The sequence below is a fragment of the Amborella trichopoda genome, chromosome 6, assembly GCF_054954075.1.
Source record: "Amborella trichopoda isolate Santa Cruz 75 chromosome 6, AtrichopodaSantaCruz75HAP2 v2.0, whole genome shotgun sequence".
Classification (NCBI taxonomy): Eukaryota; Viridiplantae; Streptophyta; class Magnoliopsida; order Amborellales; family Amborellaceae; genus Amborella; species Amborella trichopoda.
The window spans coordinates 46,058,721-46,130,809 of NC_142341.1; the positions used below are offsets into that span (position 1 = coordinate 46,058,721).

General features: G+C 35.8%; 5 protein-coding genes and 1 long non-coding RNA gene across 16 annotated transcripts; 4 read left to right on the forward strand and 2 right to left on the reverse strand.

The window, feature by feature from the left end:
- The first annotated feature begins 6,592 nt into the window (after positions 1-6,592).
- Positions 6,593-11,610, forward strand: LOC110007904 (uncharacterized). 2 transcript variants are annotated; one of them, XR_002282233.2, is made up of 4 exons: positions 6,593-7,321; positions 7,663-9,325; positions 10,844-10,957; positions 11,059-11,610. It is a non-coding gene; the product is annotated as an uncharacterized LOC110007904 (long non-coding RNA). The 2 variants fall into 2 exon arrangements; XR_016056860.1 differs by having other exon boundaries at positions 6,594-7,321; positions 10,685-10,957.
- Positions 11,611-17,019: 5,409 nt separating this feature from the next.
- LOC18442052 (uncharacterized) lies at positions 17,020-18,134 on the reverse strand. The gene has a single exon (XM_011627883.3). The coding sequence runs from the start codon at positions 17,797-17,799 to the stop codon at positions 17,356-17,358; it is 444 nt and encodes a 147-aa protein (XP_011626185.2). The 5' UTR covers positions 17,800-18,134; the 3' UTR covers positions 17,020-17,355.
- A 1,741-nt stretch (positions 18,135-19,875) lies between these two features.
- LOC18442051 (Tetratricopeptide repeat (TPR)-like superfamily protein) lies at positions 19,876-23,604 on the forward strand. Its single transcript, XM_011627944.3, has one exon. The coding sequence runs from the start codon at positions 20,303-20,305 to the stop codon at positions 22,484-22,486; it is 2,184 nt and encodes a 727-aa protein (XP_011626246.2). The 5' UTR covers positions 19,876-20,302; the 3' UTR covers positions 22,487-23,604.
- A 118-nt stretch (positions 23,605-23,722) lies between these two features.
- Positions 23,723-26,383, forward strand: LOC105421257 (pentatricopeptide repeat-containing protein At2g01510, mitochondrial). The gene has a single exon (XM_011627943.3). It carries the CDS (start codon positions 23,871-23,873, stop codon positions 25,746-25,748), a length of 1,878 nt encoding a protein of 625 aa, XP_011626245.3. The 5' UTR covers positions 23,723-23,870; the 3' UTR covers positions 25,749-26,383.
- A 5,963-nt stretch (positions 26,384-32,346) lies between these two features.
- LOC18442049 (plant intracellular Ras-group-related LRR protein 1) lies at positions 32,347-50,264 on the reverse strand. Of its 10 annotated transcripts, none has more exons than XM_088868714.1 (6): positions 46,825-46,871; positions 46,101-46,208; positions 45,841-46,008; positions 44,197-44,532; positions 33,727-33,893; positions 32,347-33,362 (listed from the first exon to the last, which is right to left on the reverse strand). In XM_088868714.1, exons 3-6 carry the CDS (start codon positions 45,952-45,954, stop codon positions 32,714-32,716), a joined length of 1,266 nt encoding a protein of 421 aa, XP_088724840.1. In that variant the 5' UTR covers positions 45,955-46,008; positions 46,101-46,208; positions 46,825-46,871; the 3' UTR covers positions 32,347-32,713. The 10 variants fall into 10 exon arrangements, with proteins under 10 accessions (XP_088724840.1, XP_088724841.1, XP_020527612.2 ...); XM_088868715.1 differs by having other exon boundaries at positions 46,803-46,871; XM_020671953.2 differs by having other exon boundaries at positions 46,790-46,871.
- Positions 50,265-61,397: 11,133 nt separating this feature from the next.
- On the forward strand, positions 61,398-68,093 carry LOC18442048 (MAK16 protein-like protein). Its single transcript, XM_006852272.4, has 9 exons — positions 61,398-61,568; positions 62,016-62,125; positions 64,293-64,411; positions 64,536-64,633; positions 65,066-65,153; positions 65,234-65,365; positions 65,449-65,557; positions 65,679-65,815; positions 67,584-68,093. The coding sequence occupies exons 1-9, from the start codon at positions 61,507-61,509 to the stop codon at positions 67,626-67,628; spliced, it is 900 nt and encodes a 299-aa protein (XP_006852334.1). The 5' UTR covers positions 61,398-61,506; the 3' UTR covers positions 67,629-68,093.
- The last annotated feature ends 3,996 nt before the right edge of the window (positions 68,094-72,089 follow it).

Genomic DNA, 72,089 nt, shown 5'->3' on the forward strand with positions numbered 1-72,089 from the left:
ACCTCCAATTGCTATTAGAGCAATATAATTCATTTAAGATGAATGAGGGTAATAATGTAGTGGAACATGTTAATAAGATGCTCGTTATGGCTAAGGACTTAGCAATTGTTGGGAATGAAGACCTCGAGTGCATGCAACTTTCCACTATCTTAAATAGTCTTCCACCTTCATGGAGGATAGTAACAATTGTACTTAGGTTGAATGTAAAATCTCTTACATTAGAGAACCTACCTATACAACTAGGCTTAGAGCAATAGCAAATGAACAAAGATAAAAGGAGTGACCTCATGCTTACTCAAGGACCTCCCAAATTTAGCCACTACAAGCATGATAACCAGAAATTTCAAGAGAAGTTTAACAAGAGGAACAATATGTTCAAAATCAAAGGAACTAAGCCTTACAACTAAGAAACTAAACATGGACCGCCAAAATGCTTCTTATGTGGTCAGCCATGTCATTTCAAAGACCGTTGCCCACATAATAGACACCCACAAAATCCAAAGAATAGCGGGAATGGAAGCAAGATGCATGAAATTGTTTGTGCGGTCTTTAAATGCCTACTAACAGACCACGACATCAAAGGATGGTGGGTGGATTCAGGTGTTAATCGGCACATCACAAGCTCAAAAGCCATATTCAAGGACTTTAAAGAAATAAAAGCCGAGGAGAAGCACTTCTACATAGGGAACAACACCTATTCTAATATATTAGGTGTAGGAATTTGTAGGTTTTATATAAGGACAATCGATCTTGTATTAATTGATGTATATTTTGTCCCTTGTATGTGACAAAATATTGTATCGGTCCCATTGCTTATAAGAAATGGCTTTGAAGTCTGCTTCCGATCATTAAAAGTATCAATAAAAAAATGTAGACAAATTTATGCTTGGGGACACTTAGTTGATGACCACAACTTATTCATTCTTCACGCAAATGAGAAAGTTGATAATAAAATTTCATCTTATTCTGATTATATTAATTGTGTAATGGTTGTTGATGCATATACTTGGCATCTTAGGCTTTGCCACATAGGAAAAGACAAAATAAATAGGTTAATAAAATGGGGTCTTATTCCAAATCTAAGTAATGTAAAATTTTCAGGAAAAATGACTATGAAATCATTCAATAAAGGGGAGAGAGCTAGTGAGTTATTGAATGCAGTCCACTTAATGTTAAAACTCATAGAGAGATGCCGTACTTCATCACATTCATGATGATTTTTCTAGATTTGGATATATTTCTTTAATCCACCATAAATCAGAAGCTTTAAATTTTTTTAAAATGTATAAGAAGGAAGTAAAAAACCAATTGGGTAGGAACATCAAAGTTCTTAGAACTGATAGGGGAGGTGAATACACATCTGAAGCTTTCAATGGTTATGGCCAAGAATATAGTATTAAAAGACATATAACTATGCATTATACGCCACAACAAAATGGAATAGCAGAAAAACGTAATAGAACCCTCTTAAAAATGACTAGATTTATGATAGCTCATGCTAATCTACCCAAGACCTTTTGGGGAGAAGCAATAAGTACGTCTATGTATATTTTTAACAGGGTTCCAACTAAGACAATAGCTTCTACCCCTTATGAACTATGGACAGGTAGAAAACTTGATTTGTCCAAATTAAATAAGTGGGGATCGACCACCTATGTCATAATTCCATATCAACATAGAAATAAGTTAGAAAACAAAATTCTATTTTGTAATTTTATAGGATACCCAAAGGATCAAAATGATGTCGATTTTATCATAAAGATAAGAGACACATTTAAAGTAGAGATGCTGAGTTCCTAGAAGATTTTATTGAATAGACCATACATGTAGTGAACAATGATAATCCACTTAATATCATAGATGACTTAGAACCACTTCATACAATGGATATAGATAGCCATAATCAACATGATGATGTTGAAGTATCCACACACCCAATGTTAAGTGGTCAAAATAAGTTTAGAGTTCATCCATTATACCTCGATGATTTCTATATCTACATGAGTGAAGAGACAGATAACCTTATTGACCTAGATGACATCCATGACCCTTTTGACTTCGATGATGCTATGAAGTCACAAGAATCTCAAGAACAACTCAATGCCATGAAAGAGGAACTGGATTCTATTGAGAAAAATAAAGTTAGGAATTTATGTGATTTACTATCAGATAGGAAACCTATAGGTTCTAAATGGGTACTTAAAAAGAAATTAAAACTAGATGGATCAGTTGACAAATTTAAAGCTAGATTAGTAGTAAAAGCCTTTAACCAAAGAAAGATAGTCAACTATGTTGACACTTATTCCCCAGTTGCAACGTTTATATCCATTAGAAAAATTTTGGCAATCGTTGCATATTATTACTTAAAACTTTACTAAATGGATGTAAAGACTGCATTCTTGAATCGTGAACAAAAGGAAACCATCTACATGAAGTAACATGAGGGCTTCATAATTAAAGGTCAAGAAAATAAAGTATACAAATTAAATAAATATCTATATGGTTTAAAACAATATTCAAGACAATGATTCTTAACATTTCATGATGTCATCCTACATATGGGATATGAAGTAAATAGATTGGACTATCGTGTGTATGTCTTGAAGAGTGTGAGTAAATTCACAATACTCCCATTTGATGATATCTTGATAGCTGAAAATGATTTAAAAATGATTGATAAAATTAAGTCATGGTTTTTTTCTTGATTTGAGATGAAAGATATGAGAGAATCATCTTATGTCCTAGGTATAAAAATAACTAGAAATAGAAAATCAAATATGTTGTGCTTGAGCCGAGAGGGATATCTTAACTCTATCCAAGTGGTTTAAAAATCGCCGAGTCAGCACGGAAATAGCCTATTCGAATTAGGAATCGGTCATCCCGTGTCGATTCTTTTGTAAAACCTGGAATCGCCCGATTTTAGAGAAGAACCGGCGATTCTGTACAGTGAATCGCTTGTTGACGCTATGACTCGCCTGGTTATGTGCACGCGCATGACATTGAGTCACAAGGGGCATTTTTGTAAATTTTTGAGTTACAATGGGCACCCATTGTAAAAAACACGTGCTCCATCACAAACCCACATTGTTACGTGCATTTCGCGCGCAACTAGCTATGGTAGCAGAAGACTATTTATCTTTACCAAATTTGTTCTGTGAGTTCGATGTGAGACAATTACGTCAAGGTAATAGCTCATAAAGAAATAAGATATCATTATTAAGTGACCTCTTTGTATCACAACTTAACATTTAACGTGGTGGTTAGAGCATTGCTTTGTGCGTTGGGCGTCGCGGGATCAATTCCTGTCTAGGTGCCATCCCTTCACAAACAAATTAATTTTTTCTTTTTTACAAAATAATTTCTTTTTTCAAAAAAAATATTTTTATGAAAAAAAATATTTTTTGTTAAAAAAAAATATAAGGCTCTAGTCAAAAAAAAAAAAAAAAAAAAAAAAAAAAGGTAATACTACAAAAAAAAAATTCTTGTCAAAAAATAAAATTTTATTGTAAAAACAAATATAAGGTTCTTGTAAAAAAAGAAAAAGAAAAAGGAAATACAACAAAATTTCTTTTTCTTGTCAAAAAATAAAAGTTTATTGTAAAAATATATAAGGTTCTTGTAAAAAAAAAAAGGTTATACAACAAGTATTCCTTGTAAAAAAAAAAAAAAAGTTCTTGTTAAAAAAAAAAAAAAAGAAGTAATACGACAAGCATTTTTTGTAAAAAGTTAAATAAAAAGTTATTGTCATAAGAAATAAAAGGTTTTTGTCAAAAAAAAAAGATCAAAGGTAATACAACAAATATTTATTGTAAAAAAATAAGAGGTTGGATTTGTTATTATTTGTATAATAAAATAATTATAAAATACAAACCAACAAGTGCAATTTCAGTATGTAATGTTCTCCATCAATTTGAGATTTTGGTGGCCATTTTTTATCGATTAAAACCATTTTTTATTATAGTCCATCTATGATTATATATTTCATCTATGATAATTCTATGATTTTTCTTTTGTGTGATGTAAATTTAATAGTCAAAATAAGTTCATACAGAGGAAAAACATCTCAACATTCACATATTGATGAAAAAATGAAAATTAACAGTGTAGTACCCCGATTTCTTATTGGATTCCTAAAAAACAACAATTATAATGAATTTTAATAATTTTTTTAGATTTTTTTAAAGCTTAATCCAATCGATTCGGCCAATTCCCGATCCGAATAGCGGATTCACCGATCTGGATGGGTTTTGGGGGTGCCTGATCCGAGCCACCGATCCGTTTTTTAAACCACTGGTTGCAACATTAAAATGTAGGATCAAAGATGAACCTCAAAAATCTATTAGAAAATGTCGTTTTATTGTTGATAAACCCTCTAATTGATCATCTTGACATCGAGATGTATAAATATGAAAAAATAAAAATAAAAAATTGAGTCTTAGAAATAGTGCATATTGCTATACATTATCTAGACCGTCCATTTTTAAGATTTTCATATGTTTATAGATCTAATTGATTTTAACCATTTTTAGAATTTTAAATTTTTATAATTAGATATTAAAATAGATTTGAAAGAATCCTCAGCATTTTTTACACCAAGATCACATGTTATAATAAAGTTTGGAGGTGCGCCTTAATTGGATTGTTTAAAGTTGCAGAAACCACACCCTTTTTTAAATACCGCAAGAATTAAGAGATATTTGCAAAACTTCCCAAAAATTATTTGATGCTGGCGTTTTCCTAAAATTTTCTTTTGGGGTTTAAGTAAATTGATACTCTAGTCATGAACACAAGAATGTGGCCGTTTTATCCTAACCACTCACTATTCCAAGAAGCTGAATTCCAAGATGAACATTAAAATATGGGAATGTATACGATTAGACCATTTACTTTTCATAAAAAGTGGTCACAATTACTTACAACTATCTGATGTGAAGTTTGCCAGCTTGGATGTGTTCACAAGGTTCGATTTTTTTTTTTTTTGAAGTTTGAGCTTGGTCAATAGAATAGTTGCAGCCACCCAATTCCACATCTAATGATCAAAATTAATGTCTTACCTTGTATCAAAGTAAATGGTCTCATTCTATACTTTTTTTTAAAATATTGGGTTATCTTTGAAAGAATGTTTCTCGATTACTTTTTTTCCTTTTCTTTATTGTCACAAACTATGAAACCCCATAATCCGAACTTTTCTGATATGGATTTTGGGCTTTTAGCAACCTACGTTGTAGCTTTGGACTATGAAAACATAAAAATGTCCATGTTTTGAATCATGGGATTGTATACTATAAGACTATTTATGCTCTGTATATGAAGGTCACAATTTTCTTAACCGTTTGAAGTGAAATCTAACATATTAAAATGTATAACAACTTTTGAGAAAATTTGTTTCAAACTTTGTGCTCAAGTAGTGATAGTGACACTTCACGACCCGCCTGATTTTACATCCAACGATTGATAATAATTATGACCTTCTTGTATCAAAAGTAGATATCTCATCGCATACGTTTCCTTGAATAATAGCCTCTCCATATAAAAGAAAAAAAAAAACTTTGATGAGCAGTGAAGGGAGAACGTATAATTTTGAAGCTAAAAATGGATCGATAGACATTCATGATTTAATTTTAGGGCACACAACCACATACTAATTTTACACTAGGATTATAGCAAGGGCTACCTAAGGATAAAACCCATAAAAAGTCTGCATATTAAATTGTAAAACATCTTAATGAACATCGATTTTAGGGAAATTTATGAAAAGGGTGCGGTTTGTATGTAGCCCAGGCTCTAAACAATCAAATTAGAGCCTACCTTCAAATAATAGTGTCGAGAAATGCATTTTCAATACTGAAAATCTTTGTGATAGCTTTAAAATATATTTTTATTTTTATTTATAAAGTTTAAAATTTAAAAAATAATATAAATCGAGTATCTATAAAAACTTGATAGCTGAACCACCCGTTATGGACTACACTGCTGGTACCGTATGCTACTTTACAGTATGTATGTGGAACTAACATTTTTTAAACTCCAGGTACGGTATTTTATCGATGGGAAAAGTTTAAATACGGTTGCAACCTTATAAACCGTCCAATATTTTGGATGGTTAGGATTTCGCATTTGATACACGTCCATGTCGAACTCCTGGAACTCTTACATCGTTTGTTTCTCTCTTAAAACCCCCGACTATCCCTGAGCAATGGCAGATGCGTTTCACTCGTTGAAACCGTGGGCATGGGCGTGGTGGTGGGTAGAGAGAGAAAGGACAAGTTCCTCCGCTTCCATGTTGAGGATGGCAGCGCCCTGCCCTGCTCCCCTGCATTCTCTGGCTGACCCACCTCTATCACAGCCCTAATCCATCTGTTGCTTTTTAGGATGGCAGTCGAACAGGAGGAGAAGGTGGCTTTGGGGAAATTGATGACTATTAAGAGGGAGGATCACTGAGTATAGAGGGGATAAGCAGATCACTGTGTCCAATTTGAGGGTTTCAAAGAGGACCCGAATGCTGAGATTCTTCACTGGTTGCACAGTGCATCAAGTTGGGGAAAGAGTCTTACAATTTGCGACCGCTTCGAATTCGCGATTCTGATGAACATGGGGCTTGAGGTTAAGTTCAGAGTTAATGATGGAAGAGCGCAGCAGAAATTGAGCACTCGCACCCTCTCTCACGAAAACACCTTCTCTGTTACTTCCTAATCTAAAACAAAGATGGATGCAGATCTGAGAGAAAATGCATATCAGACCTTATCTCTCTCTAGTTAATGGTTAGAGGGAAGGAAACTGGGGCACCAGTGAGCGCCGGTTTTCCCTTGGTCTTAGTGCGCAATCTCAGCCATTGTAATGCTTCAACGGTGGAGATACATACCCTCTACGGCTACGGATGAATCCGTATGCCTGCTCTACTGCTCTGCATCCTTTTCCTTTATGTTTTGCCCACTCCATCTTTGCGTAGGCCGAGATGATACATAAATTTTGGCGGATGCGTCTGATTGTTCTATGCAGGTTCTGTAGAGAGAGAAGAAAGAATGTAGAGAGAGAGACGGCAGCATTTCGAAATCGGTAGGGATTTTGTCTCGTGCGGTGAGCCCCCCCCGTACACGACGTCTTCTTCAAACTTCTTGGCCAGCGGCCAGAGAAAGCGAGAGGTATAGAGAGAAAGTGGGGGTTCAGAGAGAGAGAGAGAGAAGGTGGCCTTTTTCCAGGAAGTAAACCCTGTCATCGCTCTCCGCCCTGAGATTTCTGCACCATTTTTGCTTGTCAAGTTTCGTATGGTAGAGAGAGAGGGGCCACGTCAGGACCATGTCGGAGCTCTCAAGTCTCTAGAGTATGCTTACGCACGCACGTCTCTCTCTCTCTCTCTCTAATTCCGTCTCTTGCGCCATTAATGCAAGAGCAGCCATCAAAGGCGTCCTTTGCATTGTTGGACCTTCTCTTTCTACTTTCCACCGCCTTGACGGCCCCATTTACTCCTTTCTCTCTCCTCGGAAATACCGATTTCCTCTCTCTCCTCTTTCTCTCTCTAAAAATAAATTTTGATTTGAGCAACTCAACACAGCTCAAATAACGGATTTCATGGCGAGGCCTCTAATTCTTTCTCTAGATTCCTTTCAGCGATCATTTTTCTTCGAATGCGTCACCTGCAACTGCCCGTTTTTCACTCTCTAGGTTTAGAAATTCTGCGGACCATGGCCAAGGCAGACACGCCGCCCCGCCCGAAACTCCCTTTTAGTCCGACACACTAGCCCGCACGAAGAGCCCGCAAAGCACGAAAAGCCCGATCAACGAGCCCGAACCACTAGCCCGCACTGAGAGCTCGAACGAGGAGCCCGCACCAAGTCCGCACCCGCACCAAGCCCGCACGAACCAACCATGTGCCGCACGAACAGCCGCCACCTACCACAGACCCGCACGACGGGAACGCACAAACCACCGGCCCGCACGAAGTGCCATCATGAAGAACCCGCACGACGAGCCCGTACCAACCACAGGTCCGCACCAGGAACCCGCACGGGGAGCCCGTGCCCGATGACTTAATTTTATCAAGAGGGCCGATGACTTAATTTTATAAAATTAACAAGAGGGCCGCACTATGCACGATGAGCCGCACTAACCACAAGTCCGCATGATGAGCCCGCAGTAACATCACGGCCGCACGATAAGCCCGCACTAACAACAGGCACGCACGATGAGCGCGCACTAACAACAGGCCAGCACGATAAGCCCGCACTAACAACAAGCCCGCAAGATGAGCCCGCACTAACAACAGGCCAGCACGATGACCCGCACTAACCATAGGCCTGCATGATGAGCCCGCATTAACAACAGGCCAGCACGATGAGCCCGCACTAAACATAGGCCTGCATGATGAGCCCGCACTAACAACATCGCCGCCCGATGAGCTCGCACTGCGACCCCTCACGAAGTGCTCGCAGGACGGTTACGCGCCCGTAAGGGGAGCCCGCAGCATCCACATGTCCGCACGACGGGACGGCACAAACCACACGCCCGCACGAAAGTGCCCGCAGCATCCACATGTCCGCACGACGGGACGGCACAAACCACACGCCCGCACGAAAGTGCCCGCACCATCTACATGCCCGCAGGAAAAACCCGCACCATCCACAAGCCCGCACGAAGAGACCGCTCCAACCACAGGCCCGCACGAAGAGCCGCACAAACCACAGGCCCGCAAGACGGGACCCCACAAACCACATGCCCGCACGAAGAGCCTGCAGCAACAGTCCCGCAAGATGGGGCCGCACAAACCACATGCCCGCACGAAGAGCCCGCTGGAACCACAGGGCCGCAAGACGGGACTGCACAAACCACAGTCCCGCACGAAGAGAATGCATAATCCACATGACCGTACGAGGAGACCGCATCATCCACATGCCCGCAGGAAAAGCCTACACCATCCACATTCCCGCATGAAAAGACCGCACCATTCACAATCCCGCACAAATAACAAGCCCGCACGAAGAGATCGCACAAACTACAGGCCCGCAAAGACGGGGCCGCACAAACCACATGCCCGCAAGAAGAGCCCGCACCAATCACAGGCCCACGGGACGGGACCGCACAAACCACATGCCAGCACGAAGAGACCGCACCATCCACATGCCCGCACGAAGTGACCGCACCATCTACAAGCCCTCACGAAGAGACCGCACCAACCATATGCCCGCAGGAAGAGCCCGGACTAACCACATGTCCGCACGAAGAGACCGCACCATCCACATGCCCGCACGGGGAGCCCGTATCAACCTCAGGTCCGCACGACGGGCCCGCACCATCCACAGTACCGCACCACTACCCGTACCAACCACAGGTCCGCACGAAGAAAAATTTGCATATACATATGGATGGAAACATTAAAAACGATTACATTTGAAAAGAGTGTGGTTTTTCTTTTTCATTTTCACGTTACATTTCTGAACGTAGTTATTTTTAATATTTTTGAATATTCAAAATCTGAAAACCTAACCTAAAATTTTGGTTTTACCTTTTTTGGATTTTAAAATATTAGAGTTTCATCTATTAATTAATCATAATTTTTAGTATGTAATGACAAATTTAGTCTCACTTTATATTAGTAATTGGCCCTTTTTCTTATTTGATCTTTAAAATTATGGTAATAAAATAGAGTCATTAATATTATATTTTAAATATTTAATATTTGAGATGTACTATAAATCGACATATTCTAAAACATATATTTAAAATAAAGCGCAATATGAAATTTAGTTTTCTTTTGTAAAATGGAATTATTTTATTATAAAAAAATAAATTTATTTTTAAATACTTTTAGAGAATTGAATATTTGTTTAATGAGGAAAGTTAAATAAGAAAATATTATACATTTTCATTCTTATCTAATATAACATAATATAATATAATATAGTATAATATAAGATATTATATATAATATAATATAATAAATAACATAGTATTATACAGAGAAAAAGTTTATATAAGGTTACAACCGAAAAAGTAGGATTAAGGTGCACCGCAAAAACCATCATAGAATGTTGTTTTGATGTTGGAAAACCCTATCTAATTGATCATGTCAACATCAAGACGTATGAGTATGAAAAGAAAAAAAGATTTCGGGTCTTAAAAATAGTGTATCTTACAACACATTATCTAGACCTTCTATTTTTAAGAATTTCATGTGTATTACTTGATTTGAACTATTTTTAGAATTTAAAATTTTATAGTTAAAGATGAAAATAGATTCTCAATCCATCCTATGATTTTTTTACAACAAATTACATTTAGAGTGAGTTACGAACGGATATTAAAATTTTAGGTAAAATACGAAATGCTCCATTTATATGCGAAAATTACAAAAAAGGTCAATCAACACTTTTTTTATATTATTTTCAAAATTGTCCCTTGATCAACTCAAATTTTAATTTTTTTTTTCAGTCTTTTTGTTAGTAGGTCAATGCCTAAAAAGCTTGAGGCACTGTCCTACTAATGAAAAACCAAAAAAAAAAAAATCAAAATTTGAGTTGACCAAAGGACAATTTTGAATTTTTTTTTTTTTTGAGTTGACCGGCTTTCTTTGTAATTTCCGCTTGTAAACAAAGCGATTTGTATTATATCCAAAATTTTAATGTCCGTACGCAAATCACTCTTACATTTATGATAAAATTTGAAGTGTGGCTTAATTTGATTGTTTAAGGTTGCAAACATTAAATGTAAATATTAGAGGAGAGTAAGTGACACACCTCCAAGGACCGAATTTCACATGAACGTTTTAGAGTAACAGTGACCTCCTTCTCCTTGTTCGACAATGGTAAAGAAGACCCTCAAATAAGTATGTGCTTCCCTCCCTCCGCAGGGATTGGGACGTTATTCACAAAACTGGTAGGTGAGGGGGAAATGGTCGAGCGCGTGGGCCGGGTCATGGGTATGAGAGTGGTGGTTATTTCCACCTCAAAAGGTGTATAAAGGGGTAACCTCTCCATACCCTTTTTATCATTATTTTACTCTTTAAGTTTGAAAGAAATTTCTCCTTAAATTTGAGAAGATTTGATGTTCTCATACTTTCCATAGGCTTTCTTGAGCATGGTACTCAATCGGGCCCTCGTCGAGTTCAGTTCTCAGAGATACGATATTGAGCGACAGGTTCAAAAAATCTGTCGAGAAACATGGAAACAATCATGATGCTGCATTGCATATTTGAAGGTTATGCAATTTTATCGGAATGTTGGCCACAGGGAATTTTCCAGATGATGATAGGTAGGTATATTTCACTGGCACACTGCTGCCAGATTGGTTTTGATGTTCAAATGAAATGGTTGTGGGTGTGTGCCTGTGTGTGTGTTTTCATCTGTACGAGTAAGAGGGCCACTGCAATGGGTTGAGGTTAATTCCTAGGACCCTAGAAGCGAGGGACACTGGTCTTCCACTAAGTTCGGTTTTTCATTTATCTCAAATCTGAAATGGAGAATGCTACCTATTTCTATTCGTTTTGTAGTAGACGCATTTCATTTTTGAGGACTAGATGTGAGCGCCCAAGGGCCTGCATCACTTGACATTTGATCAGTGTGAGTTAGTTTAATTTCTTTTGATTGTGAATATATGATGAAATTAGTGTTTAAGAAACTGGATCGGATGGGTAAACCAGCTAATATGACGGTTTAAAAAATTCTTTTCGTCCGTTAGTTTAATTTCTTTTGATTGTGAATATATGATGAAATTAGTGTTTAAGAAACTGGATCGGATGGGTAAACCAGCTAATATGACGGTTTAAAAAATTCTTTTTGTCCTTAATATGATATTTAAAGCTACAAAAATAGTGCACATTGAGTAGATCTCAACACTTAAAAATCTTGAAAATGGACGGTTTAGATAATGCATTATACGATGTGCTATTCTCAAGAATTGAAATCAATTATGTTTTTAATATTCATGCATATCGAGGTTAAGAAGATCAATTAGAAGATTTTACAATATCAGATCAAATCTATTTTGGTGGATTTTTAAATTGCGCCAACTTTTACACTTGGTTAACGCCCTATATAAACATTTTCCTTTCTAAAATGCAATTCAAAATCTTCTACAATTTAGGGTCCAAGTTTTGGATCTCCAACTTTCTCTTTACTACAACTTGAAAAAACGAACGTTATTTCCTTTTTGAACTTCCACAAGGAACGTTACTCCCATCATGTCGATGGGACGACGCGAGAATCAAATCAAATTATTTCTGTGTTTTCGTGGTATTGGAATCATTTGCCAACGATACATCTCTTACAAGAAAAGCTTTTTAGCTAAAAGTTCAATTTAATTATGGAAAATGGTTTGATAGGGTTGCAACCCTATCAAAATAAATAAAACCTTATCTCTAACCCGTCAAAAATTGAAATTTAAGCAACCATTGCATGGACAATCTCAGCTTGAACATTATGGTTGTAAGAGTGATATGAGGCTTGTGGAAATATATGTGCTATCATTATGTGTCTACTTTTAAACAAAATTTGTTTCAAATGAAAACTTCATGAGGATAGAGAGAAAATACAATTTTATTAGACAATGTTCATTCTGGAATTCTGCAGTATGATTTATTTTATGATATGTATGTCACTTTATTTATTTCTCTGAAGAAATATATTATTTGGGATTCACACCACGATGTTATGATTTGGTTTTGAGTCTGGTTTTCAATACAAAGATTTCAGGAAGAAATTCTTTGAGGCTTGAGAGAAACAATTTTTTTACTGAGAGATGCTCAACTTGATTTTCTGCTAAAAAAATTACATTATGATGTAGAAGTCACTAAAAGGTAACATCACTAAATGATGTGATTTAGGGATGAAACTGAGCATTATTTTATATTTTTTAGTACTCAAAAGGATTCGGAGATAAACTCTTCATAAGTTGAGAGATATCATATTTTTATGGGATGCTCATGTTCTATTCTGCAATAAATTAAAAGATGTGGCATGTTAAGGCACATCTTTGGATTTCTAATTATGGAGACTCGTTTAAAAATATTTTATAGTGTGCCATGAATATGGTTTATTATAGTAAAACTTTAGAGAGAGAGATAAAGTGAGATGATACACTCTATATGAAGAAAGTTCGATTTCCTTGAAATGAGGAAGAAAGAAGAAGAAACACAATACCTATAAAAGCATGTTGATTTTTTCGAAATGAAGGGATATATAGAGAGACTTAGTGGTAGCATAGAAACACTGAAGACCAGTGGGAAAATGGAAATTGTAATGTTTGAAATGATGGGATGAAGAAGATTATTTCTTCACGGTGTAAGATAGAGAGAATCCAAGTATCGAAGAGATGGATACTTCATGACATATGAAATCGATGACCAATATATTCTCCATAAGTTGCGTGCTCTTCCAAGATCACAAAAGCTTGTCAAACAAATAAAAGCAAAGAATCAATAAAGCTTAGGTATCACACTATATGGATTTGAGATATGAAATCTATCTCATATGACATGGTAAGATCATATAGGAAAAGATGATTCAGTAATCCTTTTATTTTAAGTTTCATATACTTCGTTTTTTTTTTTTGCTATTTGAATATGTATGGAGTGTATGAACATTAGGTGATAAGTGCTAATAAATTTGAAATAGCGGTTTTAAAGACCCTGTATATTGTTGCCTTCTTGTGCTTGAGTATAAACTACTTAAGGTAGCGATACACATGGAGATGTGGTTTGATCGAGGGCTTTAAGCCCAAGTATGAAACACAAGAGATGGGTGTAGCTCATTCAAATATGTAAGCAAGAAATAAGTGTTTTGATGGAACTCGATCTTAGTGACCATCCTCACAATAATGTCTATAATATGATGTGCTACATGTGATGATGATCTCTTAATAAATTCTCCATATTTACCAAAAAAGAAGTATTTTGTCAAGGATTTAATAGATATTATTTAGTCATGCTTTATTTTGGACAAAATTATAACATGATATTTATGATTTGTTTTTGTGGCCATGTACTTGACTTGGTAGGAAATTAAAAGTGAATGCGGTAAAATGATTTATGAAGGTTAAGCATGTATTTTAAAATTAAAATTGAATGATTTGAGAAAACCTAAGTCTATCCTTAAAAGGTTTCAAATGGAAAATTGTAAATAATTGTTTACTCCTGTTGAAAAGGGAGTAAAGTTGTCTAGGAATGATTGTCTAGTAGAAAGATAAGAAAAACCTAATGTTCCATATGCACAAGCTATTGGTAACTTTGTATATGCAGTAAAGTGTATAAGACCAGATTTGAGTTATATTGTAAGACTTGTTAGTAGATATCAAAGTAATCCAGATATAGCTCATTGGAAAGCAGTAAAAAGAATTCTGAGGTGCATTAAGGGAACAAAGCATCTAAAATTGAGTTTTCAAGCAGATAAGCTTGAAGTTGTAGGATATTCAGATTCAGATTTTCTTGGGGATAAGGATGATAATAAGTCCACCTCAGGACATATTTTCTTCTTTGGAGGAGCTGATGTTTCTTGGTCTAACAATAAACAAGGGTGTGTAGCTAGGTATACACAAGAAGCAGAATACATTGCATGTAGCACTGCTTGTACTTTCGCCATCTAGATAAAGCGTTTCATAGATAACTTGAAGCTACAAATAATCGACGAACCGATCCAAATATTTTATGATAACCAAGCTAGAATTAAATTAATTCAAAGTAAAGCAAATAGCTTCAAAGGAAGACATATAGATGTCCAATATCACTACATTCAGGATGTAGTTGAGAAAGATGAGGTAACCGTTAGTTACTTGCCCTCATCAGATATGATCGTTGATCCATTAACAAAAGATCTAAGTGTTGAATTACTGTCTAAACACACTAGCTTAATGGGACTTAAAAATATTTAAGTCAATTAGTTTTTATTAGTGACAAATCCGCAGTAGCATGAAAATCCCCATGGTGAATATTTGTTATGATAGGCATATCCGCGAAAGTGTGAAGAAAAACCTCATAAGAAAATTTTTGCTTAAAAGTCAAACTCAAAAGTGAGAGTATGCATATAACTTATTATTACGATTGGCCGTCACGGCCAAATGGGAAATATTAACACGTATGGCCATAATGCCTAGTGTAACTTTGCCTACAATTATGGGCTGGGAGGCCTACAATTGTGGGAGGAATGATATGTTTATCACATCCAAGGTTCATATGAACCAACATCTATATGAACGTTCGATGAATGTCCCTAAGATCAGAAAAGACCCTTTCTCAGAGACTAGTTGGAAAGATAACTGTTAAGCCATTTTTTTCTCCCTATAAAATGGGAAGCTAGAAAGAGGAAGAACGCAGCAAGAAAGAAAGATATACACAGTTTCATCGGTAAACACAAATTCATCTTCTCTATCTCAAAAGGGGAAGAAAAATCCAGGCTCTGTGATCACCAGCCTCAGCCATTTTTTCTGATCTCAGGTTAGTATTATACGCGTACCATCAATTTCCACTTTCAATGCATAATAGAGGAGATCAATTTCCACTTTCAATGCATAATAGAGGAGATCAAGGCAACATCGCTTGGACAAGTTTGGTATTTGTTATCCCAAAATTTTAGGGTCAAGGAGTTACCATTCCCTTATATTGTGAGTGGTGTCATAACAATATGGGTTCCAAGTCCCACATTATTATGGGCGCGGAGGCTTTTCTTCTTCAAATTTGTCTCAAACCTCTCTCACTTGCTTCACAAAACGAGACATTTTTGGTGGGGTTTCCTTTGATCAATACTCTTCGTCACTCTTCACGCAGGTCTAATTCTTCAAATTTGTCGCAGGTCTCAACAAGGTTGCTCTTCTCTTCTTGCCCAAGGAGAGGAGGAAGGGGTCTTTAAGAACATTTCCCAACCAAATATGCCCCTAACCCATTCCCCCATCCCTATAACTCCATCCCAAGGTAGGCCTCACAATGGGCTGGGCAGCCCGGCCGGCATGACCATTTAAATCCAAGCAGCCCGATTAGCTTGATCATTTAAAATTAGGGACCAGTCCTCAAGGGCTACGGCTGGTTATCAAGTTTGAAGATTGAGCCAAGTTCATAGCCAACCTTGCTTTTACTTTAATTTTCATTTATTTTTGTTTTAATCCATATTATTATTTGATCACAAAATAACAACACGAGGGATATTTTCATATGGGATTGTATACAATGAAACCATTTACAACCATCCAATGTGAAATCTAATAGCTTGGATGTGTTACAAAGTTTGAAAAAATTTCTTTTGAACTTTAAACTCGATCAATGAAATAAATGCAACTACCTAATTTCACATCTAATGGTAAGATTACTACCTTGTAAAAAAGGTAAATAGTCTCTTTACCTATGCCACCTTTTCATATTAAGTACTTTACCTTTTCATATTAAATGAGAGTAATTTGTATAAGATTGAAGCTCTAAACAATCAAAGTAAAGCATACCTTCAAATAGTATCGAAATAAGTACTTTCCATATTAGAAACCGTTATGATGGCCTGAAAATTTATTTTCATTTCTAATTTTAAAATTCAAGACTTTCAAAGTAGTATAAATCAATCCATATATACTTTGAAAGTTCGAATGAAAACCAATATAAATAAAATCTTGAAAATATACAATCCAATAAATAATTACAATATACATTATTTTCAAGAAATCTATTATCTATACATTTGAGGTTGAGACTATGGATTTGAGGATTTTTAGGCATAAAATAAAAACTTATTCTAACGAATTTTTTATATGTTTTTTAATGAGAAATAATCTTATAGGACCCTTTTCCACTTATGTGTGTGTAGGACTCCTAAAAGATCACCATTAAAATTGATATAGATTTCTAAAAAAGTCAAGTCCTACCCTCATGTGATAACCTTTTTAAAGATATGTACCAACTTTAATAATAATCCATTAAGGTCCTATACACAGTAGTAGATGAAAGTCCTATTGGATCATTACTCTTCCTTAATTGGATTGTATAAAGCCTCGCCTCTACATAAACTTTTTACTAAGTATAATTTGCCGGAGCAAAGAATCCCAGTATCAGCCAAGTACAATAAATAGGGCTATTTTCGTCATCCCACAAAAAATAAATGATCCCCTTACAACTGATCCCCAGAAACAAACCAGCTCCTGATCATCTTATCCTTTACAAATTACAAGAAATGACTTCTGAACTTCTTAAATGACACTTCCATGCCCCTAAACGCTAAGATAGAGACAGAAAGAGGAACAGATCAGAGGAAGAATGGAGAGAGATAAGGGAAGGTAACTGGAGATCGAATGAAAGAAAGAAGAGAGAGAAAGAAAGAAGAGGTTTTAGAGAGAGATCGAAAGAGAGAGAAGCCATTTTTAGAGAGAGAAAGGAGCCGTAAAATCAAACCCAATCTAATTGTCTCTCCCAACAAGCACAAAGTAACTGACCACCGCACAAACAGCGGCCACAGCGTTTCCCTCTCTAAGCAAAATCTTAAGCGCGAACCCCGTTATCTCCTTCGTTATTTTCCTCCCCTCAACAACGAGCACGCTCCGCGGCTTCCAGGCGAGAAGGACGAGCACCGTTATCCACGTGACCACCATGGCCGGGATCGCAACGGCCAGAGCGGCGGCCATCGAGATAACGCCGAAGACGCATCCGAAAGTAACAGCCACATAAACAGCGGGCCACTTGGCGGAGGAGGAGGCAGGGTCATTTTGGGAATTTTGTTGGTACCAGGTGAGGATGGAGCGGAGGAGGGACCATGAGGAGGAGAGGAGGATGGCGTAGGCGACAACGAAGAGGGCCACCCACGTGGCTCTCCTCGAAATTAGGGTTTGGTAGATGTCCGCCATTAGAGGACTTGTTAGGGTTTTGATGACCGCTTTCTAGGGCTTGGTCCGAGGGATTTTCCACTTCCGTTCTGCCATGGAGAGAGAAAGAGAGCTTGGGGAAGAGAGAGAGAGAGAGAGAGAGAGAGAGAGGGGCTAATGGGATGAGGAAAGAGGAGAGAGAGATGCTACCTTCTTTCTACTCTTGGGATATATGTTGAAATGGCCCCTGGTGTGACAGCTCCCAATATGAAGTTAGAGAGAGAGAGAGAGTGAGTGAAGTTAGAGAGAGAGAGGGGTCTAATGCCAAATTTGCCTGGTTTTTACGGCATCTAGTTTCAGGGCAACAGTAAAGCTGCCTTTCCCTTTCTTGGAAAACTATACGGTGGTCCCATTGCTTTTGTGCGTAATACCTTAAAAACACCTTCTTCTTTCCTGGAATTTCAAAAATATCCTTTTCAGTAATGGCATAACGAAATGGGATGAAAAACCCTTTGCCATGTCATTGGCTTTGTGTTCCCGCAAGGTTGGGAGGCCCTCAAGTGGACACAAGCTTTTAGAACTAGCAAACAATCTGCTATTCTATTCTGCCCTTTAGACATGTCTTGTGCATTACAACTCAATGAACTAAAAAAAGCTATAGTATGGTCTAGTGATTTAAAAAATGGATCGATGACCTAAATTGGACATTTCAAATTCTAGTCCGAATCAATGAGTTCGATGGTGCAGATCGCTATTTTATTGTGCAAAAAAACCAATAAACCGACAAAAAAAACGGTTTGTATAAATGAATCGGTGGTCTGGATCGCCATCTTATTATAGAGAATCGTTGTTCTACTCTGCCAAACTACGTGTTCCTTTCTAAACTTGGCTGTTTTCCTACGTATTTGTAGAAGTGGAACAGAGCGATCGATTCTCAAGTCAGACTGGACGGTTCCATGTGGACCCAATATTTTTTAAATCATTAGTATGATCCATATGATCATGATAAACAATATAACCATCCACCTATCACCGTAGAATCATACGGTTGTATGTTACGGTGATATGCTTGATATGATTTTCTTTCAAAAAAAAAGATATGCTTGATAGGATCCACTCCGCTAGCACCAACTCATTGGCGGGATATATATGCACGTGGTGTAAGATTAAATCCTGATTCAATTTTTTGGAATGTTGGATGAAAGTGGAACGTTGGATGAAAGTGTTTAGAAAGTAAAAAATTTACTTTTAAATACTTATATGAAGGGGATCTAAAATTTTTATAATTAGAGATGAAAATAGATTTTAAAATAATCCTAAAAGATTTTTGTTGAAATTACAATAAAATTTGAAAATGCACTTTAATTGGATTATTTAAGATTGCAACTTTATAGAAACCACAATATTGAAAATTATAAAAAACATAATTGGCAATACTACTAAATTTCATCTAAGCGGGGTATTCCGAGGTCAAATCAAATAGTGGATAACAAAGAAAGCTAAGAAATCAAAAAATAAATAGCATTAGGTAATCCGAGCATTTTTCAAGTAATTTCAAATTGGATCAGTAATTTTCAAATCACTGTTTAGATGATCCCTTAGAGCTAGAAGGGTAGGAATAGTGCTAGCAACATGTGGGCCTAGCCATGGCACTAGCCCGGCCTTAGTCCCTATGGGATCGTCGCAGCCAGCCTTGATTGAGCCAAAGAGCACGTGGTCTTAACCTTAAAAGGCTTGGGCCCGGTCGAGCCTTGCCAAATAAAAAAAAAAAAAAAGAGAGCCAAACCGAATCGTATTGGCCATAGCCTAAGCCTGACCCTATGCTCAAGTTGTACCCCAAGCCCTAATTTTGTAAGGTCGAGCCAGCCGGGTCAAGGAATAGGACTAATATTAGGGCTATAAACGTTTTTAAAAAATAAAGATATTAAGGCTATAATGGACAGGGCACTTTAGGAAACCAAGAAGGGTGAAATAGCATGGGAAGGTTAAGAAATCGTATTTGCCATTTAAGAAAGAAGGGCTGATAAATATTTAGTTCATTTGATATTATTTTAAAGAGTAATGGTTTTATAGGACCTTCTCTCATTCATGTGTGTAAAACTTTAAAGGATCACAATTAAAATTGATATAAATCTCTAAAAAAATTATTACATGAGTGTGGGAGTTGGCTTTTTTTATAGATCCGTATCAAATTTAATGATAATAATTTTAAATCTTATACAAAAAAAAAGTTATCACATAATTATAAAGCTTGATTTTCCTTTCCTATCAAATTTAATGATGATTTTTTTGAGATCCTACACATGAATAAACTCAATTTTATAAGACCATTTACCAATTTAAAAAAAAAAATACGCCGTACCGATAGAAGATTGCGTAGAGAGAGAGAGTGGAATGAGTGCCCCTCTCTCTTCCTAGGCCTCAAAGTTCAGACATGCAGAGCATAGAGAGAGATGGAGCGTGAGGCAAGAGAGATAAATAGTAAGAAGAAGCCAAGCAAATAGTAACATAGTTTCTCACTTCACATGGATATCTTAAGTCGACCATGCGGATCACAAAACTCTATGCAAAAAACTCCCCCACTTTATCTCTCCTCTTCCAGGCCTGCACAGAAGCCAATTCACTTGTCCAACTCCACTGCCAATTACTCAAGACTGGCCTCTCTCACAACACCTTTCTCAACACAAAACTGGTTTCTCTTTATGCAAAATTCAAGCGTTTGTTCGATGCTCGTCAAGTGTTTGATGAGATTCCACAAAGAAACATATATTTATGGAACGCCATGTTGAGAGGCTATTGCAGAGAGAGAAAGTGGCAAGAAACGCTTGAACTTTTCTCTCAAATGGAGAGACTGGATGTAAAGCCAGATAATTACTCAGTGCCCATTGCCATCAAGGCTTGTGCAGGCCTCTTGGCCATTCGTCTAGGCAGGAAAATCCATGAAAAGATTATGGGCAGTTGGGTCGTTGCTGATATGTTCGTGGGTTCAGCGCTGATCGAATTATATGCAAAATGTGGAGAAATGGAGGAAGCCCGATGTGTGTTTTCACAATTTTCTAAACCAGATGTTGTGTTATGGACTTCTATGGTGACTGGTTATGAGCAAAATGGGCAATTCGATGAAGCATTGAACTTTTTTTCTCTAATGCAGGAGAGAGGGCCAAGGCCTGATACTGTTACTCTAGTGAGCGCGTTATCGGCTTGCACCCAATGTGAGAGAAACATCAAGGACGGGAAATGCTTTCATGGGTACATAATCAGGAGGGGATTTGAGACTGATTTGCCCCTCATCAATGCCCTCTTGAATTTTTATGCCAAGTCCGGATCAATGAAACTTTCTAAAAAGGTGTTCGATAATATGAATGAGAGAGATGTTGTCTCATGGGGTGCCATGATCAATGGGTACGTTTACAATGAGCAGGCAGCCGAGGCATTGGGTATTTATAGAGAGATGCTAGAGAAAGATATAGAGCCCAATTCAGTTACATCAGTAGGTGCACTTCAGGCTTGTGCCATTATGGGGGCCTTAAGAGATGGCCAAAGGATCCATGACTCTGCAATTAGAAATGGGTTCGAATCTGATCTCGCTTTTTCTACAGCTTTGATCGATATGTATATGAAATGTGGATGCTTTGAGCTTGGGCTCGAGCTCTTTAACCAAATGCCTGTTAAGGATACTGTTACTTGGGCGGCGGTAATTAGTGGTTATGCTCAAAATGGCTTAGCAAAGGAGTCTTTAGGGGTTTTTAGAGAGATGTTAATGGCTGGTATTTTACCTGATGCTGTAACAATGGTGAAGGTTCTTGCCTCGACTGCACAATTGGGTCTTGTTCAACAAGCGTTATGCCTTCACAGCTACCTGATAAAAACTGGGTTCGAGGAGAAACCATTTGTTGGGGCCTCTCTGATAGACTTGTACTCGAAGTGTGGGTCTCTAGAATGTGGAGTAAGACTGTTTGAGGCTATGAGAGAGAAAGATGTGGTGGTTTGGAGCGCGATGACTGCCGGGTTTGGGATTCATGGGTCTGGGGCTGAAGCCATTCAATTATTCAACAAAATGTGTGCTGCCTCAATTGTACCAAATAATGTCACATTTGTCTCTGTCTTGTCAGCTTGTAGCCATTCAGGATTGATTCAAGAAGGCTTCGATCTTTTCGATGTCATGGTCCATAAATACGGAATAGTACCTGATGTAGAGCACTATGCTTGCATGGTTGATCTTCTTGGTAGGACTGGTAATTTGAAGAAGGCCATGGATTTTGTTGAGATGTTGCCTATAAAGGCTGGTCCTCAAGTGTGGGGTGCTTTACTTGGTGCTTGTAGGATTCATGGAAACGTAGAGTTAGGAGAACTTGCAGCAAAGAAGTTGTTCGAATCGGAACCAAACCATGGTGGGTATTATGTGCTATTGTCGAACATATATGCAGTTGGAGGAAGATGGGGTGATGTAGGGAAAGTGAGAAGATTGATGAGAGATAAAGGATTAAGGAAAACACCAGGTTATAGTTCAATAGAGATCAAGAATGTGGTTTCTATGTTTTTGGCAGGGGATAAGTTGCATGCGCAATCGGAAGAGATATACCGGTTGTTGGGCATTTTAATGGCGGAGATGAGAGAGAGGGGGTATGAACCTGATACCAGCTTTCTAATGCATGGTATGGAAGATGAGAGGGAAATTTTATTGCATGATTTGGAAGAGGAGAGGGAAATATTTGGGGGCAAATGCTGAAAGTAGAAGAGAGAGACACTATGAAATTGATTCTTTGAGACTAAATCACAAAGAATTTGTTGTAGTGAAGGTTCTTTAAGACTAAAGGCGGCAGTTTTTAGTCACCAATTCCAAATCAAAGAACTCACATCAACTTCTCGAGTATTGAACTGCTGATTTTTCCCTGAAATTGGAAATTGAACAGTTCAATCCTGTGCCTGTGAGTGTGCCACAGTAGATTTAATCTCAATCTTGAGAGAAGCGCAACCGTCTTTTAGAGCTTAGAAAAGATTGACTCCTCTCCGACATATAATACATTCATTGTTTTTGGGTGATTCAGTGTCAGGAATTGATTAAACTGCTAAACATCAGCTACGGAACACTCAAGCCTTGATTCCTTATTTAATACATTTGTATATGCTCATTGTCATAGGCAGCATTCAAAAAATACGACTCGTCCTCTGAGGTGGTCACCCAGTGAACTGGCTCGACAATTCTTTACTGTCGGCATTCCATCTAAATTTGGAGCCTCTACTTCACCTCTCACAGCCTAGGGTCTCCCGGTCTTCCTTCAGGTCACCTCCTAGCTCGGGGACCATCAAGTTCAACTTCGAGAGTGTTCCCTGGGAACCCCGGACTGGCTAGCATTTACGGTCTTTTCTGGAACAGCGAGGGTCATATCCTGGCCTCTTTCTCCAATTCTATCGGCCACTTGATGCCCAATCAGCAGAAGATCTCACCCTCCTCGAAGGCCTTAGACAATATGCCCACAGATGGCCTCTTACCACTTATCTACAAAGAAGACTCACTCAAACGTCATTCACTGGGCCTCGTCAGCCCCCCTATCCGTGGGTCCTAGCTCAAACTTTCGAAGAAATTGCCCACCTTTGTTCGGGGATTTCGATCTCATGGAATCATGTTTGGCGCAAGATATCTCTAATGCAGGGAGCATGTAATCCCATGTCCAAGTAGTTTCAATCTCATATAGGAGTATCCGGCTCCTCTCGCCCTTTTTATCTTATTCTGGGTCCCCTTAGGGGAAACCCACCCACTTTTGGATGTACAAGGCCCCTATTTTGGGGGGCCATTTCTTGTAACAACTCTATTATAAGTAAACAATGTTAGCATAATAAAAAAAAGATAATCGGAAGTGGGGATTCCTGTGTTCCTCAAATAGGAATTGCCCCCTACCAATCCCGAGGCAACTTGGTGATTTTAAGTGGACTCCGCAGTTTTGAAAACAAAACACTGATATGGGTTTAAGATATAAGGCTCATAATATGCTGTGAAATCCATGCCAATTAGCATTCTCATTCCCAGTTCATTTTAGTTTCTTTTTGAAGTGTTAACTTTCGCAGTTCATTACAGTTCCCATAACAAACTTTTATATGCTAACAGCAAGCACATGAAATACCTCTGCAATCTCAAATCTTTGGATTTTCTCACTCATCATTATTTCCTCATACCCAACATCTTCTGCCTCTCACTAAACCCTACCAAAACCCATGATAAGATGCTCTACCACTCTCCACCTGTTCAAACCACTGAAAGCACAGAACCCACTTCCACTGCTTTCTCTATGCTCTTTCAGTCTTGCAGAGACTATAACCACCTCACGCAAATTCATGCCAAAGTACTAGTGTCTGGTTTTCAGGGTAACATGTTCATGTTGAACAAAATTGTTGCTTTATACATTACATTCAGTGATTTGCAGCTTGCCCATCTGGTTTTTTCTGGAGTGAGAAGGCCTACATGCTTCATGTGGAATGTTATGATCAGGGGCTATGCCACAGGAGGTCAATTTGTGGAGTCAATCCAGTTGTACTGTAAGATGTTAGAGATGGGCTTCTCACCTGATAAGTTCACGTTCCCTTTCATTCTGAAATCTTCCGCTGGCTTGTCGGATTTAGAGAGAGGAAAAGTCATTCATGGACATGTTATACGTTATGGAGTTCATAATGATCGCTTTGTGGATGCCGCCCTCGTAGACATGTATGCAAAATGCGGTTCCATATGTATCGCTCGTCTAGTGTTTGATAAAATGGAAGAGAGAGATTTGGTTTCATGGACTGCCATGATTTCTGGTTATGCCCAAAATGGTTGTGACACTGAAACTCTAGAGTTCTTTAGCTTGATGCAAAGAGAAGGTGTTCAACCCAATAGAGTAGGTTTCCTCAGTGTGCTCTTAGTCTGTGGGCATCTTGGGGCTCTAAAAAAGGGAGAATTGTTCCATGGTTTCATAATTCAGACTGGTTTCGAGTCTGATGTATCAATAACGACTGCACTCATACACATGTATGGGAAATGTGGGAGCATGGACATGGCTGGCCTCTTGTTTCATCAAACTGGGGAGAGAGATGTTGTTTTATGGAGTGCCATCATAGCCTGCCATGGCATGCATGGCCATGGGAGAGAGGCAATCTGTCTCTATGATGAGATGATAAAAACTGGCATGAAACCCAATGAGGTCACGTTCACTTGCATTCTCTCAGCTTGCAGCCATTCGGGTCTTTTAGAGAGAGGTCGAACATATTTTGAAACCATGATCAAAGACTATGGAATCAAGCCCAACATGAACCATTACACATGCATGGTCGACCTTCTCGGTCGAACTGGCCTATTATTCGAGGCCGAAAATCTCATAAAAACCATGCCTTATGAACCTGACGCTAGTGTTTGGGGAGCTTTGCTTAGTGGCTGTAGAATTCATGGTAATATGCACTTGGGAGAAAGAGTTGCAGAGAAGCTCCTAGAAATGGACCCCTCTCATGCTGGGTACTATGTCCTATTGTCGAATCTCTATGCTGCTAGATCAAGATGGAGAGATGTAGAGAGAGTGAGAAGATTGATGCTACAGAGAGGAGTGAGAAAGCCACAAGGATTTAGCTTGTTTGAGCTCGATAACTATGTTTACATGTTCGGGGTTGAGGACAGAACGAATCCACAATCAGAAAAGGTGTATGCTTTGCTCGAGAGCTTGGCTTCACGAATGAGAGAATTGGGCTATGTTCCATTGATTGAATTTGCTCTCCATGATGTAGAGGAGGAGACAAAAGAAGCCTCACTTGTTTATCACAGTGAGAGGTTGGCCATTGCCTTTGCACTTTTGAACACAAGGCTAGGGGCCACCATTCGAATCACTAAGAATCTTCGAATTTGTGGAGATTGTCACAGTGCAACTAAGTTTATATCGAAGATTGTGGAGAGGGAGATAATTGTGAGGGATATGAACAGGTTCCACCATTTCAAGCATGGCGAGTGTTCTTGTGGGGACTATTGGTAATGCCTTTGACAGCAAATATTATGAAAATCGAGTAGGAAAATTATTTGTATGGCAAAAGAGTGTGAATCCAAAGAAGCCTCACTTGCTTATCACCGTAAGAGGGTGGCTATTACCTTTGCAGTTTTGAACACAAGGCTGGGGGCCACTGCTCCAATCACTAAGAAAATTCGAATTTGTGGAGATTGTCACAGTGCAACTAAGTTTATATCGAAGATTGTGGAGAAGGAGATAAATTTGAGGGATATGGACAGTTTCAACCATTTCTAAGATGGAGAGTATGAAAAAGAGAAAAAAACGTGTGTACATAGTACCAGAGGAGACAGATGGTAAATTGGCCTTGCAGGAGCATACCTTGTTTTTTAAATGCTTCAAACAGGGGAAAACAAATTATTTCATTGTATCTACGCAGAAATCAAATTTCAGCCGTTTTTAGTCGGATGGATGTTGCCTCAGAAGCTTCCTATGCCATATTGTACACAAAACATGGGTTTGCATATCCTAGGATCCAAACGGAGTAGTTATAAAAAGGTGAAGCCATGAGCACCGACCTATTTGATACAAGGGATTGTCTACAAAGACACATGTGTTTTTTGTACATGGAAGTTACAATTATTATAATCCTTTAAATTTCAAAATAGGTAGTTATTAGAGTGTCATTGAATAAACACCAAGTTCTAAAAAAAAAATTATCGGATTTTGTGACTCACCTCAAACTATCTAATTTATCTAATGAAAGGGAATTATTGTGACCTTGTAATGTCGAGATACAAATTTTTTTATGGACAACTTTAAGGTTATCCATAAAAAGATTTGGAAGTAATCATAGTGTACTTATTTTATTCTTATTTTGTGGGCTTCTAGGATGGAAAAATATTTGTTGTGGTGGGCTTCATGGCCAAAGAGGTGAGGCGTACCGCATTTCTCTACAATTTTTGGTGTTTGAAGACCTCTGCAGATCCATTTACTTGCCTACCTAGATCCTGGATCTTCAATAACCATCCCAGGGGGTCGCCTAAAAGTGCGCCTTCTTGAATGTCATATCAACTTGTTTTGACCATGTTAGATCACTCAGATTAGGACTGGATCTCCAAATTTGTTTTTCTCAAGGTTTTAAAAATCACTAATATGGATCATAATTGCCTGATTGGGATCGAAAATTGTTACAACCGATATGGTTTCGATCATATATCGAGAACTAGTTGATCGGATCGAAAATTGTTGCAACCGATCTGATTTCTATCCTATATCGAGAACTAATGGATCGGATCGAAAATTGTTGCAACCGATCTGGTTTCTATCTTATATCGAGAACTAGTTGACCCCTTTTGAAGGGACGGTATATCAAGAATTAGTTGGCCCCCTTTTGAAAAGACGGTATATCCAGAATTAGTTGACCCCCTTTTGAAGGGACGGCTTTGTAATAGAACTATCCTAAAACAACCGCGTCATATTATTTGAGCTTTTTTTTAAAAAAATTTTTTTTATAATTTAATTTAATTTATTTAAAAAATGAAAACAACCCAAAAAAAAAAAATTTAATTTATTTAAAAAACAGAAGTAACCTATTGTACAATAACCACATCATCCAACATGTTTTTCCCAATCCCGAGCACATGTAGCTAACACTCGACGCTATTGCATGCGCCTACACCTTATATAAAGCATGTTGCTTTTTTAAATCCCTGGTGTTGGACGTTTTTTTCATATTTTTATTTATTTTTGCTTTTTAGTAATCACATGAAGCAACTTGCTAAATATATGCATTATTGCATTCAAGGTTAAAAAAAAGGAAAAACAAGAGTGAACTATTGTTTCTTTAAATCCGAGACTTAGTTTGGAAAAAGGGTTGGGGTTGCAGCGGTAGCACCTTACACTCTAGTCACTACTGCTAACACTACCCCACTAATACCTTTAAAAAAATTAACTCTTAAGTTACTTGAAAAAACAAACCGCTAATACCACCCCACTAATATCTTAAAAAAAAACTAACTCATAATTTACTTAAAAAAAACACAGGTGGGGGCCTATATTCCCACTGAATTACCTAACCCAAAACAAAAAAAGTTGCTTCACTCTACCGCATGAAACTACTTTGAAAAAATTGCTTCACTCTACCCTAAAAGTGCGCCTTCTTGAATATCATATTTGTTTTGACCGTCCATTTCAATGAACCTTAGATCACTCAGATTTTGGACTGGATCTCCAAATTTGTATTTCTCAAGGTTTCAAAAAATCGCCGATCCGGATCATAACTGCCTAATTTGAATCGAAAATTGTTGCAACCGATCTAGTTTCTATGGTATATCGAGAATTAGCCGATCCCCTTTTGAAGGAACCGGCTGTCTTATAGAACTGACTTAAAACAGCTGCCCCATGCTATTTGAGTTTTTTTATTACTTTTTTAAACTTTTACAATTTAATTTAATTTTTTTAAAAAAAATAGAGGCAACCCATCCCAATTTTTTGGAAAGTTGTGCAATTACCACATCATCCAACATATTTTTCCCAATCCTGGGCACAACTCAGTGCCTTGCGCGTGTGGCTAGCACTCAACACTACTTCAGACGCTTACATCTTTTATAAAGCGGGTTGCTTCTTTAAATCCCAGACGTGGGACTGTTTTTATATATTTTTGCTTCTTAGTAACCGTATGAAACAACTTGTTATAAAAGTGCACTGTTACATTCAAGGTTAAAAAAACAACCAGAGTATACTATTGTTTCTTTAAATTCGGAACATGGTTGGGAAAGGGGCCCAGGTTACGGTGGTAGCACCCCACACTCTAGTCATTATGTTATGATTTCTATTCCCATTGCTACCACCACCCCACTAATACTTAAAAAAAAATTAACTCTTAATTTACTTAATACCTTAAAAAAATTAACTCTTAATTTACTTGAAAAAACGACTGCTACCACCACCCTAGTAATACTTTTAAAAAAACTAACTCTTAATTTACTTAATACCTTAAAAAAAACTAACTCTTAATTTACTTGAAAAAACGGGTAAGGGTCTATCTTCCCACTGAATTACCCAACCCAAAACAAAAAACAAAAAAAATTGCTTCACTCTACCGCATGAAACGCCTTTGTTTGGGAAATTTAGCAGTATTCCATGAAACGAAAAAATGTTTTGGGTGTTGAATAACAGTATTGCATGGGACATTTAAAAATGAACAAATTGCTAAAAAAAAAACACCTTAAAAAAAAAAAAAGAATTTAGAATAGTGAAAGCATGTGTGGTGAAAAAGCAGAAATGGAAGATCATAGCTTTTTTCTTTATTGCCATTTTAATTTATAAAAATACGATAGTTCATTGTGAGGGTCATAACTTTTCCTCACTCTATTAATTCAAAAGGTCCAAACTTATTGTAGTTTTTTTTTCTTTTCTTTTTCACTATAAAAACCTGAGTTATGGAGATCTATTTTATTGCAATGAGTTGTATTTTAAATCTTATTTTGACTATAAAATAGATGTAAGGGATAATAATGATTGAGACATGAGATATGTTCTAAGTAATTATATATTTTTAGTAAAATATTTTAAAATTATAATGCAATACCATTATTTTTTTCAAACCCTAAACAAACCAAATGTTCAAGAAATTCTAGTGATTTTTTGAAAAAATTTAATGTTGGATCTTGCCTATCCAACTGATTATCCAGTCCGGATCGCCAATCCACCAACCCGGCACAATTTTTGGGTAGCCAATCCAAGTTACCGATCCACTTTGTTAAACCTTGATCTTGCTAAAGCATAAACGGATTTGAAGATGTTTAAATGGTTTTTTGGTCCTCAGCCTGATTGCTCACTGCAGTGGCGTTCCCCCATTTTCAGACCTTGCCCATTTTCAAACCATGAACCGCATGCATCCTCAACTATTAGATGTTTGTAGTATTGTTTGCTTTGATTTTATTTGTTATACTATTTTAAATTTTAATGTCGTTTTTTTATTTTATTAACCTTCTTGTAGTTTAAGGAATATATCATCGAAGGGCTTAAACTATCTTGCAAAATCATTAAATGACTCTGACGATTCCATTTCCCAGAGATGTTGTTTGAGTTTCATTTCAGAAAAGTATCTCCCCAAAAATGTATCGAAAAACTTCAAATTACCCCTGTCCACGGTTGAGAATTCCGAACTAAAGGTGCTGTGTGGCTCATTTAAGTGGCTCGAGCCAGCATCCGTGATTGTTCAATGCTGGAAATAGAAAAGCCAAAAGCTTATAATACCCCTACTTCATCAGGCTTTGCTTGATAGAACCAGGGTATTTTTATCAATCCATATTCCCAACCCCTGAAAACAACCATAGGCATTTTTGTTATTCGGCTTGATTTGGTTGAATGTTTTAAACTACCAAATTACCCTTAATTCAAGCTCCCCAATTAATTTTTGAGAAAATTGCATAAAACACTTCCATAATGAACTTCCTAAGCACTTCACCCCATCTACCATTTTGTAACAGTTTTTTCCCCAAAATTATCTTTTTTAGCAAATAACCCGCCAACTAAAAAAGCAAAAAAAAGTAGATTAAAATATCCTTCCTGGAATTGGCCCAGTCCGGCATTATGAAGGGCCAGTCCGGTACTTCAAGCAGCCAGTTTGGTAGTTCCAGGAGGCAGTTTGGTACTGAGGTCACTGCAACTCGTCGGTCCAACATTTGGAAGGGGCAGTCCGATATTGAAGTCACTAGAATTGGCCCGGTCCGACATTGGAAGGGGTAGTCCCGACAGCTCCAGGAGGCAGTCTGGTGTTTCCTTTTATTGATATCGGAAAATGATTTACTAGGTACGAAAAGGGTATTTTCATCAACAAAGTAAACTTTTGTGTTGGAGGTTATTTGCTAAGAAAGATCGTTTTGGGGAAAAAATTATTAAAAAAAAGTAGATGGGGGTAAGTGCTTAGGAAGTCTGGGTCTCATGGAAATTTCCCTTAAGTTTTCTATTGGGGTACCTTTAACTTTAGTAGCTAAATAGGTACCTTAATGAATTGATATTCAAACGTCAAATGTGCAATGGTAAATGAGATTGTTTGGCCTTTCGTTCATTTGGTAAGATGATTTGATCCTTTTACGGACATTTCCGTAACTTTATTTTATATTTTTTTATTATTTTTCAGATTTGATCCTTTTACCGATATTTCCGTAACTTTATTTTATATTTTTTATTATTTTTCGAAGCGCGAAGTATTATTTTATTTTCTATTATTTTCCAAAGCCATAATGTCAATTTCCAAAAGTTTCTCCATTTCGGTCCCATTCTGTTTGGCTCCTTTTAAAACGCAGCGTTAATATATTTTTCGGAAACCACATCCTAAGGGTGCATACTTATATGGATCCGGTTTCTTTTTGAGATACATTTTAAGACTTAATTTTTAAGGACTTATAATCTCTAACATGGAGATTACAAAATAAATAAATTTAAAAATTATAAATAATAATTATAATAAAAAAACATTTGAACTGTTAGTTTCTAGAACTGTTAGTTTCTAATGTTTTTAGATGGAACACCTACTTGCATCCATCTTTAAGATGGATACTTACACTTTCAAGACCGCATATGGAGGAATGCGATCCAGCCCGTATGAAACAATTTTCTTACTTTATATAAGGTTAACACCTTCAAATTTAGAATTAAGGTGCACTTCTAAAATTCTTTGAAAAAAGTAGTTTGTGTAGATATGCAAAAAAAAAGATATTTCAAATTCTAAAAATAGCACAGTTGCAAAATATTATCTAGACCAACCATTTTCAAGATTTTCATGCATTTATAAATTTATATGGTTTGAACCATTTTTTAAGTAAAATTTTATATTAGCGATAAAAATAAATTCTCGCACCATTCCAAGAATTTTCGACACAAAAATTACATCTCAATGCAATTCTTAAAGAAAAAACAACAATGAACACGTATATTTTAAGACATAAAAAGTGGCAAAAAATGGCGTTAGATTGAGACCTAGAAGGAATTGATTTAACCCCCAAATTTTGAGTCATGTTAATGTGAATTTTCCGTGGCTTTTCAAGAAATTATTTTCATGAGCTACTTCATCAATATAATGGCATGACTGGTAATGCTCAGAGCTCCAAAACAACAGAGGACGGGACCATGCAGTTGTCCATAAAATATTTTTCCCCAATTTAAATCTAGTGAGGGCTCCAAAACAACAGAAGACGGGACCATGCAGTTGTCCATACAATAGTTTTCCCTGATTTAAATCTAGCTGGCCATGTTTAAACTGGCCAATATATTTTCTTCTTTTTCCTCACCCAACAACAAGACAACTGCCGAGTTATCGCTCAACACATCCGTTGGTAGTACAAATTGCTCTGAATGGTCTTATAATATACAATGCAATCCGCCCCGCGCCAAAGCCAACATAGAATGGGGATTGCATATAAAGCACCTTATCCATGCACTTCGGACATGAAAAACTGGCCCTAAGACTCAACCGAAATGACTTCCTATAAATGCATTCCCTCTCGCAGTTAAAATTTGCCACTTGACCTAACTTTTCAATAGAATAGTTGAAGTAAAAGGAAAACCATCAAATATAGTCAGCAAATAGAAAAGACTGAGCCATAAGTACAACTCAAGATGAAGGAATGATGATTCTCCTTTTCTAGTAACCATTACATATCGAAAATTATAATTGAACGTAGAGAAGAATAAACGGCAGAGTAGGTTCATGCTACAAAGAATGCAAAACCATCAGCACCATTTTAGCCAAGTATTATTCACAAATGTACCCACACAGAAAATCCTGAAAGGAAGTAGACTAAACAGAAGTATAATTCACAAATATACCATAGAAAATCCTTAAATGGAAGTAAACTGAACATGAAGCTGACCATGAAGCCAAGGTTAGAACCAACTTGCCTGGACTCATTCACGAGTTCCATCTCCCTGTGTAAACCACTGAGAAACTCAAAAGTAAAGGTGCCAACAAATCAAATGGTAGAAGTTTATAATTGCTGATCAAGATAAGGATCTCTTGGCGATTTCCCTTCTGTTCCCAAATACTCTGCAACATTCCCTGTAATTCCGTGGACAAAATTATTCAGCCATGAAGTGCTTCGAATCAGCCAACCAGTCTGTGCTTGGTTGTTTTCTTGAACCATGCTCTTACGTTCTTCCTCCAATAGAATATCGAGCCATCTCTTTGCCATGTATTCCTTAACAGCTTCAACCCCTTGGTTTACAATCTCCATAGGTGGAATAACTAGGGGATTTTGGTCCAAGTTGAGCTTGGTTAGCTTTTCTAATCGACCAAAGGTATCAGGAAGAGCATGGATCTGATTGTTGCTGAGGTCGAGCTCTTTGAGATTAGTCAGGTCCCCAATTGTAAGAGGCAGTCCAGTTAAATCGCTGAAATTGCTGCTTAGATTCAAGTATTCGAGATTTGCAAGTCTCCCTATAGATTGAGGTAGCGAGCGAAGCTCATTGAAGTGGAGGTCCAAATGCCTCAGGGACCTCATCTCAGAAACCGAAGATGGCAAAGATCGTATCTTGTTGAGATGGACAGAGAGCCTTTGGAGATTCACCAACTCATATCCAATGTTTGTTGGTAAAAATGTCAGCTGATTGAAGCTTGCATCCAACTCTACCAAAGATCTGCATTGAAGATAATTCAAATCATAAAGAACGGAGACAATTCCGATTCAAATATTATTTAGGGCATTCTGATGAGAACATGAAATTTTTTTTCTAATTATGGGTAAGGATATTATAGTCCAATGGACTATCGAAAACCATAATCCACCACCATCCAGTGAAATGATGGACATGGATGGAGACCAAGTGGGCTAACCATTTTGGGTCATATGAGGGCTGGCATTCCCCCTCTTTAGCACCATCATCAACATCCATTGCTTTATTGGATGGGGAAGACCACAATGGATTAGATTCTTTCATAGTCCATAGGACTATAATACACTTTTCCTTTTTGGAGTATAGTAACTTTGTTAGTTTGCATTACCTGCAATATGCAATGCTGTCAGGGAGTGCCTTAAGTTTGTTTGCTGAAACATCTAGTATCTTCAGAGTAAGCAAAAGACCAATGGAATCTGGCAGCGAGACAAGCTGGTTGGAAGAGAGGTAAAGTTCCTCCAATTTTTCAAGCCCAGCAATAGAATCAGGAATAACCTAACGACAAATAAAATGTATCAGCAAATGAAAACCAAGCAAACCAAAATTGAGAAAACAAAAGGTTGTTTTCTTGACACAATTGTGATTATGATTTATGCCCCGCAAAGTCCCCACCATAAATTCTTACCAGCAACCATACTACACCTTGTCATACTTCAAAGTTCAGATTGTGTCTGAACTCATAGTCAAGGAACTGATAAAACACATACTTGCTATGAAATTACACAATACAATGAACACATCATGATTTAATGGTTTTGGTTACAGATAATGTGTTTGACTAGATTCAAATACCAATTCAGAAAGTCTACATACCTCTTCCTGGACAAGAAAAACCCATGACTAGGAACTGAAATTTATCAAATGTCGGCTTAAGCCATCACCATTAAGAGGAAGCATGGAAACAAATCTGAAACATTCTCCAAGCATTTATCAACATCAAACATTCTCCAAGCATCTATGCACATGAAAATTAAGCTGTAACCGATACTACTCATCCAATACCACTGGACCCCCCATCCACAGCACACACATTTTAAAAAAAAAGGGCAATGCATTCAAGGATGTAGCCTCCTCCATAACCAGCCACAGACAGAGATGATATTTCCAGAAAAACAAACACCAGAATCAGAGTGTGCCAGGAGCTGAGTATCACAACTCAAAACAAGAGGGGTGAAATAGCTGGTCTTCTCGTTTGCCCTTTTATTGAATTTATTATTATTTCTAAAAACTACAGCTGAGATTTATCTCCGTCATCGTCAAATCCTTTTCCCAACTAATTGAAGTCGGCTACACAAATCTTGGTCCTTTATTCTACTCTATTAAGGGCCATACCCTCGGTGAGGCCATAAGTCCCCATATCTTTTCTCACTACTTTCAACCATGTCCTTTTGGGCCTACCTCTTCATAGCCTCACCCATCTCATTTCTTTCACCAACCTCATCCTCCATCTACCCTTCATATTCTCTACTATCCTTTCCTACATATTCATGTAAGTCCCCTCCTAAAAAGGTCCTCTCTCCATTTGGTTTGTCTCCAACATGTCCATCCATATCCTCCCTAAAGTGTCTCTTGTCCTCTAGAGTCTTGCACCACATCCTCTAGTCTTACTTGTGGTGCATAAGCACTAATTATCTTAATTATATCTTCCCCTAGTACAGGTTTGATTAATAGGAGTCTATCACCTATTATCTTGATATTAACTACTATATCTTTTAAAGCTTTGTCTACTAATATGTCTACGTCATTTCTATTATTATCCTTTCTTGTATACTAAAGTTTATACCCATTTGTTTCCTTACTATAGATAAGTTATGTTTACTCACTTTCGTCTCATTGTATCCACTATCTCCATACTCTTACCTATCAGCGTTCCTATTTTTTATCCTTTCCACTTGTTTCCTATAGATAAGTTATATTTATTCTCTTTCGTCTCATTGTATCCACTATCTCCATACTCTTAGTTATCAACGTTCCTATTATTTCTCCTTTCCACTTAGTTTCCTATAAATAAGTTATGTTTACTTTCTTTCGTCTCATTGTATCCACTATCTCCATACTCTTACCCAGTGTTTCAAAAAACGGCGAGTCAAACCGGACTCGCCCGGCTCGACTCGAAAACACGCGTGCCCGTGCCAGTTCCAAACAAAAACCGGGAACCGCCCCGTTCTAGAGTGGAACCGCCGGTTCCCAACCGGTTCAACCCGGTTCCCACACGTAAACGCATGACACGCACGTGCGAGCGTGCCCCACGCACACTCACACGTGCACACGTGTGTTCAAGCGCATGTGTGAGCGTGCCCCACGCACACTCACATGCGCACACGTGTGTCCAAGCACGTGCGAGCGTACCCCCACGCACCCACACGTGGACACATGTGTTCAAGCGCACGTGCGAGCGTGCCCCAAGCACACTCACACGCGCACACGTGTGTCCAAGCGAGCGTGCCCCACGCACACTCACACGTGCACACGTGTGTCCAAGCGCACGTGCGAGCGTGCCCCCACGCACCCACACATGCACACATGTGTCCAAGCGCACGTGCGAGCGTGCCCCACACATACTCAGGCGTGCACACGTGTGAGGTTGCCCTAATATTTTTACACACATTTTATTATATTGCATAAGTATTTATATACCAATGTGGAATACCCATCTTTCGATGTGGGATAATTCCAAACATCATTAAATGAAAACGAAATGTAAATATAGTCTATTAATCAGCAATTTATAATCACATGTAGTTAGATGGCTTTATGGTTATGACTTTGATTTTTTTACTTGAGGTCCCAAGGTCGAATCCCCTTGGGCACCCCCTTGGGCATGTGTTGCATTTGAATCCCCTTGGGCATGTGTTGCATTTTTGTTGTGTATAATAGTGGTTGGTATAAATATTTTTGTTGTTTTCGAATCCCCTTGGACATGTGTTGCATTTTTGTTGTATATATAGTGGTTGGTATAAATATAAATATTTTTGTTGTGTATATAGTGGTTGGTATAAATATAAATATTTTTGTAACTAATATAAAAGATATAAAAAAATGAAAAATAAAAAATTTAATTTTTTATATAACAGTTAATTTTTGTTGTATATAGTGGTATAATTATTTTTGTAAATAATATGAAAGGTATAAAAAAATAAAAATAAAAAGTTTATTCTATTTGAAATCTCCATCTTTCTACTAACAATCTCTTTTACTAAATTTATTATAGAAACCTAAAAAAATAAATTTTTGAAAAATTGAAGTGTTATTTCCAAAATTTGTACGTATTTTATTAATTTTTACATTGATAACCAAATCTTTTATTTTAGTTATGAATTTTTACATTAGAAATCATGTAATGTACTATTTTTCTTACAGTTGTCAATAATACATTTTAAATTAGATAATATTATAAAATATTTTTAATTTGTTATTATTTGTCTAATAAAATAATTATAAAATGTAAACTAATAATTATAATTTCAGTATATAATATTATATTTAGTGAGGTTGTAATAATTTTGGATTATAGTTAGTTAGGCTGTAATAGTTTGGGTTTTTTTAGCGGGTTTGGGTTTTTTGCCAAAACGAGATTTTAATGGTCATTCTTTCATTGATTAGTCTACTCTTTATAATAGTCCATATATAATTATATATTGTATCCATGATAATTCTATGATTTTTCTTTTATGTGATGCAAATTTAATAGTTAAAATAAGTTTATACAGGGAAAGAACATCGCAATATTCATAAATTGATAAAAAAAATGAAAGTTAATAATGTAGTACCCTCATTTTTTATTGGATTCCTAAAAAACAACATTTATAATGAATTTTAATAATTTTTTCGGATTTTTTTGAAGCTTTAATCCTAGCGATTCAGCCGATTCCCGATCCGGATCGCCGATTCGCCAATCCGAATGGGTTTTTTAGGTGCCCGATCCGGGCCACTGATCCTCTTTTTAAACCATTGCTCTTACCTATCAGCGTTCCTATTTTCAGTGTGACTAAGCGTATCCTATCCTCTTGGACTGGCTTCTTTCTCACTGTACCTGGGATCCGGTACAACGGATTGCTTACGGGAAACACCCTAGCATAAGCAAATAATCTATATTTCGGATTCAGGGAAAGTTTGGCAAAATTTTACGTTGGCTGCCAATCTAACACAACCCACCTCTTTTACCCAGGCTTGGGACAGGTTAAGGGAAAGTTTAAGGTCTTCACCTTTCCTAGACCAAGCTGTTTTTACTTTATTCAAAGTCATTTGCTGAAAATCACATGTTTTTAGCCATAAATAACTATAAATAGTTGGAAATCACCTAAAAAGTTACATAATTAAATAATATTATACATAAACAACAAACAAAATAATTAACAATTTGATCTGGTTGGTGCACCAACCCACCTTATCCTACGTATAATAATTTTAGATAGGACAGTTTATTCCAGATAAAATTAACTGCCATCCAAACAAGCCCAAAAGGTAGTGGAAATATCCACAAATCGAATGCCTCATGATGATTTCATAAATTTATATAGAGACATGTGGTGCTAATAAGTATCTCCTCTTCTTAGGATTGGTATAAAATTTCTAGACAATCCTCTGTCCTATTACATTCTTTTTTGGGTTAATATTTCTTTAGCAAGTTCTCTTAGGATTGGTATAAAATTTCTAGACTATCCTCTGTCGTATTACATTCTTTTTTGGGTCAATATTTCTTTAGCAAGTTCAAATTCAGAAAACTAGTGCACAAGGTTACGAACAACGAGCAGACAAGGAGATCAATGTTCAGTTGTGGAAGACCAATACGAAGGAAGATGGAGATGGGATTGAATAGGGTGCCCTGGTGGCAATTGGTGGCAACATCATGTCACATGGTAAGGCACACAATTGTTTCATCAAACATGGTTTACGTGAAGTTTCATATCCATGATGCATATTAGTTTGCATGGGGGAATAAGAGTGTGGAGATCACTCTTCTATAGAACAAATATGAGGTGTAGAGCAAATTTAATGGAAGCAGAACGATGCAGATCGCATGTCTAAAGGCATCACCAGAAGACTTTTCACCCAGATGTCCAGTCGTGGTGATCCAAAAGCTTAAATTGAAGATCTCTTTGAGATCAATGACCCATACTACGGGTTTTTCACAATTTAACATTTTGAGCAGCATATTGTGGTTAAAAGTATAATGACTAACCTTATATTCCCAAGTGAGTTAGGTTTCTTTCCTTTCCTTGTTGGTTAATTATTTTAAATGGGTTTTAACTTCAGTTTCCTCAAGTTACACGATTTCTAGAAAGTAAGATTCCAATCTTAGAAGGAATAGACACCTTAGAGTTAGGTAGTTTCCTTGATTCTTTAGGAGTTTGTTTTCTAAGCTTTTGAGAGTCCAAGTATATACAAATACTATGTAGGCCTCTGGCCACTTGAATAAAGACTAAGCTCTTTGTTTTGGTAGTGTGAGGTCATATTTGGAATAGTGATTCCTTGACCTCGAGGAAAGATTCCGCAAGCTAACATTTTTTAAAAAAATTCAAATTCAGAAAGAGTAGGGTTTCAAACTACAAGCAGACAAGGAAATCAATGTTCAGTTGAGGAAGACCAGGATGAAGGAAGAGAAATAACAGTCAATTATTTCTAAGGCACACACAACTGTTTCATCAAGTATAGTTTAGGTGAACTTCCACATCCATTATGCATATCAAATTGCATGGGGCGGATGAGCGTGAAGATTATTTTCTATAGAACAAATATGAGGTGTGCGGCAAATTAAATGGAAGAGGAAAGATGCAGACCGCATTTCAAAAGGCACAAGCACAAGCCTTTTCACCCAGATGTGCAATTATGGCAATCCAGAAGCTTAAATCGAATATCTCTTTGAGATCTATGACCCATGTTTTCTCTATGGATTTTTCAAAATCCAGATGTTTTAAGTTTCATATTGTGGTTGAAAGCCTCCTGACAAATTTTATTTTCCTAAGGGTGTTAGGTTTCTTTCCTTTCACTGTAGAGAACTTATTAATTAGGTTTAAACTTTAGTTCCTTAAGCAATAAGATTTCTAGAAAGTAAGGTGCCACCTTAGTTGAATTAGAAACCTTTAAGTTAGGTAGTTTCTTAAGAGTCGTCGTGAATTTGTTTTCTATGTTTGTTTGCAAGAGTCCTAGTATACGGCAAGTGTAACTCAAACTCTCTACAGTTACCCATGTAGGAATATGGCAAATTGGTTCGAAATTGTGAGTGTGACGCCACCTTTGTAATAGCGATTCCTTGAGGTCAAGGAGAGATTCCTCAATGCCTTCCTCAACTCCTGTTCTAGAGAGTGTGATTCTACAACTCTAGCTTAGGATTGGTAGTCTCCCAAGCAAGTTACAGACTTCTTCTTTCCCTTCTAGTCGGCAGATCCTGACCTAAGATTCCCACAACCAAATCCATCATGCATTCAAACCCTTCCATAAACCCCAGCCAAACCTATACAAACCCTAGATAACTAGCTCAATGACTATCCCAACAGTAACCTAATCTCTGTAGCCTTCGAGCTTAAGTTAGTTTTGCCCTAACTCAACCCTGAAATCCATCTCAGCATCCTCCCATCTTGGTGGACCTGCTAAACTCCAGAAATCTTTAACCCCCCCTTCACAAAAACCCTAACCCTTGCCATAACCCAACCAAAGCCTTCCCCATAGACCAAACGGTAATTCTACTTCATTTAGACCTCATATTATGTAATTCTACCCCAACTAAGAATCTAACTCTACCCCAGTCAGGAAATAATTCTACTTCATTTAGACCTCATATTATCTAATTCTACCCCAACTAAGAATCTAACTCTACCCCAGTTAGGAATTCCCTAAGGCCAAAGACCCTGCTGTCTTAATCCTTATAGGAACCTCAAAGGCCAAAACCCTTTAGAATTCCTATCCCCAACCTAATTAGAATTCCCAATCGTACCCAAACCCTTTCTTTCTACGCCCACCTCGCATGTAATACTCATGTAGGAGCCGAGCCCCTCGGTCCTACAACAAGAAAGAAGCAGATGGTTGCTTTAGTTTCAAGGTTTTGCCCTTTTGGGGGCCTCCGAGTCCTCATCTTCTGTTTCAAAAGCTATTAGAAAAAAGCTTCATTTCCCTTTCAAATTGAAAAGGAGATTCTAGCAGAAGCTAAGCTGAATTGAGATGCATCATTCTCCTTTCCAGCCTGATTATGAGGTGAAAAAGCTTTCCATCCTCCCCATTTGCTCCACTACTGCCCCGTAGCTCCTCTTCCCTCCCTCAAAATAATGCACAAAGTACGATAAATGAATCGGAAAGATGAAACTGAAGGGCTTCTTGAGCGAATGGGCTAGGTTTTCCCTTCAATCGGGGAGAAGATCAAAATGGCAACATAAAGGGTTGGATGTAAGATGTAACAGCTGTTGGGTGGTTGGAGGCCATTTCTCTTTTCTCACTAATAATCAACTTTCTGACCTTCAATGGAGCAATTATATACAAAATAAAAAATTGTCGACAAAGAGGGGAGCAGCATCTCTTGATTCAGTAATGACTTCGCATCACGCTGTCTAATTGACTGCCTTTGATGAGTCTCTCAGTCTATGATTTTGCAACACCTGAAGCATACATTTTCGGACAATCGTTACTCCTAAATGACCTAATTCTGTGATCATGAAAAGTCCCAAGCACAACACTAATATGTGCGCTCTCTGAAACTTCTCAGTTGATTGTTGAATTACCATATTGCTTACAAATATTACTTTGTGAATCTCAATAGTCAAATTCTCCTTCGTTGCAGGGCATATCTACAGTAATGGTTGAGCTTATTCAAAATTAGTTGCCTCCACAAGCTCACTCATGCTTCAAGTAGCAGTCCACTCAAGCTTCAAGTAGCACGAGTCAAGTGTCTAAGTTAAATGCTCCAACAGACTCAAAACTTGAAGAATAGTACTCCAAAATAAATATGCAGCATGACAATAATGCCCAAGGTCCAACTAAATTTAAATTTAACTAAATTTCACTAAAAGACAAAAAAAAAAACAAAAGTGAATCATAAAACAGACAAAAAAAAAACGTTTGGCCAATGGCAGAAAGAAACCATATATTCTGGTCTGTAGCTAGTAGACTATCAAGCAAGCTTTAGATATACAGGTAAGAACTTCTCACAATTGACCAGTACAAGGTGCCTCATACAAAATTTTAGCAGTAAAATGCAAATTCTGTTAAGCATAAGAGCACCTAAAGATAAGATTAAGCAGATATTCGATAGTTCATCATATAACTGCCTGGATTTTTTTTTCTTCTCTTCATCAAAATGATATAAAAGACAGGAGCTACATAAGATATCATCTTCCAGAAGTAAAACACCGTACAACTGGAGACTGTTCAAAAATTAAATACAGTTTGTGAACTGGTAGTTGATTATCTAATAAAGAGTGTTTTGAATGAAGTTAATAGAGATGCTGTAATATTGGAATTGCCGGAAACCCAACTTCCTAAGGAAGAATGCATCTCTTCTTTCGATAAGACGATCCAGATTTCGTTACCGTATAAAATCTGTTTAGTCAGGTTGTTGTCTGCTATTCTCCATGCTAAATGTGGCTACTTTGATTAGAGGAACCTATGGAGAAGACCAAATTGCTTTCCTTATTCCCTGGCCGTCATTGGATTTCTTCCTCCTATACTTGTTTACTTGCAGCTAAACAATTCCAAGCTGCTTTTGACACATGCTACCCTCTTGAATGAGATACACAGGTTTTCAGTGCACATGGTCTAACAAGGAGGTGCACAACAGGACTTGCATAGGCCCTGGTAGGTCACTCCTCAATAATGACAGGGAGGAGTATTTGTACAGGGTAGATTCATAACATAGTCCTCTTTTTGTTAGCTCTGACTTGACTACCTCTCAATGTCCAAAACTGTTAAAAAGGGGAAGTCATAGAGGTGCCTCATCTGGATTTGTGGAGGAGGTTGAAATCATGAACCCCCATGATAGATTTTCTTTTTTCATATTATTTCCTAAAATTTGAAACTTAGAAAGGTCCGAAAGAGTAATGTAGAGCTGGAAACTTGCAATCACAGCTAAGGCAGGCTGAAACTTGGTGAAGGAAACTGAGAGAAAAACCATCACGGAATGATGGAAAAGAAAAGCTCATCATGACTGAACCTCTTTCAAACACAGAAAAGAGAGATCTTACTGAGAGAAAGAAAGAGATAAAGGACAAATCAAATGGCTTCAAGAACTACAATTCCCTTATCAACAATACCTACAAGAAGGTTACTTGAATCCCCTTATAAAGAATGGCTGCATGATGTAACTTGAATTCCCTAACCCTCATCATCAATTCTAATCTAGGCCCACCAGAAAATGCTATACTTACAAGGTAGCCAACAAAAGGAAAAATAGCCATAAAAAATTAAAGATAACAAAAGGAAAAATAGCCATAAACCAAAGTATAATGTAAATTATACAAACTGTTTACCCAACAATGTTTGGCCAGTCCAAATGGTCAGAACTAGCCAGCCTGACCAGCCATAACCTCTCCAATTTTGGGTTTGAACCAGTTTTGCTTTGAACAAGAATGGCTAAGGCATTGGTTGGTCATCTAACGGGCAGAGCCACGATCTGGTCTGGTTGAGATAACTATGATATGAAATAGAGTGAATATGTACAAACTAAATAACATAAATTTGTGCAATAATACTTGGGCATCACAAAATTGATGTAAATAGTGAATAAATTAAATGATTTACATTAGAAAAGGCATCTAGTAAAATTGTCCGTGAAGTTGAGCCTTTTTTTGCCACACCACTAAAAAATTCATAATAGTGGAGGCTGTAAAGGTAATAGTTTGCAAATAATAATATTGATTACATATCATCATGAAAAACTTGTAGGTTAAATAATAACACCTCTTTAAACCAATGTTTTAAAACTAGGCAGACCAAATCCAGAGTCATTGAGTCAACTTGCCTCAGGACCCTTGAGAGATCATGGTTTGTCACAATACTCGTCTGAGGCCAGCACTTTATCAGCTTTGTAGTGTGTTTTATCTTGAGACTCGACTAGGTCTTATCGAGACTGGGGCAAGTTGAACCGTGTGACTCAGTTCCCAACCCTGGTGAGTCCCAAGCCAAGTCTGGGTTTTACAACAATGCTTTAAACTAAATTCAGGAGCTAGAACAATCCAATAGTAACCAGATCCTTCAAATCAAAACGGTACAAAAAAGGGTGCTTTATAATAAAACTGTAAATACAAAAAATAAGTATTATTTCAATTAAAATGTTAAGGCAAAAAATCCTAAAGCAATAAGTTAAGACAATTTTGTATTTGAAGAACAACAGACTTTGAACAATATGTCAAATTCGAGGACATAGCTAACCATCCAAAATGCCGTACTACTCCCTCTACCATCTCCCTTCTTGTACATTTCCTATATTTTCTATTTATGGCATGCCATGTGTATACTTTGCCAGTCATTGTTGTTTTACTCTGTTATAATGAACTATAGAGTTGCTTATCAGTTGAAAAAAAATGAAGTCCCTATTCTCTAAGTCCGACCTTGCAAAAAACACTTTCACTCGAATAATAAAACGAAAGTATGGAAGCAGACAAAAATTGACATAAATAGAAAGACCGGAAAAGAAAAAGAAAAATGTGTCAGCAAATTACATGAAACATGAAGGAAACATGCTTTACATGTGCAAAAAGCAATCATGGGAAGGAAACAAAAAGCTGAAATGGAGCAAGAGTGCAAAACAACATAAAAGAGAGTTCTCTATGTGTGCAAGAAAAAATTGAATCTAAAGAAGGGAAAAACTAACCTCTAGCTGATTGCTTGAGAGATCCAGAATGACTAAGTTACGAAGTCTACCAAAAGCCTCAGGAAGAAACCTCAGCAGGCGCCCAGAAAGGACGACCTTCTCCACATTTTTATGTGAAGCCTCTTGAAGAATGTTAATGACTTCCTCATTTACCTCATCTTTAGCAGGCAAAAATTCAGAGTTCTCCTCTGCCGATTCATACATCTTCACCAGTTTCTCTTCTTCATCCCTCAGTAGCTGCTCATATGCTTGGTGCATTTCATCAAGCTGAATGATAGCTTTAAAAGGATACTTCTCCTTCTCTGCAGCCTGTCGACACTGCTTCTCTTTTTGTGCCTTTAAATCCCAAAAAAAATGATCAACATCAAACGGGCCATATGCTCTACAACCATATATCTATGACCATTACTGAAAGTTTTCATAAATCCAAATCCCTTGTAATATATAGAAATAACCTCAGATCCCAGCAAAACCTAACTTCCAACACCATAGTATACAGTTCAAGGACAGCAAGAAAATATAGAAAAACTTCAAATACCATGTTCAGAAGGAAGAAAGTAGAATCTAAATGATAAAGCAACCACTAAAATTCCAACATCAATACAACATCACAGTCAATAAATAAATTGTTAGAGGGCATGAAAAATGATATAACTAAAATCTAGGTCACCTAACAATAAGAAAGAAAAAATATATAGATGCATATGAACTTTAAATATCATGTCCAAAAGAGAGAAATTTTCAAAAATGTAAATGATAGAGATCACTAACTACAAGTTGTCAAATGAACAATATGGCATGCTAAAAGTATGAACGGAGTTTAGCTTCAGGGAATTTAAGGTTTTGCTTCAACAAGAATGACTTTGAAATTATTAACAGAATGAATTTTAAAATTTTGCATGCAGAAAATAGTATGGAAATCAACAAGAACAATGAAATGATAAAAAAGGGTGAAGGAGGGGAGGGAGAAATTGAGTGATTTGTGGAGTGCACGGTGCACAAGACTGAGTACAAAGTGCAATTTATGTAGTGCTCCGTGCGCATTGTTTTGGGGAACGCAGTGCACATTGAACGGTGCACAGGTGCATAACGCTTGTCATAAGTGCACATTGTTTTGGGGAACATAGTGCACAGGTGCACAACACTCGTCATAAGTACGAGCAACATGCCTACACTTTGCACATGAATAGTGCACATTGAGTGCTTTGCGTAGTGCACTGTGTACAGTGCAGTATTCATATAAAAAGTATAGGCGCATTGCCCACACTTACGATGAGCATTGTGCACTCCCCATAAATTGCACTTAGTAGTCAGTATTGAGAGTCCAAGAAAGTGAAAGAATTAGCAAAAGATGGAAAGACAGTGCATCCATAGCCCCTAAAATTTCACCTCCAACAAATAAGAATAAATTGCAGAGATAAAAAAGCATCTAATTCTAATCTCGTCATCAACAATATAAATCCAACCTTATATCTAAAATATAGTTAATTAGTTGCAAAACAAAACTAAAGAATCAACCTGAAAACACAGAGAAAACAACAACAAGAGATTGGTAGAGAAAAAGGAGTACAAGAGATAGAAGTAGGGAGAGAAAGAATAATATAGAGGGAGAGGAGAGAGAACTGAATTCTAGTTTCAACTAACCTGTTGTGCTCTCCACTCCATCTGTTCAACACCTTCTGGTTGAGGGGCCAAGACGATCTCTTCAAGCTGCTTTGAAAGCTTTGAATCAATTTCTTCAATTTTCGCATGTGCCATGTCCAAGGTCTCATGGTCAGGCCTCTCACCAAGCCCTTCAAGAACCTTTCGAGCCTGCGCAACATTTGAAACAGAGTCTGTCATGGAAGCAAGCATCTTAGGATTCTTCAGATTAGGCATCTGCTCCTCGACATTAGTGTCAGAACCTTGAATTTCAACTTGTACAGTATCAGAATCACCACTGATAGCCTGATTAGACGATTGTCCCATCACGTAAGAGAGAACGGGGTAAGCCTTAGGGTTGGGATTCATTTCTGTAAATTCAAGGTTGGAAAAACTAGCGATCAGTGAAGAACACACTAAAAAAACTTAAAACTCAAACAGTGAATAAGAAGAAAATGCAATTCAAACCGAAGATGCTCTGGAAATCAGATAAGCACACAGAAAAACCTAAAATAAAACACATAATAAGAAGAAGAAGGACGATGGCTGATGGACTCAGCAGTGAAGATATTACAAAAATAAAAACTAAGCCTCAAAATCATAGGAATCTAGAATCATATCCATTTCGCAAAATTTAAACACAAATCCTAATGAACACAGCAAAACCCCAAAACTGAACACTGAGTGAGAAGAAGAAGGAAATTAAGAGGATTTGTAAACAGTGCCAAAATCAATCAACAAAGAACATTTGAATTACACAACAACGAGGATAGAAAATGAGAGATAAAATTCAGTTTAGTAGATGGAAGAAAATGGGAGAAACTAGGGTTTCTGGTCATCAAAAACGAACAAAAACGAAACTTCGGTTTTTTTGAAGAAACAGAGGAATCTAGGGTTCCTGATTGTCCCCACAAGTGGATGGAAATGAATATTGAGGATAAATGAAATTTACAGTCTTTTCGCACATCAAAATGTTGGAAAGTTCACCCAATCTCAGTTAAACTACGGTGTTCATTATTACGAGGAATCGCGATTCTCCATCCGATTTTACAGTGTGTAATATGTTTCAAGGATGAGACCGTTACAGTATGACTATGGACATTCGAGACATAAAATCTCATGACCACAGAATAAATGCGGTCATGATGTTCGTCACGTTCCCGTGATTGTAGTTTAGTTGGTGCTGTAATTTATACTTCGGGGATTATATTGCATTGCTAGTCATGATTTGTAAACCTGCGGAGAACATCAGGATGGATTTGCTAAAAACAAAACCACAACGGACACAAGTGATTTAGAAATGCATAAGTAGCCCCGATCATGCATCCCAAAAACTAGTTTGGATCAGTGAATCGTAGTTTGGATCATCGTCTTACTGCACAAATAAAATTTTTTTTCCGGCAAAAAAAACACGTGAAAAAATAATGAACAAGCCAAAGACCGGTTCGGGTCAGTTAATCAGCCAAGCCTGCATATGTAGAAATGTGAGCATCTTAATAAATCTATTTTTGAGATAGATTTTAAGACTTAATTTTTAAGGACTTGTAATATCTAATATAGAGATCATGAATATGAAAAAATATATAAATTTTAAAGAGTAGAAATAATAATTCTAGTAAAAAAACATTTGGACAGTTAGTTTCCATTGTTTTTAGGTAGAACACCTACTTGCATCCATCTTAAAAATGATTTGGTTTACATTTTTTGGAACCCATATGTAGAAATGTGGTCTAGCCCATATGAAACAATTTTTCTTACTATAGAGAATTGTCGTTTTGCTGTATGAAATTGTCGATTTCTTTCTAAAAGCAACTGTTTTTCTATATATGGAGAACCAAATTGAAAAGAGAGTAGGGTTTGAGTGGGAAAGATGGAAGGGTAAATGTAGTTCTAAGGGAATCTCCTAGTAAATTAAAGACCCCCTTGATTAATGTCTTATAAACTTGAAAAAGTATATAAATAGATCATTTATTTTTAGTACAAGAAAGCTTGAGCTTTTTTTGTGAAATAAGATGCAAAGTGAGAAAACATTTTTTTTTGTAATAAGAGAGAGAAATGGGGTTTGTCTTGCATGTGGTTTCGGAATAGGAAAGAAATTATATAGAGCCTAGGCTCTAAACAATCAAATTAAAGCTTGCCTCAAAAATTTAATTAGAAAAAATTGTTTTGATGTCTAAATATCTTCAAATTAATCATCTCAACATCAAGATGCATGGACTTGAAAAAAAAATAGATTTCAAGTCGTCATCAAAATGCATGGACATGAAAAAAAAAAAGATTTCAAGTTTTGAAAATAGTGCATCTTGTAACACATTTTTGGATCGTCAATTTTTCAAGATTTTCAAGTTTTCATAGATATGCTCAAACTACACTATTTTGAAGCTTTAAATTTTATAATTTTTTTAAAAATGAAAACATATTTTAAGGCTATCACAAAGATTTTTCGTATCGAAACCACATTTCTTGACACTATTTGGAGGTGCGCTTTACTTTGATTGTTTAGAGCCTCGGCTCTATACAAACCATACTTTAGGATTTTAAATGAAAATTTACCTATAATTAAATGGAGGATAAGATTGCAATTAGGTACATTTCTGATTTTGGATGAAAATGTACTAGTAATAAAATAGAGAATAAGAGCATCTATATGACTTAGTTCAATCCAAGAGATCAGTGGAGAGACATGAGGGAGAAGGGCTTAAACCCCACTGATTCGTATGCGTGGACCACATCATACAACTACAAAAGTTCGGTGCGCTCTACTTTCCATCATTTCAATGGACGGCGATTGCCCAAGGATGATAATTTCACTCAATGATTATGTTATATTTTCCTAATGTTGGGTTTCATTCTACTGACCATGATTACAGACTATGGTATGTCTTTTTTGTCAATGGACTATATATTATGGAAAAAGTTTATATATAAAGTGTCAAACTTTATACTTTTAAAAGAAGATGCAGCTCAAAAATCCTTTGAAAGAGACAATTCAAATGATTTTTGAGATGCATTTTAATTTAAAAATATAAATCAAATAAACAAGGGTTTTTGAGGTGCACCTCAAAAATTAAACCGAAGATGCTTTAGCATTTGAAATCCCTTTTTTCTTTTTATTCATAAATCTTGCGGTGTAGCTCAAAAATCCTTTGGAAGTGACTGTTCAAAGGATTTTTTTCCAGTTTCATTGTCACATGAAAAAAATGAGAATAAATCAAATAAACAAGGGTGTGGTTTATATAAGATTTTTTTTTTGAAACTGTTAACTGTATGTGGTTTATATAAGGTTGGGGCCTAAACAATCAAAGTAATGCGTACCTCTAAATAGTGTCAAAAGATAAATTTTCAATAGCAAAAATCTTTGTGATGGACTGAAAATTTATTTTCCTATCTAATTATACAATTGAATCATCCAAATTTAATGTAAATTGAGTAAATCTATAAACAATTGAAAATATTCAAAATTGGTAGCTCAAGATAAGCTATTTCTCACACTTGAAATCCAATTTTTTTCATATCTATACATCTCGAAGTTGAGATCGATTTGTGGGTTTTTCGACATCGAAACAACCTCTTTTAGTGAATTTTCGAGGTGCGTTTTACTTTTGATCGTTTACGGGCTCAACCTTACATAAACTCTTTCCAATAAACAAATATAATGAAATAAAGAACCAATCTCAAGTTCTTTAACATTTTTTTACATGAAAAAATAAAATCATGCAAAAAAACTAGAACTTATCAACAGTAAATGAGTAAACTATGAAACTAGGATTCATGATATATTTTAATAGAGTTAAAAAATTTAATTCTTTAACAGGATATAATGAAAATTAATTCTCTTTCAAGGTGAGTATTTTATTGTTTTAAAAAATCAACATAATAAATTGCAAAAACAATAAACATAAAAAAAAATCCCAAAATTCGATAACCCATCCAATTCTCTCTAAATCAAAATCCCTGGCTTCAAAGTTCATTCAATCACACAAAAAAAAAAAAAAAAAAAAAGGAATAAACAAAGGTCTTCGTTGAAGAATACGACTTTGAATTTTCAGAGGGAGACAACAAAAAAAGGCATGTAAAAAACTAAAAACCCACAAAAAGAAGTACTTTACACATAAATAAAATAAAAATAAAATCCCCATTGGATATTGGATTGAGATTGAATGATCACTAATCAGTATATTAAAGGCTCAACAAAATATTTATTGAAAAAATCCATCAAAAATTCGAAATTTTCTGTATTTTCCCACAATAAAGAAAATGATCAAAAAGTTGAACATACTTACTTAAGCTTCAAATAATGGCTGATTGATGCACTGTCTAAAATCTCCCTTAAAAAACCCTAGGGGTGGGGGAGTTTTGGGAGAGATGAGCGTGCTCTCTCTCTCTCTAAAATTTCGTTCATAAAAGCCTTATCTTTTCTTTTGATGGAGTTTCGCAAAAATAGTCTTACATATTTAATCCTTTGATAACGGTCGTCTCTTTGCAGGAAATCCTTCGGTAATGGTCGTCTCTTTGCAGGAAAAATAGGAAGGAATAATGGGGGTACGCGGATTTTAGAGATGTTGTTTTAAAAGAAGGGAAAATTACGTATAGTCTTTTAAATTTATCGTTATTACAAAAATATTTGTTATTATATATATAGGGTGTGGTTTCTATAAGGTTGCAACCTTAAACAATCCAACTAAGGCGCACCTCCAAATTTAATCTCAAAACCTATTTTCATATCTAATTATAAAAATTTTAAACTTAAAAAATGATTAAAATCAAGTAGATCTATAAACATATGAAAAAAATTTATAGTCTAGATAATGCGTTGCAAGATGTACAATTTATGGGACTCAAAATCTTTTTTTTTTTTATATTCATACATTTCTGGGACTCAAAATCTTTTTCTTTTTTTCATATTCATACATCTCGATGTTGAGATGATCAATTAGATTTTAACCATTTTTTTACTTAAATTTTTTCTAATTAGATATGAAAATAAATTTTAAGATAATCCTAAGAATTGTTTACATTAAAATTACATAAAATTTGGAGGTGCGCCTTAATTGGATTGTTTAAAGTTGCAACCTCATAGAAAACGCATCAGATATATATATATATATATATATATATATATATATATATATATATATATATATATATATATATATATATATATATATATATATATATAATTTTATTTTTTGAATTTCAAAAAAATATTATTTTTTTAAAAAAAGATGGAACTAACTATTTTTGATTTTTTAAAAAACCTAAATAAAAAAATATCGAATTTTGAAAATACAAATGAGTAGTTCGGGGAAAATGTGATGGATATTCTTATTTTATTTAGAATGAAAGAATATGAACTATCATTTTGATGACTTGTAATTTCTATCTATTTATATATCTATTGCTATTTTATTTCTACCTATCTATATGGATAGATAGATATACCTCTATATTTTTAATAGGTTGGAAGTGCGCTTTAATTGGATTGTTTAAGGTTGCGGCCTTATAGAAACCGCTCTATATATATATATATATATATTTTATTTTTTTTTCATAATATTTTTTTTAAAAAAGATGGGACTACCTAATTTCGATTTTTTAAAAAACCTAAATAAAAAAATTCCAGATTTTGAAAATCGAAATGAGTAGTTCGGGAAAACCTCAAATATGGCGAGCTCATTGGAGTTGCTGGTCTGTCACAAACGCATTATGGTGTTGTTCTCTTTGATATTGGGTGGTTCTTAAGCCAAGTCTCTTTCTCTCCTTACAGGAACCTTGAGGTTAAGGTCAGATTGGGTTTTCTCTCTCTAGTTTTTCTTCAATTTTAGAGGGGTATTTTAGGGTAGGATCATAGTCGACATCTTGTTTTTTTGATTAAGAGTTTGTCGTTTTAGGGTTTAATGATGTGGGGTTTTCCCTTGGGATTTGTTTTCTTGATGAAAACCCTAAAACTGGGTTCCTAAATTCATATAGAGGGAATCGGATGACTCCCCTCGTTTCTTTATTTTCTCTCGCTTAATTTTATGTGATCGAATTTGTTCTGTTTTTCTTTACGAAATAACATGCAATCCAAATAGGTTTTTTTTATTACTTTTTTGAAATATTAGTTTCCTTCGATATTTAAAAAGAATTTTTTTTTCTTGAGAGTTGGAACTTCTTGGTCTCTCTCAAGTTTTCGGTTTTTTTTTTTTTTGCAACAAAACAATTGATGTTTTTGCACTGTTGTTCGTACTTCTCTTTTATCTTGGAAAAAATTTATATAAAGTTGCAACTGAAGTAAAGAATTCTCCAAGTGATCATCTTGACATCAAGATGAATGGACAAAAGAATTCTAAGTCCAAAAAATAAAGCATTTTGTAACAAGATATATGGACCGTCTATTTTTCAAATTTTGAAGTATTTATTGATTTGATCGATCTGCACAATTTTTTAAATTTTCAATTTTATAACTGAGGATAAAAAGAGATTTTCAAACTATCATAAAGATTTTCAACACCCAAAAGGAAGCAACTTATGCAAACCTATCCCTTCATCTTTCCTCTCTAATAAGTTTCTCTCTATTTATATATGGATATATTTTCATTTTATTTATGGAATCTATTAATGAAGCTATTCTTGATTTACCCGGTTTCTCATTTGGATTTCTTGCTGTTTATGCTCCGTTCCTTTAAAACTTGCATGAGAGCTTTCTGCTCTATTACCTATATCATTACTGCTCTAATTTTGATGCAAATTTATCTTCTTCGCATATGATTTGTTAGAAACAGAGGGAGTACCATTCTTATCAAAACCGGTGGTGAGAACGATTTCGATCGTTACCACTTCAATATTTTTTTTTAATTTTAGTTTTTGAAAAATCAAAATATTTAACAATTCAGTTTTTGAAAAATAATTTTTTTTAAATATTTCAATTTTTGAAAAACAAAAAATGAGGAGTTCCGTCTTTTAAAGAGAAGTGTTATGAAGTTCAAAAAACTAAAAAGTTTTTTTGTAATAGCAATAAATATAATGGATATATACGTAATTTTTCCTTAAAATAATCACAATAAGGATGAAAATGCCCTTTGAAAATACTTGGTTAATAAATCAATAATTTGGGTTTGATAACTTGATAATGGTAGTATGAGGAAACCATTGTATCAAAGGTAAAAAGACTTTAAAAAAATAGCCCCAATTTTTTATTTTTTACTTTTATTTAACGGCATGAAAGATCTTTCTAATATGGGGCAAAAGGAAAAAATAAAATAAAAAATCTAGCAAGATGTATTTAGAAGTCGTTGCAGCAACCTTTGGTCTGATACCCATTGTTAGTCCCAATACAAAATAACAACATAAATAATATCAATGAATAAATAAATAAATCAAAAAATAACTTATCTGGATTTGTCATTAAATCACACGAGGGACTTAATATTCCATACCAAACCCTATGGACAAAGCCATCTCATGACAAGCAACATCAAAAGTTTATTTTGTATATTTCTCGAGGGGTTAACTATTTTTAAGATAACAAAAATTTTTTATAACTCTCTCATTCATGATCTATAGGAGTTGAGATCCAAATGCAACTCTTGCTTAATTCCTTCAAGTGTAACTAATTAGGAATAACAATTTTGTCACCAAATTGTTAATCCTATGTAATGAGCTAAACTTATCATTAGTCCAATAATAACTCATAGAATAGGATGTCATCCAAGAATTCCTACAATATGATAAAAAGATATTTAGGAATTGAATAAGCTAAGTATATATATAACATAGGAAAGACAACTTTTATAAGGACTTCAAACACACCAGTGGGTTTTCCTTCTTGTGTCGCTAGGTTTTCCCTCCAATACTACATCCTATTAAAGTTAAAACATTGATCCAAGTATACGGCATTGCCTCATGTTAAGCACATGTGATTTTACATATACTACAATATGGCTTTTTATACCATTATTAAAAACATATTCTTGGGAGAAAAGGGTTTGATATGCCACATTTCTAACATTTTTATGCATATAAATGAATTTTCTACAGCATGTCCACTCTACAAAATGAAAGTTGCACTATGTAACAAGGGCAAGTGTATGGCATTAAAATTTTTTTTATTTTCACCACCCGGATTACTTATAGATGTACAAATACATAATAAGAAACAACAAAACACAAAAAATCTCGATGACTCTCACTTATTGCCATTTTAACAACTTTTTATTGCACAAACAAACTTGCGTAAACTTGATATTGAGTTCATGAAGCACATAATATTCATGGGAATAAGAGGGAATAAGAAAACACAATCAATAACAAAATTGCAAAGCACAAAACAAGATATTGGAAGATTACTTCAATCGGACTTAATATACCGCATACCGAGTTAATATGGGAGCAATGAAACCACTCCAATTATCAATGCCTTATGTAAGAGGGGTTGCACTTAGCTTTGGGGCGCGCTCTTCTTCTCTTACTAATATATAAGAGAGAGATCTTAGATGGATGAGAAGAGAGAGAGAGGGGGAGAGAGATATGTAAAGAATGAGATAAGATGCCCTTATTTATAGAGTTTTTCAAGGGTTGGGGTTTCTTAGAGTCAGCTATCTTTATAGAGATTAGATCTAGACCATTGATCATAAAAGATTTGTGGGGTGAAAAGTATGAGTCATTCCATCTTTTGATCAACCAATATGATTCAAAAGAATGTGCTAGAACCTCGTCCTTCTGATTCCTAAACCTAATCCCCATCAAATAATAAAACATTAAAAAGAATACAATACTTTCTCTTATTTTCTATAATTTTATTATTTATAAGATATATAATTGAAATCAATCCTCCATAATTTAAAAAACATTATATTTTAATTCCATTTGATTGATATTCTTGGTGGCTTCAACACTGTTTAGCAAAAATCAATTAAGTAGGGCATGCCACCCTAGGTGGCCTCATGTGGGCCCCACAAAATTTTCCCATGTGATTTTATGGTGAGCCCCATAAATTTTCCCATGTGATTTTATGGTGAGCCCCATATGTTTAATAAATTATAATATTTATAAACTAATTTTTAAAATATTGAAAATAAACTATTTTTCTCTCTGAATATTTAAATACTAAAAATTCAATCTCTCTCAATTTATAAATCCATTTTGTAAAAAGAAAATGTACAGAGAACTTTAAAAATTCAAGTAATACATTTAAAAATCATTTAACATCAAAATACTTAATTTCAAATAATTTTGATAGAAATTGGATCCAACTAAGTTTAAAAATTATAAAATTGCTGAAGCACTTCATCTTCTATTGTGAACTATAATCCACGCTTACTTTATCAATTTAATCCAGCAGTTACCATGACCCACAGACCACTGCAGCGGTTCATGATTGGGTTTATAAAGTATGCCAATAGACAAGGGGACTCAATCTAGTATATGGATTACAATTTCTCCCTTAAAGACAAGTGTAATGGCACATCGATCTGATATGACCTCAACTTTATTGTACATAGGGGGTAATCTATCACATATGTATATGCTTCACCTATAATGGTGACTCGCTTTCCTAATATGTCTATCATATGTATACGTTGTGTGATGATTCAGCGATGAGGTCATCCTCCCTAGAGGCCTACCATCATACACAAGGGTCACACAGTCTTTTACCTTACTATCCTGGATAACTTTGACCGACCTCATCAAGAGAAGACCCTGTTAACCCTCATCGGTTTTGTTCTATGCCGATGTAATAAGAGTTTTCCAACTCTACTGACTTAGCACGTCAAACAAAGTCTAAGTATTGGTAAATAGTATTTACCTATCTCGGTCTATAAAAAGACCATACTTTCACTGAGTTTTTGTTCCACTATATCAAAATATTTGAATACAAGCTCTCATAAGGCTTTCAATGGCCACAAAAACGCAACACAAAATTCTATTAATTTACCTTAAAGAAGGACATAGAGCATGGTTAGAGATAGAAATAATGTGTTCAAACTTCAAAGAGAAAAAAGGAAAAATAGTGATTTTCTTTTTAGCCGACCCCAATAATTGGAAAAAAAACTATGATGATAGTAATGATGACGACTTAACTATCATTAAAAGATAGAAAAACACAGTACATTGCTTAAATCAAAACAAAAGAAATAACTAAAGTATTAAAATATACTCCTTTCTTGGCGAAATCGTCTACAACCCAATTAACCTCCATGAAAACATGTTGGAAAGACACGACCATGGAAGATAATGAATCCCTAACCTTTAACTATAATGATCTTAATGGCCAATGGGGTTTTGCGACATGAGAACACCAATTGAGAGCCCATTTGATAATTAGAAGGTAAACACTCTCTGGAAATTGGAAGTTCTTTCTTGTTGGGAAGGAAGAAGATCTCGAAAGAAGTTATGGGAGTCTGTATTTGATAACCTGTTGGAATCTTAAAGACGTTCTTGGTACCTTAGTTTGACAACCTGTTGGAATATTAGGAAGTTATGGGTATTTGTATTTGATTAAATCTATACATGCAATATTTAAGTATTATAACTAAAAATATATAATTATATTTATATAAAAGAAAAATTAAGTATATTTACCATTATTACGAAAATACATTTCAATTTCCGTTATTACACTTACATCTGTTTTTTCAACTCCATAGCACTTTTTTTTTATTGAAAAAGATAGTTTTGCCCATTTTCGATTTTTCCAAAACTGAATTCTTAAAAAGTTTCACTTAAGAGTCTTCTGTTTTCAAAACAGTGGTTGAAAACTAATTTCGGTTTTTTGAAAAACCAAAAATTAACTGAATTCAATTTTTCAAAAACCGAAATCGTGGTCTTCCCCTTAAAAACCCTTTTCCCTCCACTTCTTTCTCATCCACAGTAAAATTTTCCCCTTGGCCTCATCAGTCTCCACCAATGCAATTCTTTCTTGTGCCTCATGCTCTTTTACCCAAAAAAAATAAAAAGCCTAATCTAAATATTGGACTTTATTTGATGCATTTTCAGATCTACAATGACGGTATGTTTATTTTTTTTTACATGTTGATTTGAGGTTGAATTTTAGATTTCTAAATTGTATAAGATGTTGATTTAGGGTTTCACAGTTAGTAGAAGAAAGCCTACTCCAAATCGACCTCATTTGACGGTTTTTCGTTACTAGGTTTAATTTGTTAAGAAGTTCTTGATGGGCAGAAGGTCTTGTTGGGCACAAATATATTTTGATCCATTTGTCTCCCATTTCTAGTTTTCTGTTGTAGCACAGCACAGTACATGAATTTGAACTGCATCCCCTTTCTAGTCTTCTGGCAACAACATAAACACATGTTAGCCACTAAAATTGATATAATACTATCTTAAGATAAGTCAATCTTGTCATATGTGATTTTCAATTGAATAGGGGCTAAAGGCTAAAGTGAGAGAAGATACCGTTTTTGGTTTTAAAAAAACCGAAACCATGAGAAAATGGTGGTTACTTTACAATAACTTACTGGAAATTGAAGTTGAGTTTTTGGTTTTTCAAAAATTGAAAGCATCAGATTTTTTATTTTTCAAAAACCAAAAAATCTAGATTTTTTATTTTAAAAAATTGAAAATATTAGTTACTTTCCAGTAACTTACTGGAAATTAACTGAGTTTTCGATTGTTCAAAAACTGAAAATAAGATATTTTTTTGAAGGGTGTGGTTTCTATAATGTTGCAACCTTAAACAATCCAATTAAAACGCACCTCCAAATTTTATCATAACATGTAATTTTGGTGCAAAACATTCTTAGGATTATCTAAAAATGAATTTTCACATCTAATTATAAAATTTTAAATTCCAAAAATGGTTAAAATCATGTTGATCTATAAACATGTGAAAATCTTGAAAATGGACGGTCTAGATAATGTGTTGTAAGATGCACTATTTTTAGGACTCAAAATCGTTCTTTTATACATCCATACATCTAGATGTCGAGATGATCAATGAGAGGGTCTTTCAATATTAAAACAACCTTTTCCGATGGATTTTTGAGATGCATATGTAATTCTTCATAAAGTTGCAACCTTATATAAACTTTTCCTTTTTTTGAAAACCAAAAATCTCTTGTTTCCCGACTTTGAAAAACCAAAAATAGGCACTTCTACCTTCTTTTTCTTTTTTAAATCGTTATAATGGTGAAAAAATGGATATAAATGTAATAACGGCAACTTTAAGGTATTTTCGTAATAACGGTAAATACAATGGATATATGCATAATTTTTCCTTATTTAAATACTATTAAAATATTATATATTAAATATTATATTTATATTAAATTATATAATAAAATATATTATATTACATAAATATTTATATAATATATTACATAAATATATATTATATGTAATATAAATAGTGTATTTTATAAATATATTTATGTTATATATCATCTATTACATAAATAAAATATATTATATAATAGGAAAATGATCGCTAATATACCCATATTTTCAAGAAATTGGAAAAAAAAACCCAACTTCCCAAAACCTCACCCACACCCTTTTGCCCCATTTTCGTGAAATTTCGAACAAAAATACCCTTTACGGTAGTCGTTGTACCGTAAAAACAATTACAGTCATTTTATGAGGTACTAAAAGTATCATAATAGTTTTTTTTTCTTAATTATCGATTAATCCTAAACTTAGGCTATTACGGTACTCTTAGTACTGGAATATGTTTTAAGACCATTACGGTCACAAAAAGACCCTAAAGTCCATTGGAATTGGTTCATAGTCCACTGGAATTCCAGTGGACTTTGGACCATCACAGTCTTTTTGTGACCATAATGGTATTAAAAGACATTACGGTACTAAGAGTACCGTAATGCTCATTACAGTACTCTTAGTACCGTAATGTTATTTAAAACCATTACGGTACTAAAAATACCATAATATTTTTTTTTTCTTCTTATTTTGCAGCATTACGGTACTTTTAGTACCATAATGGCTTTTTTTTTTTTTTCTCTTAGTTATATCGATTGACCAATATTGGAGCATTAAGGTAGTCTTAGTACCGTAATATTATTTAAAACCATTACGATACTAAGAGTACCATAATAGTTTTTTTTTTTCTTCTTAATTATATTGATTGACTAATCTTTGAGCATTACGGTACTCTTAGTACCGTAATGTTATTTAAAACCATTACGGTACTAAAATCACCGTAATGGTTTTTTTTTTTCTTAATTATATCGATTGACCAATCTAGATTACAGTATTAAAAATACCATAATTGTTTTTACAGTACGACTACCGTAAAGGGCATTTTAGTCCGAAATTTGTGAAAATAGGGCAAAAGGGTGTGGGTGAGGTTTTGGGAAGTTGGGTTTTTTTTTTCTAATTTATTGAAAATATGGGTATATTAGCGATAATTTTCCTATATAATAAAATATATTATCTATAATATTATTATATATCTTATATATAATATATATTTATTATGTTATATAAATAATATAATGTATAGTATAATAAATAGAATAATTTTATTAATATATATTTTATATAATAAATAATATATAATATAATACAAATATATAATAATATATAAATAATATAATATAAATACAAGGAGGGAGGCCAATGTGGTTTTTGATAATAAGGTTTGAGTAAGAAGCAAGGGCCAAAGGCCAAGTTCCTATTTTAAGTTTTATCCTTTTAGCTCAAACCTTTTTGTTTAAGCACAAGGGAGTAAGGAAGTTATGAGAGAACTTCTATATTGTATAAGTTCTGATCATCAAACATGGAAGTTGTACAGTAATTGGAAACTTCCTTCTTCCTCCCCCTAACTATCTGTGGTGTGTTTGATAACAGGAATCAAGAACATGAACTGGAAATTAGAAGTTATTGAAGAACTCTAAATTAGAAGTTACTTAAGAAATTAATGGTTTTTTTATTTGATAACCTCCCTGGGAAGTAGTTTCTGGGTTTGATAACTCTTGGGATATATGGTAAATATCTTATATTTATATTTACATAGACAATAATTTAAATGGAAATATAGAATATTTATAACATACTATAATGTATGATATATGATAAAAGGTGGGAACTTCAACAGTAAAAAGGAGTTCTCAAATTATCTTCCACTTTTTATCAAACACGTAATATGAATAGTAATAAGTAAAGTTCATTCTTCCTCTTCTAACTTCCTGTTATCAAACGCGTCCTAAGAGAGTCCCCACCAAGTATCATGGAATCCCCCATCCTTCTCTCTTTCCATATCGATACCCCTTGCAACAATGCTGCCAATTCAGCATGGTTAGTAGTTGCCGCACCACATGGACCAACATAGCTAAGGAGGATAGCGTCTACATTGTCTCTGCAAACCCCCCCAATACCACCATTGTTTGTATTTCCAAAAAAAGAACCATCAAAGTATATCTTGAAGCTACCCTCAATCAGTGGACTTCAACTCAACCTTGGTCTAATTTCAAGTAATGATAAGTTATTAAGTTTTACAAATTATGAAAGACATTAACTCTAGAGACCCCAAAACTTTTCGTAGTGACCCTGAACCAATTCCACATAATATTCATAATTCTATTTTGAGCTCTTGAACTAATAAAGACACACCATCAAAAGTTATTCTATTCCTTTCGAATTATAATTCCCAAATAATAGCACCTTTCATAATATCCCATATCAAAACCCCAAGTTTTTGAAAGACAATAGAGTGACATTGTAGTTTGAAAAAATATACTTAACTATAGAAAGATAAGTTAGAAAGAGAAAGAACATGGTTCGAGATAAAGAACTCAAATAAATTTGATGTTAAGCAGAAAAAAAGATACTGTTAGAGACTTACATAATATATAGATTGAGTTCAAATAACATAGATTGAATTCAAATAACATATGTGGTGCATGCACTCAGCTAGTAAAAGTGAAAAGCATTATAGGTAAAAGAAAACAAGTTGGGAATAGTGGACATGTTGGTTTGGTGTCTGACCATTGGACCCAGTCTATTGGACTAGCCCGTCCACTGGTCCATTGCCTGTTCACTTGGCAACTGGTTCACTGATTTCAGGTTTGACCTGGGCCGTCTAGTCCGGTCCTTAGTTCTATCTCTTCTTTATCCCCCACCCCTCTTCTCCTTCTCTCTTTGCTCCATAGGGGTAGTGATGAACCCAGACCCTCCCACGGCACGATGGGTAGATTCGACCCTGGTCCAGAAATGGGTAAAAAAAATCAGATCTGATGGGTTCGGACCACGTTCAAATTTTGGACCTGAATACTATTTAGGTCCAGATTCAAACGAGTTTGGATTTGGGTCCAGGTCTTATATTATATTTTTGAGTCCCCAGTATATTTAATTATATAAATATTTTAACTTTTGGGTAAAGTCTAGTTGAGTTCAGATCGGGCCCAAGTCTTACATTGGGTCGGGATCCAAGGTTAAGTGACTTCAGGTCTGGGTCCCATATATTTTGAACCCGACCCGACCTGACCCGACCGATCATTTGCCACAGCTGGCTAGTAAATTCCCACAGGTAAAACACCGCCCCCCCCACCCAAAAAATCTGACTACACTATATTAAACAAGGAACTGGTTCTCTGTTGTACCTTGTAGGCGAAGGGCAGGGCTCCATCCATCGAAGCGAGGAACCCTTTTTGTTGCAAAGACTCTCATAATAAGGATTACTCAGTTTCAGAGGAAGCTCGCTGATAGCACAAGATGCAACATGATGAGGTTATATGGCAAGTCATTCGTCACAGACACTGCAGTTTCATGGCCAAGTATATCCTCTGGTCTCTCATATAGTTTCATGGTTTTGACATGATTCCGTTGATTTTTGTGTGCTTTTTTCTCTTGTCTTGTTTTCCTATGTGTTGTTCTGAAGATTTTGGACTCGGATAATAAGAAATAAAGGGTTTTTGGGTTCTAATGTTTGTGGGTTTTGCTATTATATTTCCCCTTCATTTTTTCTATGGATCATAGAAGAAATTTGGTTCCATATTATGATGAAGAAAATAGAATTTTGCTTCGGCGTTTTTTGGGTTTTGGTGAAATTTGATTTTGCTTTTTGATTTTGTGGGTTTTCCTTTGTTTTCCATTAATTATTCCTTCTGAATCAATTAAAGGATTTAGGAGATGATTAATGGCGTAGAAAAGGAAATTTTTCTTATTATTTTCTGGGTTTTTTTTTCTCTGGTTTACTTGGGGGATTAATTTTTGTTCGGCAGAACTACATCTCAGAATTTTTGCCGAAATGAGTACAATGTGACTGGTCTCTGTAACCGAAGTTCCTGCCCACTTGCCAACAGTCGGTATGCAACAATCCGTGAACATGAAGGTGAGGGTTGCTTAACTGTTCATTTTAGAGAATTCCTTGTTTATTTTAGTTGACTATTCTTTGTTTTTAATCTGCTCTTGTTTAGAAAAAGAAGATTATTAACTATTCAATTGATCTTAGGGGTGTTGTGGGATTCCCTAATGTAGTTAAATGCAGCTCTTCTTACTTTCTTTTAATTTGGTTTTAAGCATGGACTGTTGTTGTTGTTTCTTTTCTTTCTGTTCTTGTTATTGTTCCTCTCCTTCTTCCTAATACTATTATACACTCTGCTCAATTGAAAGCATTTGGGTCATGCTTTTCTTGTTCTTCCCTGGTTTTGGGGATGTTAGAGGTTCATGGGGAGCTCTGCATTTGCAATACAAACATTTTGGTTTGTTGTCCTACAATCAGGAGAAATTTTTGCTGCTGTATTGAGTTAATTGATTGTGGTTACCACGAGGTGTAAAAAAGAATATCAAAACTTATCAATCAAAATAAAAACAAGATGTAAAAAAAGAGCAGACCAAGACTTAATGATTAAAAAAAATGTAAAAAAAAGAGTAGATTGAAACTTACTGTACTTCTTAACTTTGAGTGGTTTTGTGTAATACATAGAGTTTCAAATCAGACTTTAGCTACGCATGGTAGGGTAGGAGTTGGAAACCATGATCATTAAGGGTACCCTTCTCCGAAAGCTCCGCGGGACCACCTACCCCTAGTCCTCAGCCGGAGGGGTTTACTGCACAAAAACGCCGGGACGTTGGCTCCCACAGAGGGAAGCCCAATGAATGTCAGATGCAAAGCCCCGCACCTGATTAAGATCATATTGGCATACTCTCCCAAAAGAGAAAGAGCAGACCCCATTGAAGACGGGAGTGAGGTACAACAAGACCATTTCCGTCCATTGCCCTTCTCATGGAGCCGTACGTGGACGTTACCGCTCATACAGCTCCCAGCCAGCCAGCAGATAGCCTTCCTCTACAAGGAATGGAAGTCTGGATGAATCGACATTAAATAGATGAATTCGGTTTTTCAGCAATGGGTCAGCATGGGACTCGTTCTAGTGCACAAGTATTACGTGTTGTCAAGATGGCAACACAATAAGTTTTTAGAAGGTTGAAGCGCAAAATGCTGTGCCCCATGTGGTTCTAGGAACAATTAAATTCAATTTTTATTTGAAACTCAAATTTCCTTCACTTTCGTCTAAATTACTGGTGCTTTCTTTGTGACGTGCTGTTTAAATCACACAAGTCTGCTACTGCTTTTCTGGCTATCTGATTTCAGGCAGGTGTTTCGTTATTTCTTTTGAATTTAATAGTCCTTGTTGCATTGAGACCCTTTGTCTTGGTGCAATGGTTTGGCTTCTCTAGTGGCTGGTGCATTAATGACTCCTCTCATTTTGAATATTGCAAGATTGGTATTCTTTCCCTTAGCTGGGAGATATCTGGTGTTGTTGCCTAGAGTCCTGAGTAGTAAGGATTTTGTGGGTGAACTGGTTCTCATGATTTAAAGAGCTTGACCCTCACAAGCACTGTCATATTCACAAAGTGATTTGGATAAAGAAACAATGTTGGTCTATTTATATTGATCTGCTTTGGTGGTTGCGACTTTGCTTTGGGTCAAAGGAAGCTTTTGGAAGATCACAGCTTCGGTGGGTTCTTTAGGGGGGAAGGAGTGAGTGTTGTGTTGTAGGGATAGCTGTGCTGTGAACAGGCCAGGGCGCTGTTAAGAGGTAGGTTAAGATTTGTTGAAATCTCATCGTATTCAAATCAATGTTCTAAAAACTGGACTGGTGGGGGAATTGAAATGGGCACTAGTCTCCAATACAGTTGGACAGCCAGTCCAATTGGTTGGACTGCATAGACAAAATCATTTTTTAGTATGAAAGGGAAAATAGAGCGAATGGGGGTTAATGTGGATTCATCAGATAGTTTCGAGCGCTTATCAGGAGAAAATAGCTTCTCTAAATGGGACCAGTTTCCTTATAATTGAATCAGGAGGTCCAGATTGCTCTTCACAGTGATAATTCAAAGTTGTTAAAATGAAAAATGACAAGGCAAGTTGTATGGGTGCTACAATGCCTAGTTGTGCTGATATCGACCAAAAAATTGCTTTATTGTGATTGGATTGTCACTTTTTCTGTCATGCTGTCCACTGTTGCTGATGATGTGCTTCATTGATTCTGCAGGTATACTCTATTTGTATATGAAGTCAATAGAAAGGGCTCATATGCCGAACAAGTTGTGGGAAAGAGTGAAACTTCCCAGGAACTATGAAAAGGCACTGGAAATTATTGACAAGCATTTGGTAGTTTTTGTGTTCTTCAATTACCTTTCCTTGTTTGTCCATTTTTTAACATATTTAACATGATATAAACTGAGTAGCAATCAAGTTTATTGTGTTAACATGGAGTTTATTATGGAAATGACAGCAATACTGGCCTAAGTTTCTTGTCCATAAAAACAAGCAACGTCTCACCAAAATGACTCAGTATCTGATACGAAGGAGGAAACTTGCATTGAAAGTTCGGTATGCATTATCTTTGTTTCCCATTTCTAGATTTTAAACATATTTCATGATATGCATGATCTGTGACACATCATGTGTACGTGGTATTATATTATTTCCCTCAGATTGGATGAGTAATTACCATCAATATGAATTATTGTTGAAAAACTTGAAGCTTTTTACCTTCTTTTTTTTGGAAATTAGATGGTGAAGGTTTGTATTAATGTTTCTTCCTCTAATTCAACAAGGTAAGCAGTTTCTGAATTGAATTAGAGGAAGACAGACTTGAATGTAATTTCATTGAATACTTTGAGAACCTTGCATGGCCAAAGACTGCAGATAGCCATAATCAGATGTTAGAAGTTCATTTTTCTATACATTGGGCATAAGCTATACTTGGGGTGCAAACACTGAGTAACATATCTACTTTTGCCTTTTGATTTTTTATTGAAGGGAGAAAATTTTGACCATGCCTACAAAGCAGAAGAAAAGAGAAGCTAGAAGAGAGGCAAAAGCAGAAATTGCAGCTGTTTTGGATAGGGTATGCCCTTACCGTGCGTACTTATATAGTTTTCAACTATTTTATGGCTCCAGCTATTTGACTTATTACATCTTCTACAGGCTATTGAAAAAGAATTGCTAGAACGACTGAAGAGTGGAACATATGGCGACATATACAACTTCCCTGTCGAGCAATATGAGAAGGCAGTTGGGAAAATCGAGGTTGCTGGTGAAGAGGAAGATGAAGAAGAGGTTTGTTTGAAATCCTAACAATGGTTGATTTGCATAGAGTGATCTTATTTGATAGAACCATTTTGCTTGTATGAGTGAAGCAGGAACCAGAAGTGGAGTTTGTTGAAGATCCTGAGCTTGAGGAAGAAGAAGAAGATATGGAAGATTTTAGTGGATTTGCGAAGGATGATGCTTACATGAGCGATGATCATGGTAAGAAACTGTTATTCTGCAGTAGGGTATGATTCTGAATAATGTCCTATGCCTTTGATGCATGAAGCAATTTATGATTGTCTTGTGCATAATTATTGATAGTTACATATGTGGGTAACAGGGGTAATGGATGAAGAGCCCACCGATGACGGAAAAAGATCAAAGAGATTGCGTGCAAATTCAAAATTAGATGAAAGAAAACTTGAGGCTGATGGTGGCAAGGCAAGTTTGAAAAAGAAAGCTCGAGAACATGTGGAGGTAATGTCATTTTCTTTTTGCATTTGGATTGTCCATGCCAAATGGTCTAAGAAGGGTGAGGACCTTAAACTTTCCATTAACCTGTCCCAAGCCCGCGTAAAGGAGGTGGGTTGTGCTAGGTAGGCAGCCAATGTAAAACTTTGCCAAAACTTTCCATGAATCCGGAATACTGGTCAGGATTCTCGTAGCCGACCTCAATTAGTTGGAAAAAGGCTATGATGATCATTGTCCATGCCAAACAATAAATATAAATGTCATAGGAATGCATGCTTTTATTTATTATTTTCATTTTTTTCTTACTTTTCGCACGCAAAGTGTTTCTTCTTAATGAGTACTTTAGTATTGAAATCGTAGCTTGTACTTCGTTTCATAGTAATCAACAGCGAAAGACACTTTGTGTATAAAGGCTTTTCTGCATCATACATTTGCTGGAAAGGATATTTCACTTGTTGTTTATGACAATATCATGCATGGCTGAAGAAGGCTGGGCCTTGGGCACCTGTTTTAAAGTGTCCTGAGCTCATGTGCCTGACCCAGCCAATACCCTCAGGCTTAGTATATTGTTATCTAAAATAGTTGGGGTTCGTTCTCTTTAGCTCTAAGAGGGTTAGTGAGTTCCTTGATAGATTAAATTTTGTTTTCGGAAAATTCCCTTCTAATCAGGTCTCTCCTCATTACTTAATGTCTTAAATGTGATTCTGTAGAGCAGCTCTCTAGTTACCTTTCAAAAAATGCACTGACTGCTTTCAACTGCCTCAACATATTGAGAGATCACCTTCCTATCTAGGATCAGATTTAATATCCTCACCAAACCTATGCTGGGGATGTAAAATAGATGGTAATATTGTTGAGTGTTGTGCGTGGTTATTGGTAAAAGTTAAATGGAGGATGATGATGCTCAACATGTTCAATCATGGAGTGCCTGAGGGTGCTAATGGTGTCCTAGTGCCAAGCTAATATTAAGTGGAAGTGAGAGGTCAGCCACCACAGTTCAACACCCTCCTTCCTACCTAACAAAAAGATGTTTACTATGTATTGTTTGAACTGAGGAAAAGAGGAAAAGTGGCTATCTGGGGGTGCTTTCAAATTCTGTGGTTGACAGAAACTCACATGCACAAAGTACCAAAAACGGTGTACATCGAGCAACTTGCTTCTCCAAAAAAATTTCCTTTGGGCCTGAAATTAACTCAAATTCATTGCATGGTAAAATATGTTGATCGCATTGATACAAACACAGTTGTGGCACCAAAAATAATGGTACCATGCACTCTCTGGAATCTCTCTGAATAATTTTCGGAAGATATTTTGTTTGAGAGGATGTAGATCTGAATCTTGTACTGTATTTGGTCGGGTGTGCTGGTTGTCTTGGATTTACTTTCATCAGTTTGGAAACTATCCCTAAATACAGATGTCACTTGTGCGAATTCTTTTTGAGTGTATCTTCTAAGTGGGGAAACTGTCTAGCAATCTTGGGAACCGTCAGCAAAATGTTTTCGTCAGTTGCATGGTCATTTTGTGCATTTCATCTCTCTGTTTCTCTTATGTTGCATTAATATGTGCCACCCATCTGGAGAACGATGTGTGTGGCAGTACTTGGTTTCTCTTTCCATTTGTTTGTATTGATTTCTTGCCTTACCTTAGCACATTATTTATTGAAATGCGATGATTTCGCCATCATAAACGTTGTTTGGACATTATTTCATTGTTGCTTTATGACATTCATTGCACATGCCCATAACTTGTCTTCCTGGTTCTGTGGCTGCATCAGGTTGAATATGAAGATGGTGCTGACAAAGATAAAGCTTTTCAGTAGTTGGCAATCCAGATATTTCCAGATCGAATTTCATGTATCGATCCATTATGTCATGAAGCATTTTCCAGTGATTTTCGTTTCATTTGGTTGCTTTCTAGATGTCATTAGCCAATCCAAATCGCTGGCTAACGATCAAATTCTTTCAGAGCAGCCCTTACATTGAGAGAGAGAGAGAGAGAGAGAGAGAGAGAGAGAGTTTTGCAGGTGCTCGTCAGAGAGGATTTTGTTTTTTCTTTTATAGTTTTTTCGATGTTTATTCTCAAAGGTGTGTTGCATGGGTAGTTACTTAGGGAGGCTATCTGATGAGGAAGTCTGTTTCCGTCGGCTGATAGTCGGCGAGTGAAGCTTAGACAGTAGGGAAAGCCTCACTGCAGCAATTTTGAACGTTATTGTAATTTTGTAATGTGACCGTTTTTCTTACTTCTTGGAAAGGTAATTTAAATTACCCTGCCATTTTTGGATAAAGCCTGGCTCTATTCATAGCATTACAAATTTGCTTTTAGTTCCCTTCAAGGCATTCTGTTTATTTTCACTGTTAGAGTAGTTTTCATTCTCTTACACCATGATTTTCATTCAATTATGATGCTGCCAATAAGAGGTATACCCGTTCATCTTTTCCATGATTCTCTTGGTTAGCTTACTATTGAAGGGATCGTATACAAAGAAATCATTTACTTTTGGTATAAGAAAGTCACAATTACTTATGAATATTTGATGACTATTTGATGTTAAATATAATAGCTTGGGTATCTTTAAGGGAATTTTTTTTGAACTTTGAGTTTGGTCAATGGAATAAATGCAATCACTCAATTTTATATTCAATGGTCAAAATTAATTGTGACCACCTTGTATAAAAAATAAATGGTTTCATTGTATATTTTAAAAATGTCTTTTGCACTGTTTATGGATAAGTTGGGACAATGGATATTGGGTAGAGTAGCTAAAACTGTGGTTGTACCAAGTACAAGATATTTCCCTCTTTCCTTGTTTAGACATTCCATATTAGCATTCGGGTTTTCTATAATTTGTTCTCCTCCACCTAGGGGAAGGTGGTTGAGGAAGGTATTCGAAAATTGTCAAGATGCAGCAGGTGGGTAAAACCCTTTCTTTATATAAATCTTCTAGATTCTCGACAGAACCCAAATTGTAGCAATACTAAAAGGGTAAGGTTTACATTGAGCCTAGGCTCTAAACAATCAAATTAGAGCTAACCTTCAAATAGTTTTGAGAAATGTGGTTTCACTATCGTAAATCTTTGTGATAGATTCAAAATATATTTTTATATTTATTTATAAAATTTAAAGCTTCAAAAATAGTGGAGATCGATGGATCTATGAGAAAATATTGAAAATTGATTGTCCAAAAATGCATTATAAAATACACTATTTTTAAAACTTGAAATCTATTTTTTTTCATATGCATACATCTTGATGTCGGAGATCATCAATTAAAAAATATTTAGACATCAAAATAACCTCTTCTAGTGAATTTTTTGTGGTAGGCTCAAATTTGATTGTTTAGAGCCTCGGCTCTATATAACTTTTCTCGCACTAAAAACACTTACATTTTCCCTCTCTACAACCCAAACGGTAGCCATAACACAATGTAGAAAAAGTTTGCTTCTCTTTGGTATAAAAAGATCAGTCACCTCTAAGAGTCAAATGTATTGCATTGCTAGACATTTGAAATGGATATAATTTTCAAATTTCATGCAGGGTCTTTATAATATCATATTGTATAATCCCTAAAACTATATTTTAAAATTGGAGCTGGAGGGCGGAACTAGTCTCCAGCCGCACTGAGCCAATTTAGTTGGTTCCAATTCGGCTCACAATTATATGGGGTTTTCACATATTGAAAATAAAATGAAGAAGCTGGTGGAACTATTGGGAACTGGGCAAATCCAGGGTGTCTTTAGATCCACGTACTGGTTATGAGTTGGCTTGTTAGTTTTCAAAACACTGCCTTAGAGTTATAATCCCTTTTGTCTCATCTTTTGAACTCAAAATTATGGATTTCAAATTAATACAAAATTCCTTTTGGAGTTGCCCCAAGCGTGAAATGGAAGGGAAATTTGAGTCTTTCGTGGCGATGAATTATAGGTGCAATTTCATAAATTAGAATAAGTTAAATAATTTTCTTTTGAAAATGTATACTTACTTTTAGTATAAAAAGGTCACAAACATTACTGACCATTAAATGTGAAATCAAGTGGTTAATGTTCAAAGTAAAATTTCTCGCATATTGTGGCACTTTAATGTGTTGGAGTTCAAATCCAACGGGTACTGACCTTCATATATAAAAAATGAATGGTCTTGCAAAGCACAAGATATTTTTAAAATCATCATCTGTTATGGGCTCAATGAGCCCAAATTGTTATTGTTCTTGAGGACATAAGCCATATTCGAAGTTTGAACAAATTAGCATGAATATTTTCCATTTGAGCTCTGCGAACCCGAATGTCCAAAATATTTATTCCTCATGGGCGAGTGCTCCAAATACTAAAGAACACATTCCTAGTAATAATAAAAAAAGGGAAAGGTTTCTATACTTCCCATACAGCATAGAAGATCTATGCTTCCCTTACCATCCCGTTGTCCAATTTTGATCAAGAGAGCCACTCACCATTTGATATTATAACCGACGTCTCAAAATATTTTATTTTTAGTTTTTTTTGTACAAATTGTATGAATATGAAGTTTGGTATGTATCTTCTTATTGGGGCACACCTATAAAAAATATTAAAAATAATTTTTCGATAAAATATAATGACCAAAATAATACCCTTTAAAACTTTAAAGGGTATTTTGGCCATTTTATTTTTTTAGAAATATTTTATTTTATTTTTCTCTAGTGCGAGTTTAATAGAGGATTGGACGTACAAAATTTGGTATCAAAATAGTTTATAAAAAAAAAATAATTAAAAAATAAAATAATGTAGAGACGTGACATTGTAATTCGGGCAATCTTAGCCCTCCATTCAGAAATGACGGTTGGATAAAGGGAAGTATATAAGTTTTATGTTGTAGGGGAAACATAGAAAGCTTGCCACAAAAAAAAAAGTGGTAGATCGGCATCTCATGTTAGAGCGGTGTTTTATCTACTGGATCGGGTGGGTGTAGCCTTCCAAAAATCTGGGCTGGGTCCATTAACTGGCAATCTAGATCAATGAATCTGACCGATTCGCTTGTTTGTGCCTTGGTCCTGAAAAAATTTAAACAAAATCATCATCCGAACCTTATCCCAACTATTTAGAGATGGCTTCACAAATCATGTTTTGTCATTCTACTATATCAAGACCCATACCCTGAGTCAGACCACAAGTTACCATATCTCTTTACATTACATCCATCGATGTCTTTTTAAGCCTTCCCCTTCCTCTTGCCTTTTAGAACCTTCGACTTGGATCAAATTAACCCTCTTAATCAATATTATCCTAGATTGATGCACACAATAATTTGAATTTTAAAAATAAAAAACTAAAAAGAATAAAGTATAAAATGGGTGCAAATCAGGTGATTCAAGCATTCAGGATTGCTGGTAATTCCCACTTGTATCAAATCAACCCTCCTAACCAGCATCACCTAGGTTTAACAGAACCAAGCAAGTCTATTAGACTGGTTCCAGCTCCGACTAGCAAGTTAGTCCCCATCGATTCCCAATCCGGATCCCGAAACAGGACCAACAAATTTTGAAAGAGCGTCAAAGGACTCACTTCGAGATCACACAAACTAAAGTTGTATCACAGTCCAAGCGTTCACATAAACCATAATTTACGCACATGAAAACAACTCCCATTAGCGCCATGCCCGCCACTGTTAATTAGAGCAACAACTTTATATATTCAACAGTGTATTGATTCTATAAATCTTCAACAATGGTTTCGGGTGGATTAGACTGCTTAATTCAGCAAGCAAAACCAAAACCAGACACTAAGCAATCTAATCCACCCGAAAAGTAATGTGGATAAAATGGAAGATGCCCTTTGCGAAAAGACATCAAGAGGCTGAGGTCAAAGGAAGAAAATCATGTTTTTTCATCAAAAGAACACTGGATTTGACACTAATGGATAGACATCAAATCTATTGATTCCCAGTACTGACAAATGCAAGAAGGATAGCAACCATTAGCACCATGCCTGCCACTGTTAACATGCGTTATAATCAGTTTCGGCTCAATTTAGTTTGATAAATTGCATTTGGCCTTGGTCTTGCAGAGTTACAATGGGTAGAAGGTTTGGTGCTCCTGCATCAGCAGATTGTCCACTTGCTCATCTCGGTGGGGATCATATGTTTTACGAACTTTCCCTTTCTTAGATGGGCATGATTTCCAAACTTTGATATCAGAAAAGTCTGAAGCACGTGGTTTGCCCAGTGGAGCAAGTGTACAATTTGCTCCTGCGGAACATGATGCAGCCTGTCTTATTCTACCTACAACATTTGGCACTTGTTAGAGAAGACA

Excerpts from the sequence above, each read along its gene's own strand:
- LOC18442052 (XM_011627883.3), bottom strand. The coding sequence starts at position 17,799 with ATGGCGGACATCTACCAAACCCTAATTTCGAGGAGAGCCACGTGGGTG.
- LOC18442051 (XM_011627944.3), top strand. The coding sequence starts at position 20,303 with ATGCGGATCACAAAACTCTATGCAAAAAACTCCCCCACTTTATCTCTC.
- LOC105421257 (XM_011627943.3), top strand. The coding sequence starts at position 23,871 with ATGAAATACCTCTGCAATCTCAAATCTTTGGATTTTCTCACTCATCAT.
- LOC18442049 (XM_088868710.1), bottom strand. The coding sequence starts at position 46,958 with ATGAGATTTTATGTCTCGAATGTCCATAGTCATACTGTAACGGTCTCA. Across the intron at positions 44,533-45,840 it reads TGGAGTGGAGAGCACAACAG|GCACAAAAAGAGAAGCAGTG; the intron begins GTTAGTTGAAAC and ends TGGGATTTAAAG. Across the intron at positions 33,363-33,726 it reads GACAGCATTGCATATTGCAG|ATCTTTGGTAGAGTTGGATG; the intron begins GTAATGCAAACT and ends TCTTCAATGCAG.
- LOC18442048 (XM_006852272.4), top strand. The coding sequence starts at position 61,507 with ATGCAACATGATGAGGTTATATGGCAAGTCATTCGTCACAGACACTGC. Across the intron at positions 65,558-65,678 it reads TTACATGAGCGATGATCATG|GGGTAATGGATGAAGAGCCC; the intron begins GTAAGAAACTGT and ends TGTGGGTAACAG. Across the intron at positions 65,816-67,583 it reads AAGCTCGAGAACATGTGGAG|GTTGAATATGAAGATGGTGC; the intron begins GTAATGTCATTT and ends TGGCTGCATCAG.